At 37.1% G+C, this 72,089-nt stretch overlaps 1 long non-coding RNA gene across 1 annotated transcript; it reads right to left on the bottom strand.

The window, feature by feature from the left end:
• Positions 1 to 38,480: 38,480 nt before the first annotated feature.
• LOC119716341 (uncharacterized) lies at positions 38,481 to 46,654 on the bottom strand. Its single transcript, XR_005264211.2, has 3 exons — positions 46,547 to 46,654; positions 39,304 to 39,521; positions 38,481 to 38,598 (listed from the first exon to the last, which is right to left on the bottom strand). It is a non-coding gene; the product is annotated as an uncharacterized lncRNA (long non-coding RNA).
• Between the last annotated feature and the right edge of the window lie 25,435 nt (positions 46,655 to 72,089).

Raw genomic sequence — 72,089 nt, 5'->3', positions numbered from 1 at the left:
CTTCTTACTTTGTGATACAGAGGAAATATTTTTCATTCTCTCCGAACACGCAGGTTTTCACAGGTTGAATTGACTCATTTCTCCTTTGCTGAATCTGGGGTCTGGTAGCTGGAGACCTGTATAAAAAAGGGTGGGAAGTTACTTCCCTTGGTTATCCTGCACATCTGAAAATGTTTTGATATTCTGGTCCACACATGGTATGAATAGAATTTCTCTTTTATCTCTGTCAAAGAATTTTTAGATTCGAGATATCTGCTTTACAATTCAGGTGGAGCATGAGAGAGAACCTGGGCTGAAGTTAAATCTGTCACATACAGAAGACAGCATGAATAAATTTTCTCTGATTTGCAGTTTGGTGTACCTTGTTATGAAGATGTCAGTAGTTCATCTTTTTCTCCTTTTTAAGTGGTGACAAAATGAATGACCAGAACATGCTCTCTGCATTGATTAGTAATAGAAGCTTTACAATGACTAACCCTAGACAGACATTTAAAAGACGATAGAGAAGATTTTTTTTAAATGGCACAGTGTGAAAATTTCACCATTCTTCTTGTAGGGTCTTTGCAGGAGCGAAGAGCTGGTACAAAGTGGTTATCTATTTAGTTACTAAATGAAACCTGAACTCCAATGAATGCTCAAATTAAAAGCAAAACACATGCAGCTCAATAAATGGGGATGGTTGGAAGGGGGATGGGAGGGAAGTAATAGTGAAAGACAAAAAATAAACATACAAACATATTTTTAGCTTTAGTATTCGTGTTATTTTTTTTTTTTTTTTTTTTTTTTTTTTTTTTGTGACCTGTGTTTTCTGTGCCTTCCTAAATGAACATGACAATGAAAAAGCAGAATTAGTCTTAATGGGAAACTACAGACTTTCTCAGGTGACCTTCCTTGTGAGGTGAAAAAAAAGCAACACAGTTCTCTATTTAGGTATTCTTGGAATCCTCCAAGAATCCAGACTGAGGTGAGGAAGCCTGGACAACTCCTAGTAGAGGACAGTGGCATCAACTGCAAAAAAAAAAAAAAAAAAAAAAAAAATCTTCCTTTGTCCCTTCTGTTTTCCACCTGGCTTTAAACATGCTTTTATCTCCACCACAGCAAGCAGAAATGTAGTCTTAATTTCTAAAACAGAAGTAGGAAAAGAGTGATAATCACTTTACAAAATTTTAATGAGATGAAAAAAAAAGAAAGGCCTTAACCTCACTAGAGAAGATTTACCCATGGGGTTTTTGCTTTAATTATAAAAATAAAAATAAAAATAAAAAAATAAAAATGATCAGAAGGAATGCCAGTTAGAGAAAATAAATTAATGCTTTTACTATAACTGAAAAATATAGATTTAAAAAATTAAAAATTAAAGATTCCATCTCAAAGTAGTAATACTTGTATTGCCAAGGCTAGTGGAAATGCAGAAACAGGAATATGGTTTCTAGCTCAGCTGGAATCAGCTTGCTCATGTCTGTGACATTCAAAGCTATATGAAGTAACTGTTGTTTTGCCTCACTCTTGTACACACATCATGTAACTGAGTTCTGGTGAGGAGGAAGTAGTGCTATTTCTCTTTAGGTTATGTGATTTGGGTGGGAGGGCCGTGTCGTTTCTGTTTTTGTTTTGCTGTTTGTGCCTGTATAATGTATATTACTCATTGATAATTAAGTATGTGCTAGTAGAAATTAAAGAAGCCTGTTCAAGAAGCTGTAGTTGAGTTATTCAAGTAAAAAAAAAACACTTGCAGAAATAATGTGTCCTTCAAGTTAACTGTAATTTTCAAGAAGCTTTCAAAATGTTTGCATGTATGAAGGCTTAGTTGGAAAATTTCTCAGCAGTCATTGCTATTGCAGCAATGTTGTCTGAGCAAAAAGGAAAATGTTTATTGACTGTTTTTCTTTTTCAGGCTCTGTAATCTGCAGTGAAGCATGTACGGAGTTTCTGCCTCTGGTGGTGTAATATTCCCTCTTCCACTATAATATACTCTGCAAAAGAGAGAATGCAAGTGACATGATGAGAACTATTTACTCATAATTTTATTTTTATTTTTTATTCTTTTTTTTTTTTTTTAATGTTATTTCTGTTCAGGATAGAAAAACACAGGCTGCCAGCTAATTTATCCTATTTCTAAGCTGACAATAAGGGTTGGTAAGGAGATGGGGGCAGGAAGGACCATTTGGATAGTTTAAATTGCAGCTTAAAAGGGTAACTCCAAACCAGACTAATTTTATATTCTTTATCCTCATCTCTGTATTACTGAGCCTGCTCCCACAAGGATTTTTGTGCTATTAAGTATTCAGAAAGTTCTTCTGTTTTATCTTTCAGGGACTAAATAACATTCATAACCTCTCCATAAGAAACTGACCTCCACTAGCTTCTGGTTACTCCTCCCCACACAAGAATCTGAGACCAAGAGAAAGAAAGAGCACAGAAAGTGATCCTCCAACTGGTCCAGACTCTGCCAGAAAGCCACAGAAATCCTCTTCACACTGGGTTAGTTAAAATTACACAGACCCCAAGTACTAATGAAAGAACTTTGAAGAAAATCATGTAACCCTGTCCTGGTACAGGGATATAAAGCTTGATCTAAGAGATACCCGTAAGGTCTAAATCACTATATTTTAAATAGTAGCCTTGTATCTACTGTTGTTTCTAGCCCTTCTCCCCCTCATGCCCTCAATGTCTTGGGCAGCTGTGGGTATCCCTGACCCCATATCACTGTTGCTATTGCCCAGTCTTTCAAATAACACAAGAAATCTTGCAACTATCCTTTCATTAAAATGCAGACAAAGCAAAACCAACTAACAAAAAACACTCAAATGCAAAACCAAACCAAAAAGCAACAGAGGTGCAGCCCAGGATCAGGTCTTCATGGCACAGACCCAGTGAGGAGAACACGAGCAAGGCAATGGTGCAGTGGTTTTCTGCTGTAATGGTCTCCTGTTCTGATGCTTGGCTCTCCAGAGGGTGCAGGCTTTGCGCTTGTTTGGGTCCACGCACAGGCAGTGTTTCAGGCTCTTGAAGGTTTTAGAAAATGAATAACCTGTACTGCAGAGCAGGTGTAGTTGGGCCTCAGATAATACCACTGATAGCACAAAGGTTAGTGAGTTATTGAGGTGTCTGCTATGTTACATTCACTTTGCACTCTGCATTCTGATATACATCTAATATAACTTCATGAAAATATGAGAAGTTACTTTGTGCAGTTAATGACTTTGAGGATGCACTGTCCAGGATGCACTCACTTTTTAGACTTTCAAATGAGATATTTAAAATAGGAGCTTAATCCCTCTAGATGCTGTTCCCAAAAGAGATAAATGCTTTTCCCATATCAAGGATCAACTTACTATGGGAAAGGTCATTGAAGTTACACAAATTATGTTTTCTAAGAGTGATGGTTTAGATGACATGAAAACCTTCAGCTTTGCTACAAATTGCCTGTTTTACTGCCTCTGAATATCTCAACTGTGGAATCTCTAAAAAATAAGATAAAATGGAACTCAAAGTTATTTTCCTGTCCTTTTTAAAAGATTGAATGGTAAATGTACAAGAGATGCATTTCTACCTTTTTTTTTTTTTTTCTTTCTGCTGTGAGAACTGGTCTCATCCTCTGGTTAATAATTTACTGGTATCCATAATCAAACAAACATTTGCAAGATATCAAAAAGTATAATGCATTTATTTATTTTTTCTTAAATGCAGAATTAGTTTCATTCACCATGAGCATTTTTCTTATTGCAGCAATTTTTTTATTATTATTTTTATTTTTTTTCTAAAGCCTGGGAAATCATAATAAATATATGTCATAAGAGAAATAAGCCGTACTGTTTTATGACCATACATTGACCTGGATTTTCCCAATAAACTATTGGCAGGTGAGATTCTTTGCTGGATATTGAACCTCTTCTGAAGAAAGGATGGGTTTGATTCGTTCAGATTGAATTTATTCCTAGTGTAACCTCACTGAAGTCAGAAGAATTACATTAGAGGAGCAGTTCTTGCTGCATGAGTTTTATATTGGCTAGGTGTAGCCTCCTTTCCTTCACTTGAGAGACTTTCTGAGATTCATTAACCTTTCAGAGCAAGTTTTATACCAAATGTTCATTCTATCTTAGAAGCTGATTTAATTTAATAACTCTACAGCAAACAAAGCAATAGTTCAATTTGAGTGAAATCTTAGGTCATCCCCCAGTGAATCACTTACAGGTGGTTAATAGAAAGCAGTGTAAGCTAGAAAATACAGCAAAATGAAAATGCCTCTAAATGTTCAAAAGAGGAACCAACTCATAAAGTAAGCTATCATGATAGAGATGAAAATGCAGCAAATTATTCATCTAATTTGTGAGCCAGTTTTATACAAATGTATTGCAAATGCCTGGATAGAGTTGTGTTAATGTAGCTGGTGTCTCGAGCCAGTGATTTCACTGCAATTTAATAATATACGTTAACCTTTACAAACATGTCCAGCACAATTTTTCATGAAGCTTGGTAATAATGTTCAAATAGTGTGTTTATTCCCATAAAATGTGAACCCACAATGTATGAATAAATTTCAGAGTTTTTCAACATAAATCCAGTACAAAATCCCTTTGTGTTTTGGTTTTCCTAGAGAATTATTAATTTAATAGTACTTGGTGTGGGATAATATGCTTGTTCTAAATCCTAAGGAATAAGAAATATTTTTTGTACTACTAAATAGCTAAAAGAGATACTTTATTTTTTGTATATTCTGGTAGCATAAGACCCGTAGTTATTAGATGTTACAAGAATATTAGTTGTCAAAAAAAAAAGTAGTGTCCACTTTTTGTGGGTGTCTCCTAAATCAGTGACCAAACCTTGGAAATTTATAGTTAGGATTAAACTTCAGAGCAAATAAAAAAATCTGCAGTGTGGAAATTTGGATTTGAATCAAATAATATATATATATTCTTTTTTTTTTTTTTTAAAAAAAAAAAGCAAATCCAACTGAAATCTACCTTGAAATCAGACCATAAGTTATACATCCATTTAATAATTCCTGATAGCTTCTGTCATCTTAATTGGAGTAATTGGACTGTCTTTTATCCTGGCTTTGGTAACAAACAAGGTTTATATGATCATACTGTTCTTGTTTGCCTTTAGGGTTATATTCCCAACAAATTCTGAATCACTTGACCAGTTTGAAGCCAATTCGACTGAGGACTGAGCTTTCTGAGTTCCTCAACGTGGATTTACTATATGGGAAATGCTAAGATAAGATTCCCATCATCTGGAACCTTTCTGTGAACTGAAAACAAAGGATTGTTTTGTCTTTGTCTCTGGGAAGGGGAACACCTGGGAAATCCTACCACCAGGCCACCAGCTGAATGCATTTGGTCTGTTTGCTTGGGACACCAGTTCCTGCTTCAGGAGGACAAAAACTTTGCAATTTCCCTGAAGGAAACAAGGTGTCAGTGATCTTGTTTCTGGCCTCCCAAATTCTTCTCTGGTGTCTGTGGAGACATTTTTCTGTCCATCTTACTGTCACGGTCTGGGAAGTATTTTCTGGATGAACTGTCTGCTTTCCCTTTTGTGCAACATCACTCTGCTCTATTCAAAACATTGTAAAAACATTAGACAGATTAGAACATGAATTCTGGACCCAAATTTCTGCCTCACTTACAAATTAGAGCCCACTTCCTGCTTCTATAGCCCTCACAGCCTCACTGGAAAATGCCATTGACACTACCAGGCTTACACACGTGAGTGTGATGGCTGCAGTATCAGAATATGGTTGCACCAACCTTCTTGTTCAGCATGGTGCCAGGTGCCAGTGATTTCATGTTTGCAAACATTTTCTTCAACAATATTAAAACTAATACCAAAAAGTAATAGCAACTCTAATCATCTCTGTAAAATACCACCACTGTTGTTGATCACTGCCAAATTCTCACCAACCCTTCATTTTTCCTTTGTTTTACATTCATTAAAGGACTGCAACTTCTTTCAACACCATCTGCATTTGTTCAGCACTTCATAAGGTTCTGCACCCTTGTAGCTATGTAGAAAAGAAGTGAAGACATAGTTAACTAAATGCTAACTAAGTAAATGCTAGGAATAAAAATCAAGTATTAGTACCTGTCAGAAATAGCTCTGCTCTGTAATCAGTAGGGCACTTTTTGCTGACATGCAATATGAACAAATGCAGTATGAGAGAGTTATTCTGCTTAAGATAGTTATAAAATGAAATGAAATATCTATTTGAAATAAACATCCATTCTCAAAGGTTATTTTAGCTAAATATCAGTTGACAATTTCCAATCTTTTGCTTGTTCATTACTTAAGTAACAGTAAGTAAATCTCATCCTTTCAAGCCTTGTTAAATCCTTCCTTCACAGTGTGTGTTTAAATACAGCTTGGTTTATATTCAGAGGATTTCAGCAAGGGTATTTCAAGGTATATGTTATTTCTCTCCTCTCAGTGATGAGGATTCAAGAGTACAGCCATTGATTTCAGAATGCACCAACTGCTTACAGCCAACACTGAGATGTTAAAATAATAAGGATTTTATTTTCCTCTTCTCTGCTTTGTGGCACAATTTTACTGGGGGTTCACATAAAATGTCATAAGGAATTTTGCTCTTGGGGAAAAAAAAAAACAAAACCACAAAAAAAAAACAGAAATGAAAAACATCCTTGTAATTGACTAACAGCTTTGTGTGCGCATTAGTGTTTGAATGGATTCTGGGGACTGGGACCTGAACTGTTGCTGGATGTTAAATAAGAAATACTTTTTTTTTTTTTTCTCTTGGCTACAGCAACAGAGATGCATAATGCAGTAAGTGCATTCTGTTGTACCATCTATGACCTCAATGGAGTGGGAGAAAATGGGTTTTTGCTGTCAGCCTCTTATCCTGTTACAGATTTGAGTTTTACTCCAACATTACTTCCAGTCTAATTGCATTTGACCCAGCGCTCTTGCTGTGCTAGTGTCAGTCAGCATAACTGCAGGCCTGCATGCAGCTAGTATTTATAGAGTAAGTATAATTGCTTGCTAAGCCCTACAAGCATCAGCTTTATGAACTTCCTCATTTTTGTTAAAATACAGGTTTCTTTCCACTTGCATATGGAAGCAATACAGACAAAGTATTTATGTGCCATCAGTGGAAGCTGCCTGCATTGAAAAATGAGGCTAGGGAATTAAAAAAGCTCATCCCATTTAGTATAACTGTAAATTAAAAATAGCAGCTTGTAGTCAGGTATAAAAACTAGGGCATATGTTTACTAGCGAAATATTGATAAATGCAAATTACTAATGCCTGTACGTTTATATGTTAAAATTGTAGAGCTTTTTATGTTTGAATGTCTTAGAGGATATTCTTTTAATTCTCCACTCCCATCAATGTGCATAAATACAGTGCTCAAAATGTCAGTTGTGTGTTTGTGCCATTACAAAGCAAGATATCTAGATCTGTTTGTTTGGTTTTTTTGTTTGTTTGTTTTTTTTTTTTTTTTTTTTGTGTGTGTTTTTTGTTTGTTTGTTTGTTTGTTGTTTTTTTTTTTTTTTTTTCCTTTTGCGTAAGTTTTGCTTTGGTTGGCATCTCAGAAGCCTGCAAGTCAATCTTCTCTGACATTCTGTCAACACCTAAACCCACATATAAGCTAGATCTGCAATAGTCTGGGGCAGGATTTTATTGCTCCCATATCAGGATATTCAATACACAATAAAGGGAACATATGACTTTCATATCTCTAAAGTGATGCCTGGAGCAAGTTGAAGTATTAGTGATCCCAGACTCAGCGCTGCACAGTTCCGAATACGTTTTTGAGGATGTTCAGCAGCCTGAACTTGTAGCTCATGTACCTATGAGAGATGAAAATGTACAATATTTTGCAGTAGCAAGATTTTTATTATGCATATCAATTACTCTCTCAACTTGAGGAAGAACAACGTATGGGTTACAGCAACAGGCTGCACATATGCTTACCTCAGTACTCTTTCCAGTCATCTTTCTATCAGAAATCAAACCAAGCTATCTTCAATATGCAAACTCTTTCATTGACACAATGCAATCTTTCCCTTTCCACTCAAAATAGCATACCAAAAAGCTCCAAACCAGAAAGACATCCAGAACTATGTATTGATTCACCCATGTATTGACAATCTGAAGGTTCATGTCTCTTTTCAATGAAGATGAAAAGGAAATGATCTGTAGAACTTTATTATTCAGGGTTGTATTTCATTAAATAAAACACTAGCCATCTATGGGGATCCTTTCCTCAAACAGTCCTCTGACTTCTTTATGATACATATTCCCTGGGATTCCCTACTTCCACCTTCACCCCCAAATCCTCACTTTCTGTGTTTTAAGCTTTAGTGTAAGATAGCTCCTAAATGCATCCCTCCCCTCCCTGGATACTCAGATGGAAGTTTTTAATTATTAAAGAACATGAATCTATTATTTCTGGGATTCTGGTAGGCCAAGACTTTCTTTGTCTTTGAGATATTTCTTTCTTTGTCTTTGAGATTTTTGTTTTTGAGCTTTTTGTTTGATTGTTTTTCTTTTGAGATTTATTTATTTTTTTAATTATAATTTTATTATATTCCACCACACACCTGAGATTTCTCCAGTTATATGCCAAAGTGTCTTAGGACTCCTATGCTTTTGTCTCTGAAAAAAATGTTTCTAGACAGAAAATGGTTGTGTGAATTGTAGAGCATGTGTGCTGTAAGCCTGCCTAAATTCTGGATACATCAGACTTTCAGCCCATAAGCCAGTGAGTTTTCCATCTCATATACACTGAATCCAACAAATCCAGCTCTGCAGCGTATGGACAGAAAAATGGGAAGTCCTAGAGGATTCATTTACATGATGGGCTCCCTGAGTATGAGTCCTTTTTACTGTGCTTGCAGACATCAGACAGTCAGGTCAGTTCTTCTGCCAGACTTTCTGAAATCTCTTATAAATGCAGACAGAAAGCTATTAGAGAGTGGCTTTGCCCCGCAGCTGGTACAGTAAATTTGGTCCAGGCTTAGGCATTCTGCTGCATCTACAAACAGCATCCTCAGAGGCAAGTGCATTTCCCTTCCTCATAAGTCTGAACTGTCTCATGGAGGTCACAGGCTTCTGCTCAGCTGAGATGTGGGAGGCATGGAGGAATCTAGTTCCAGCCAGTATCTCCACTGTGGCCTGGTCCCCCTGCTCATCCTGAAGTAGGATATGAAGCAGCAGCCCAACACAGAGCTGTCACTGTTCAGGGGCTTAATAAACTGCACACTTCCAGAGCATGGCAGCATTTGTGTGGGACTCTGCACCTTCCTCAGGTTCCCCAGGACTCCTAGCTGTGGTGTTTAATACAGGACTGATCCTGAGGTTTTGCTCCTGACTTTATGAACATGGTTCTTCTCCCAGTAAAAACAATGCAATGCCAGATGAATGTCAAGGTTTTACTCTTCACCTCTTAAAACATCTATGAATGATGAATGCTACGAAACCTTGTAGAGCTACATTTTTAATGTGCATCACATCTGTACATCTCTAGAATCATCCATCTATATGAACAACAGCTGAAACACCTCATTCTGTATGACTGCCAAAACCCTTTATGTACATCACATTAGTCAACACAGAAGGAATCAGTTATTTTTATAAGGAAAATGCCACCAAATCCTTTTTCAAATATTTAAAATATTTTTTGGCAAATCACATTTTTATAATCCTTCTACAGCTGTTTCATACTGAAACAAAACATAATACTGCATATGATGAATGTCACAGAACCTCTCCCCTATGATTTTATTAGCTCCTTTGCTCAGAGATTTGAGACTTAGCAAAAAGCAAATAGCTGCAATGTAAATCCACATTTCTGTATGCAGCTGGGTTGTTATGCACCAAAGTGTGTGCAACCAGGGTAGGGTAGAACTGTACCTTATAGGTGTAGCATGGAGACACTCAAAAGGTGAGGTGAAAGAAGGGGAAACATGCATGATCTTGAACAGAACTACTGGGAGGCTGTTTTGTCTCCTGTTCCAGCACCCTTCCTCTATATGTTGTACCCTGAAACTTGATTATGAGCAGTGGTTTGGCCAGTCATATATGTATGCGTGTCTTGCCACATGTTTGAATGCACACTTACCTCATCACCTGTCACTTTGTACCCCCCAGCACTAAACTATTGCTTGCCCTGATGTGCAGGGACAAGCCTAGGAAATCCTTGGGGATGCTGAGAAAAAAAAGCTGTCTGTGGAGCAGAGGTAAGGTTTTTCAGGGCAGGCTGTAGGCAGGGGATCCTTTTCCTGAGCATTAACATACAGGGGCAGAGGTGACAAAAGAGAATAAAAAGGTTGTGGCTCGGGCCTTCCCATTATGTGGGTACAGGAATATGTTTGAGCAGCTCTTAACCTGCTCCAAACAATACACTAGCTAGCAGGACCAAGGGAGTGATGTGGCAACCTCGGGGACACTGGGGTACTGGTCAGCCAGTGACAAGGAACTCAGAAGCTGCAGGTATCCAATTGCCCCCGTACTTCTCCTGTAAAAAATGCCTATGAGATGTCATCTGTGAAGTTGGCTTGCCAGAATTTAGAAATGATCAAACATGATTAGATAAATAATTTTATTATATTTTATTTTATGTATTTATTTATTTATTTTCATTTTGCTAAAGGGAAACGTACAGTTAACAAGACAAAAAAGGCTGATAATTCTTTCTTTACTACAAGGCCATACATCAATAGTTACTCCCATATAGGCTACATTTTTCTTTTTTTTTTTCTTTTTTTCTTTTTTCTCATTCTTTTTCTTTGGCTCTTTATTACACAACAGATCAAGTCTTATTGTTTTATAGTGTTTCAGAACATTCACAACAACAGCAAGTAGATTTACTCTAGTAAATTTACACCAGTAGGATTGACAGCAGAATCTGGCATGTTTTCCTTGTGAATGCCCTAAACACTTCCTTTCTCTGCCCTTCCAGCTGGGCAGCTTCAGAGCCTGGTAAATGAGAGACACTATTTTTAATGTCTCATTCAAACAGAAATGTTGTAGAAGTGGCAAATAATAGTTGCTTTCAATGCAGGAAACAACACACAGTGCTACTGTTCCTATTTTATAAGCTACATTTAAAAATCTCTTCATGTTGATTTTATAATTATTTGTGCTACTTCAGTCTATAGAATTTTCATTTAAAAGTTTACTGTTAATCAATGCGGTATTTAGAGCATTTTTTTTATTTTTTTTATTTTTTTTTTTTTTTCTGTATGTGCACGTGTCTGTTAATTTTAATATGTTAAGGAACCTCCTCAGTAGGGTGCAGAAGGTGATTTGTAATATGAGTTTTTAAAGTACTTCAGTAAAATAGCACATATAAATAGTACCCTAAAAACCCCTTGCACTAAAAATACTATTAATAAGTCTGGTAAATCAAGCTCTAGAATGTTAATTCTGCATGGATATCCTTAATACAGAATAATATATATATATATATATATATTTTTTTTTCTCCTGAAGTTAGGCCAAAAAATTGTCAAATCTCCTTTAAAGGGCAAAAGGTGTGCATTAATACTAAGGCTACCATGTCAGTCAAATTCCAGTCCTTACTCTGAGACCGAAGGATACTGCATACACCAAAGGTATCAGAAAATAACTTTTAATATATGAAATGACATACTCTGTTCTCAGGTGTGTTCCAAGAAATGTGATTTGGGATGACTTTAAAAAAATTGCTTAAAAATCAGCCAGAATAAAGCTACCCTGCACAAGAACATGGAAATCTGGCAGGGAAAGAAGCAAATAGAAGCACAATATTGTACAGAAGTGTTGGGCAACATTAATAATTGGACATTTCAAATATTAAATAAAATTAATGATTTAATTATTTAAATGTTTTTCAAATTGAAGAAAAATAAAATTCTCAACCCCCCTCTGAGATAACCTGAGTAAAGAGATATAGTTCTTCACATTCAACATCCAAGCACTAGGATGCTTTTGATGCCCAATCCGCAGGAGGAGAAAGCAAACTCAGAGAGGGATGTGGAACAAGGTTAAAGGGAATGAAAAGTCTTACTGAACAGAAGAGTAATAAATAGCCCTTACTTTCCTGCTTTAGAGGGAAAATGAACACAAATTATTGTTCACTGAAGACTAATAATCATAGCTTGGGATACTCAGCACAGTCATCTTCACAGAATATCTGTATGGAGAAACATTCGTTTTGTACCCCAGAATAAAACTGCTTCTATGAGTCAGATCAGGATTTTTTTGCATTCATCTTTTTTTTTTTTTTTTTTTTTTTAATTCTTCTTTATTTTTTTTTTCAAATTATTAAAGCACTGTGTAGAGCATGTGTTTACATTGCTGGCAACCTTTTCACATGCTGGGCCAAGCACATGGGGTCTGTGAAAGCCTGCTGAGAAAATCCTGAAGAAAGCCTGGTGCCCAAACAATGGGCAGAACTTGTGCCAGGCAGAGTGGCTACAGAAAACAGATGAGGTGCATGCCCTCCTCATACACATGCTTTGCTGATGGTGCTGGAAATGATGAGGTTGGCCCCCTTTTCATATTTGGGGATGTAAGATGAATTAGAGCCAGATCCATGCAAGATCTCAGAAAAAAAAAAAAAAAAATCTATAGGGATCTATTCCTAGAGTTGCTTGATTTCAAAAGCAGTTCCTCAGGAGGAAAAAAAAAAAAAAAGCCAGAGCTCTTAGGCCAGCCTAGGAGAACGTTGCTTATGGTTGCTATAAATACAGTACAACTCTGGCTTAATTAACATTTTTGTGCTTTTTACCCTTATCTCACAGAACAAGAGGCTGCGGAAATGCATCCCCTGTCCCTGACCTGTGCATTCCTGGACATCTGTTTAGAGGAAGAACTTTGACATGGAGCAGAGAAGAGGTCTGTGAGGAGAGGTGGGCAGAGAAGGATTGCAGAGACAAAAATGCACTTTGTCCACATAGAAGGAGAAAGATCAACTACCTATGAAACTGCTCCTTTAGCAAATTGTGCTTACTTTTTCACAAAGGTGGTGTTTTCAGACAGAGATCAGGACACGAGGAATCCCCGCTTCACTGTGTAGTGTTTGGTGCTAAGGATTTAGCCAAGAACTATTATTTTTTGTTATTTATTTTATTTTATTTTATTTTATTTTATTTTATTTTATTTTATTTTATTTTATTTTATTTTATTTTATTTTATTTTATTTTATTTTATTTTATTTTATTTTATTTTATTTTTTTTTTTCCTGACATAGTCCTAAGGAAAAATGTATGAGAGGTATGCATTTTCTTATAAGGGTGCCTGAGCCCATTGACAAAAAGGTAACGCTACCTACCAGAGGCCTCTTCTAGTTGTTTTTTTCTAGGCTGAAATTATTATTCTGTTAAGGAAAGTAAAGGTTTCACCTTCCTTCCCATAAAAATTCCATGCACTTTAAAAAGAAAAGAGAAACATTTATTCTTCATGCTTCTGGTCTCCATCCAGACCTTCACAATCTTGCAATGTGTTTATCCTGGAAAACAGGGAAATGTATGTATTTTCCCTGTATTGCAGATGGAGAATTAAGGCAAAAGAGGATTTGCTAACCTGAGATATGTGTGAACCTGGAACTTCTGCTCTCACCATCATCTGTATCAGTGATACACAAACACACTCAGCTTGAGAATCCCTCACATAGATAAAGAATCCAGGTGAAATATGGCTACAAGATGCTTTTATGGCCACATGTGACATAGTCCTAACTGTCTGCAGGTCAAAGAGGTTGTGGGGCATGCCTGGTCAGCCCTGGGAGATGAAGAATGGAGAGTCATGCAGGGAATGATCCTATCCGCTCTCTGCTTCATGACCAACTGAGGCAAGCAGGGCTGGGCTGTACATGCATAAATTTATCTCCTCTCCATCCTCCCTGTTTACATGTCTCCTCAATCTTCCCAGCAATCAGGCAGAATGGGTAGTAGTGGCTGCAGCAGCTCCTGCTACATTGATGTTTGAGGAGGGCTGCTACATTTATGAAGAGAAGGAGGTGGCTGCCAAGGCAGGGAAGGGGATGTGCAGACAGATGGCTGTGTGCATAGGCACCAGTTGCCTGTGTGGGGAACAGCATGTGGGAGGTTGCACAACTCAGAGCTGCTCCCTCCAGACAGTCCAGGTTGGATTACCCCTGTGGAGCCTTAAGCTATAATCATCATCTCCATCCCTGCAAGATAATGCCAGCATGGGGTGGCCACACAAACACTGACCTCCTGATGTGCTGTATCTTTTCTTTCTACCCTTTGGTTTCGATTTGGGATTTTTTTCTGGATGCAGCGCGCTTTTCTGATTATTCTGGAAGTGCATGGGGGATTTGTAACAGTAATAATGTATGTAGGTTTGGCTGGGAAAATTCAGTTTAACAAAAATTGTTGAGGTTTTGAAACTTATTTTCATTTTGTGTTGGAATAAAATCAAAGTCTTTCAAAAACTGTTTTGGAAACTGAGCAGAGCAATCCATTAGGGACCCAAGGAGAGGCAGGAGGTCCTTGCTCTGAGCTGAGCAGAGCAGGACCTGGGTCTCTCCTCCCCCAAAGTGGGCCCTATCCAGGGAATATTCAGAGGTACAGCTTTTTTGTTCTGGTTCAGACTAGAAATTCCATTCTGGAGCTCATTACTAAAAACCCATATATTTTCATTAGAAAAAAACAAAAAAACAAAACAAAACAAAACAAAACATTGCTATATATTTGTTTTTTCTTTTGAATAACTCCAGGTCAGCCTGAGACGGGGGCCATGCAACAGAAATTAAGTACACAGGTTCTCAGCATTCATTTCATTTTTCTTCTAAGTATGTACTGGGCTACATTGCTTAACTTGGTGTTTGTTTATTTTTATTTATTTATTTATTTTTTAATTTTAAATTGTGTCATTTACAAAATAACAATATAAATCAAAAACACAGTAACTGAACTTCTGTGGGAAATGGCCTGGCTTGCCTCTTAGCCACTGTTTGCCAGCTTCACTTCTGAAAATCATCTGACCCTGGAGCTGCCTTCAGAAATGCACTGAAGGGCTTCCAAGCCATATACAAGATTAGTAAAATTATTTCAGGAGCAACAACAGCACGGCTCTCCACCTCAGAATCCATCTGGGCTGGGGGGATGTGCCAACAGCAATCCTGTGACATTCAACAAGGGCCAACGTGAACTCCTGGAAAAGTGTGGGGACAACCCTGCAAGAATGTGTGCTGGGGGCAGCTGGGCCTGCTCAAGATATGGGCAAATGGGTGCAAGTTCAGCAGGACCCCCTGAACTGGTTGAGGTGGGAGCAGTGGCTGTGCAAGGAGAGGATGAATGACCAAGGTTGTCCCTGCCTAAGGGAATTTTCTGTAGAGCTGGAGCCAGGCTCTACACAGTGCTGAAACAGGAGAGTTTGGGATCAGGCACAAGGAGAAGGCTTTTCCCCATTGGAACAGCTGGGGAGGCTGTGCTGGCTCTGGCCCTGGGGGTTTTCCAGCCCCACTGGGTGTAGCCCTGAGCAGCCAGGCCTGGACTCAGCACTGAGCCTGCAGCAATAGTCCAGGGCCAGGGACCTCTGGGGTCACATCCAACCTGAATTTGTCTCTGATCTTCCAATTTTGCTGTTATGCAGTCCATTCTACAACAATTTTATGCTATTTCAAAAACAAAACCCTGCACACTGGTGGTTCTGTGATTTGTCAGAGCTTCATTTTGACAGTCCTAGAAAGGGCAGGCCACTTTGTGTGGATGGGAGGGCAGGACACTTCCCCTCTGGGGAAGGGGAGAGAACTACTGAGGGAGCAGCAAAAGCCACACAGTGCCTAACCTGGATCCCTGGCTTTCAAAGTTGCTCACCATGGAGAACCTGAATCAGTGTGCTTTTAATATTATTATTATTATTTTTCCCCCACTACATGCACTCCACTGGAGGTCCAGGGGAAATACTTGCAGCCAGCATTTTGTTTAAAATTGCGCTGACATTACACTCCCATACACCACCATACCCCCCACACCAACTGCTGCAGCTTGTCACCTAATGACGTGGTCTAGGAATAGATCCATAAAGTCATCTCATCCATCTCTCCTAATTCAGAATTGTTTCCTCTAATGTGCAATTTCAAATGCTCTGGTCAGCCAAGTCTGAACAGACTCCTGTTTACCAATTTCTTGAAGTACTGATCCCCAATAGATGTCACTCTTTATTAAATGTCACATGTAGAAAACTATTTTAAGAGATATTACTGTTAAGACACTTTTTATATTCCATTATCAGCTATGGAAGTGGTAGGAAGAAGAAAAATGGTATGTGCTCCTTTCAGAGTGAGAAAACATTTTCTTCCATTGGCTTTTTTTTTTTTTTCCTTGCTATATAGAAAAGTTATTTATGACACAATCCTACAATTCATGAAATTAAATCAATTTGGAGTCATTTTTTCAATCTGTGATTTGATCAATCTGTTTGCAAATGAATCTGTCAATCCACAGCATAAGTTTTTCTTCCCATTCAGTGGAAAGTGGTCTTATTTCACTATCAATTATGTATGACAATCTAATACAGGCCTGAGACACACATGCAGGTGGGGGACCAGTTTGCCCATTAGGAGGTATTAATGACATTTATTCCTCATTTCACAGAAGGGCCTTTGTCATAATATCACCTCTAATCCTATTTTCTGCGTCTAACAGGAAATATATTAATACTTGCTTCTTAAAGAAACGTTGCAGCTTCTTGATGTTGCCCCAGGCTTATCTTCAGTCTTGTGAGGCTGAGGCTGAAAACATGCTCAGCATTTGGAAGATGGGAACTGGAGAATGACTGCAAGAAATGTTTCCACTTGAGGGAGAACCAGGCTGAAAAATTCAGCTGCAAATTTCAGGAGTCCATGTTTCAGGGCTTCCTGAATCAGGGCTTTGTTTCAGCCCTGGAAAATGACAGGAATCCTTTGTGCAAATTGGGTCCAGATGTGGGACTGGATATCACAGATCACCCAAATTCTTAGCTGTTTGCACGTCGAATTTCATTTGCAGACCGTGTCCAATTTTCAAATTGCTTCTTATTCATTCAAAGAAGTGGCCAAACCCTGCTTGCTCCCTGGCTGGTGGGAGGGGACCGTGTTTGGGAAGGAAAGACTTTGCTGACCTTGTAGTGTCCCTGCAGTAGGGAAAAGGGCCTGGAGCAGAGCACACCTATCCTTTTGTGCTGGGTGTGCACTCCCTGCACCCCCGGGGCTGCACCACAGTGGATACCCACACGTGCACATGGGGCTGAGCAGAGGTCCATAGGGTGCCATATGCTCTTTGGTGTGCGCTGCCTGGTTGGTTGTGCTGTGAACTTGAAAAGATGAGGCACAACCCTGTTTCCTTAAGACCGGCTGATCTGTAGCTATATTCTGGGTATGTTTTTTTCATACAGAGATTGGGGGAAGGTGCTGGTATCTACCAGCAAAGCATACCACTTATCCCATGGAGGGCTGTGCTATACCAGTATGTCTTATATAGAGTACATTTTTGTTGTCTGCAATGGATAGAGAAGAGCCCTGAGGGAATTAATAAAGCTCATGCTGAGAAGTTTTAACTTAGACATGCATAAGGAATAAATTAATTTTTAATACATTTTTTAAGAAGCACTTTTTTTGGCTCAAAACCATCATGCCTGGTATGTTTATAAAGGCACCCGTAGCATGCTCCAGTTCAGTTCGTCAGTGTTTCCACTGTAAATGCTCTTTTCAGAGGTTTATATTATAATTCCAATATAAAATTCAATCCAGGCAAGAAAAGACTGGCATCAGTATTGGCCTGGGAGTGAATTTTTCTTTAACAATATTTAATATTTAATTTTAATTTTATTTATTTATTTATTTATTGCTTATCAGCATTTGATTCGTGTAAATTAATGACAGCTTTCATCTTTAGTCATTGTTAAACTTAAAATGGTATCCTGACAAGGTACTTGGGATACAAATGATCTTCTGGCTATTTTTCACACTTGCATAGCTTAAAAATATTTCAAAAGCTCTACTTTGAATTTTGTAAGACAAGAGCTCATTTTCTGCAATGCCTTATTGTAATATTTGAGAAAAAGTATTACCATGAGAGGTAATTTTAAAGACCAGATCCCACTGAAGCTCCCTCAAAACCGCTATCTGGCATTTTGCAGTTTGGACCCATGTCCCTGCTCAGCAGCTGTTGCCTTCACACCAGCACAGTGAAAGAAGACAGGGTGAAATTCGACTCACTGTTAGGAAATTTTCTTAATGGGTATCGCTGAGAGGGGAGAGACCATTGCAAATATGAACCCTCCCTTACACATACTTTTCCCTCTCTAAAACATGTGCATTTACAAAACCACCAAAGGAAGTGAGGAGCTCCAAATTACGTTCATGTATTTTTTAAAAAATTAATATTAGTTTTAAATAAAAAGCTTTATAGTTTGAGGTCTACTCATGAAAGCAGAAAAATCTAGTATTAACCTAATGATGCAGTTTCACCCTTATCAGCTTTTTTTTCCTATAGGCTTTATAAAAATTTCTCAGCACCGGGTAACATTATATACCATATGTGCTGCCTGCAGTACCTCGGCATAACAGGGCAGATTAAGGACAGAGTTTCCGCTTACCCTTTGAAGATTTATGTCAGACCTTTCAACCTTCTGTGAAAACAGTTCAGTGATTTAATTCTTTTTATGATACTCAACAACAGCTTTTATACTTCCACAAACACTGTGTAGCTTTCATGCTGTAAACAGTCATAAATTCAGGCAAACTTCTCCATGTTGGAGCAAGGCATGACAGCAATGGGGTTCCATGATTTGTGAACTTTTCCTCCTGCTTATTGGGGTTCAAAACATATGTTGAGTTCATAAACTGTTCCTTTCCCTCTAATCCTTTTTTTTTTTTTTTTTTTTTCCTTCACACAAATTTAAATTAAAAAAAAATGTCTTTGGGCATTGGTCTTTTTTATTATTTTTATTTTTATTTTTATTTTTATTTTTATTTTTATTTTTATTTTTATTTTTATTTTTATTTTTATTTTTATTTTTTTTCTTCCTTAACTAAGCAAAAACTTGTACCATGAATTATGAATGGGAGAGGATGCTTCAGATTCAGTTTGACACATATGAGACACATATGGAGGCCACATACAGTGTAATGTATCCATGGTGCCTTTGCTTCCATCACAGGGCAGTGTACTGTGCCTGCTCAGAGTTCAAGGACAGCCTCCTTAGAGAGGCTGTGATATGAGATTAAGTTCTCCAGCTTTTACTCATCAAAGAAACGAACCTAGCTGTGTTTTGGGCCTCCTATTGTAGCTTCTGCATGCCTTACAAATATGAATGGATGTATTACACACTGCATTACCGAGAAGTACTTTTATGGCTGTGGAGCTGAACTGGAGAGAGATTAAATGACTTGGTGAAGGTCACACAGGAAATTTGTGACAGAGCCAAGAATTTCCTGAAAGCCAACCTACTGTTTTTAATTATTGATTTTTTAGGCCTTCTTCAGTATTTAAAGTTGAGATGGAGCCTGTATTGTGTATTCATCTCTGTATATACGCTCCCTAAGAGAAACTCTGCAGACCTTTCTCTGAAGAGCATCTCCAAGCAGAGAAAGGAGACAAAGGGCAGGAGAAAGGACTCATTAGCTGCACCCCACGCGTGTCTGAAACTAAAACAGAGAGCCAGTAACGCAGTTTGCTCCAGGCCACACAGGAAGTCTGCAGCAGAGACAAGGAATTTAATCTACATCCCCCGAATCCCAGTCCAGCGCTTTCAACATCTTCCCTAACCAGTTCATATTTCATATGATATGCAGTCCATACTGTATAGCTTTGGAATGTTTTATTTTTTTCCCTCTCTCTCTTCCTTTCTGAAATAATATAATCCAGGAACATTTGCAGTGAACTTTTGAACCTTTGATGTTGAAGTAGGTTGGAAATTAAGCAAGCAGTGTTTCCATGTTGTTAATTGGACTCACTCTGCCTGGGATCTTTTAGCAGCCTCCACATGGTTAACTTCAAACTCTTGTGTCAATCCAAAGGGGGTAGGGGGGTGGGGGGTGGGGGAAAATCAACTCCCATTAAATGTGTTAAACACTTTAACTGTACAAAATGTGGACTGAAGTAGATCTTAAAAAAAGTGAATCAGGAGAATGACAGGCGTCTGCCTGTGTACTTCCTTCTGCCAGGGTTGAAGGTCATTATTTTGAACTAATAGCTGACCTCCGTGGCCTCTGGAAGGCCATTATGCTTAATGGCCTGAGCTAATTTGCTGTGCTACAGGGTTGGCTGATCTTTATTTTAATCTCCTGCACCTTCTCCTGTTCTTGTGGGGAAAGCAACTGCTCTGATATAATCCAGTTGGCACCAAATTGCCTAGGGGAGGTAACAGGCGAGCTGCTATGAGACAGGACTGTACAGTAATTTACTGAAGCTTGACTCTCCAGGAGGAAAAAAGGAAAAAAAAAAAAAAGAAAGAAAGGAAAGACATATGCATGTACACACACATATACATATACACATAACACATGTGTACATGTAGAGTAAGAGGGAGGCAGAGCAGGTGAGTGAAGGTGGGTAGAGGGGAAAAAATGTGCAAGAGAGGGAATGTCAAAAATAAAGTAACTTTCAAAAATAAATCTACACTTCAAACCCTGTTTTCCTTCAAGATGCTTGCAAAGTAACACCCAGATGATTTGCTGCCAGGAAATAGAAATAGCTTTGTTAGTGCTCTTCCTCACAAAATTAAGAACCTATTTGAAAGACTCCTTCACCAGCCATGCCCTTGTATCTCCCAGCATTAGTGAAGTGGCTGTCATGAGTGACTGGTTTAAAAATCGGCTCAAATAGAGAGCAAACATACAAAAAGCATCAGCTGTTAGAGACATATTCTCAGAGCTGAGGCAAGGTCTCATGGGGTGCTGCTCTCACAGTCTTTGTCCAGACAGAGGCATTTTTGTCTCCTTGAAACCCTTCTTCATGTCCTCAGCACAGGGACAATGGAAGACAGTCTGACCTGGGGAGGAGCAGCATGGCCCCGGGGGGATGTGAAGCTGCAGAGCAGGAGACAGGCTCTTATCCCTTCCCTACACTCAGCATTCTCGCAGAGCCTTTCCTTTCTGCCTTAGCTTGCATCATTTCGTCTTTGCTCCTTCCTTTGCTGATTCCTGTCTCCTGCACACGTCCCCTGCCCTGAGCAAGGGAGATACACAATGAAAAACTGTCAAGTCAGCAGCAAACCAAAGGTTTTATAGTATGCGAAAGCTGGCAAGCTGAGGAGCAAAGCTGATACACATACATGTGTTTTTGTATCTGCAGTCACACATGCATGAAATACCCTAGAAATGTGCACAGCATAACCAGCTATTGCAAATTACAAGTCCTTGTTCTTGCCTTTTCCCACTAATTTTCCACAGTCTGTTGCTCTTGCTGATATCTTGTCTAAAGTACAGGCTGCCTGTTCATGGAGACTTGGACACTGCTTCATATCTCTGCTATGCAGAAAACTGCAGAAGCAATCAGATCTTGGAGTCGTGTGTCAGTGGTTTTCCTCACCTGAACCCGAGGCAGGGAGCAGTACCTCGCTCCGGGGTTTCAGTCCCTTTTGTGTTGGATCCTTCTGGATGTGGGTGGTGAAAGTCCCAGTCTGCCCCGATCCTGTCACTGAGGCTCAGTCATAAAGACTGCCAGTGAAGTCAATGTTAATGCGTTATTTGTCCCCAGCCCTGACCTTGGGACTGCCCCTGTTAATTGTGTCTGGACCATAGTGGCCAAATTATCAAAATCAGCCTTATCATTGAGGGGTGGAGAGCACTGACATGCTCAGGCCTCCAGATTCTTAAATATATCAGAATTATATTCCTGTAGTTAATTAAAAAAAAAAAAAAAAAAAGAGAGAGGTTATTCCATGAGTTTCTATTACTTTTCTGGCCCCCACTCAACCTCTGAAGCCTTTCAGACTTGCTGTGATGGGTGCCCAAAATCATGGCTGTGCAGGGGAAGGGCTCCTGTCCATGTGTCCAGCAATCCACGTGTGGGCAGGAGTTTCCCCATGGCACTACCTGAGCTGGTGTCCTAGGCTCAGCCATGCAGACCCTGGTCTTCAGGCAGATCCCCTGTGCATGGGAAGCTGTTTGTTGCCATTTTAGGGCAGTTTCGCACTTGCTTTGGACTGTAAGAAGAGCCCAGGCTTCAGGATCTCAATGTTTTGGCAGTGTGTGCACCTCATCTATTAAATGTACCTCTAATCTTTCCATCTATGTCAGCCTGAAAATTCGTGGTATTCTACTCCACATTTTAACCAATGAAATGGAAAACTCATTTTAAAAGCAATTTCTTGCATCAAATCAGTCAAAAGAAAGCAATTAAAAATCAAGAGCTAAAAATTATCTGTCTGGAACATTATACATCTTGCATGGTTTTGCCATGTGTGCAGCAGGGCTAACATGGTTTCCTCTCCATTATTTTATTTTTTTTTTATTATTTTTTAATTCCCTTTATAAGACCTTTAGGTTTCTAATGTGTTGGGTTATAATGTTCTCACACAAACTTGCCCTAGGCACTGTACAGTGTATACCCTAGTAAAATAAAAGGCCTCCTGCAGGTGGTGCTACAATGCTGCAAGTATTTTTAATTAGAATAGGCACCAAAAAATGCCTCCATTATAATTTCCCCTCACATTACAACAACTGTAAACCTCTCTGTGATATTAGCTCATTATAGGCAGCCAAATCCTAACTAGGTTCGCATCTTGGTGACCTGGACTTAATTCAGTCTTTCAATGACACAACTCCACTTTTTTTTTTTTTTTTTTTTTTTTTTTTTTTTTTTTCCTTAAGACAGCTAGAAATTTAGTTATATATTAAGAAAACAATGTATTCTTCCCCTACCAATTCTGAAGAAAATTCTGTCCTTATTCTCCATAGTCCAGTAACATGTGCAGTCAATTATTACAGATGAGAATGAGAATGACAAAAAAGCTCTAAGCAATTTATCTATTTATCAGATAGGTTAGCGGTATCTTAGAGCCCGCAGCAGTACTAATGTTCAAGCAATAAAAAGAGACCAAAAAAAAAAAAAAGTCTGTTAATGAATGAAAAAACCTTGATACTTTAAGAATTTCTGATTTGCCCGTGTCACAGACTGGAGAAAACAACTTGGCTTGACCAAGAGACCAAAGGGCTATGTCTGTGTAAGCACAACTAGGAAACTCTTCTTTGCTTTTAAATGGCCCCCAAAAATGAGGACATTATATAGGAAACAAAGTTAACCTATGAAGCAAAATACTATCATTTAAAAATTTCATCACCAAAATGGTCTTTAAAAGAGACACAGATTGTAATTCTGAAGATTTTCTTGTATTTAAAACTTTTTTTTTTTTTTTTTTGTCATACCTGTTCTTCCATTGATTGATTTGTTTGTTATTGGAGAAGGAATGAAGGAATAAAAGGAAAACACAAAAAATAAATAAATAAGAGCTTTGGAAAAAATGGCAAAGCAATGACCTATTCTGTTTAAGCAAGAAATAATTTGTCTTCAAATATCCTTTACTGCTGCTTCTGCTTTCACTTTTCATTTTTGAAAAAATGTACTCTTAAGACAGTTATTTTTTTATTTTTTTTAAGGGAATATGTTTTTACATGTGTCTGTTTGCTAGTCACAAGCTATTGCAAGTTGCCTTGTAGGTAAAATAACCTGGTGTGGCATCCTGTGATCTTTCCCCACTTAGGGTTGCTCAGGGAAAGAAACAATTAAGTCATCAACACAAATGCATCTAGGGCTGTCAGATCAGAAAATAGATGAAGGTTGAATGATGATGTAGTACCAACACTTCCATAAAAAACAGGTCCAATTAAATTAAAAATGCAATAACAATAATTAAAATGTATGAGATATGGCTCTCAGCTAAACTTGAATCTTATGCTTCCATTTGATTTTTTTTTTCCATTCCTTATATACAGCACCTGAAATATCCCAGGAAATTAACAGGGGGAGACGTAGATTTGGAGATAATAATATCCTTCTCTTCAGTGCAATTTCAAGGAAAATCATTGCAGGTACAATATGCATTTATTTTTCATTTTCTCATTTATCAGAGAAATACAACGTGTCTGGGTTAGCATGGCTATTAGTTGTTCAACAATAATTTTTTTTTTTTTTTTTATAATTAGAGAAGAAGTTGATGTTTGTAAATGGAAAGCCTATTATGACCAACCAGTTGAGCCGATAGGATATTGTGTTATAAGCATTCATTTTCTCACATTGTGTTACTGTGATCAAGACTTTCTGTATTTAATATATAATTACAATTGGAACAACATATTTTTATTTATTTATTTTTTTTTTATTGAGGTGAATTCCTAAGTATGGTTTTAAAACACAGAAAGCAATCTCTATCACAAAACAGATATAGCTTCTTGAAAAATCAAATAGAAAAAGGGATCAGGGAGGCATTTTCTCATGTTTGAAAGGATCTAGACTTCAGCTGAAGTTCATAACAAAAATAAACTAGAATAGAAAGAATCAGTGTCTTCATATGCACACCTTTCCTCCTCTTAGGAAGAAAGCTTTACCTTCATGGGTTAACAGTTAACATTTTTGGAGACACTAAGCTTGAGGACTATATGGATGTTATTTATGGCCTTCTTGAAGCACATCAGAGTGTCCTTGAGGGTACAGAAGTGACAACAGGTCCAGACTTACTACTCAGGGGGTTTCCAGAGATAGCAGCAGATCTCCCTGGAAGATCATTCCCTTATGACCTATATATTTTATGATTACCTTCCTTCCTTAGGATGAGGCCCAGTGCTCTGCATGGGTCAGACCACATAGACAACATTAGAGGACCTTGCAGAACCAAAGGCATTTATTTGATACCTTGTGCTTAGCTGCTCAGTGCTGTAGAGATTGAAGCCATTTATTTGCACAGGCAACAGGGGAGACTCATGGTCGACTGGCCAAGGGAGTATGGATGAAACCAATGTTGAATTCAGACTCCTTGAGTGGCACTGAGGCTGTGGTTAGGTAATTTTTTTTTTTCTTGTAAATTTATTTTCCTGTAGCGCATTAAATTCCTCTGCATGATTAAATTCCTCCTTTTTTTTTTTTTCCATTGCCATGTACATTTTATCACAGAGCTGTTGTGAAGGTCATCCAGATACCATTTGTATCTGGATGATTATTATACTCAGAAGATTATTATTATTATTATCACTGCTTCATAGCAACATAATGTTCTGCTGAAATAAAATCTCTGGTTTTGTATTTCTTAATATACTAGAATTATGGAGTAAACTTTCAGTGACTGGAAAATAAACTGTTGTGTCATTAGATGTAAAGGGAAATGGTCATGCTGTCTCCTTGGTGAACCTAATTTAAGATACTTCTGGAGCTCATCATTTAATGGTTGTGTCCATTTTAAACAGGAAATGTGATACTGATATAACAGATATCTACCTAAAACAATAGAAAAGGAAAGGAAAGGAAAGGAAAGGAAAGGAAAGGAAAGGAAAGGAAAGGAAAGGAAAGGAAAGGAAAGGAAAGGAAAGGAAAGGAAAGGAAAGGAAAGGAAAGGAAAGGAAAGGAAAGGAAAGGAAAGGAAAGGAAAGGAAAGGAAAGGAAAGGAAAGGAAAGGAAAGGAAAGGAAAGGAAAGGAAAGGAAAGGAAAGGAAAGGAAAGGAAAGGAAAGGAAAGAAAAGAAAAGAAAAGAAAAGAAAAGAAAAGAAAAGAAAAGAAAAGAAAAGAAAAGAAAAGAAAAGAAAAGAAAAGAAAAGAAAAGAAAAGAAAAGAAAAGAAAAGAAAAGAAAAGAAAAGAAAGAAAAAAAAAAAAAAACACAACCAAACAGAAAACACTACAGTTAGTGAGTCAGAAAGAACAATTCAGTAATTATAAGAGAGAACCACAGCCTTTTTATATTTATTGAAGAGTTTTCCCTGCCTCTGTAGTCTGTTGACATAAACCTGAAGCAACTAAGAGAGAAAACATTTGTATGTTAGTTCTCTGTTTATCTGCTCATAGAAAGCCTGGTGTAGTTTTGTTTTTATATAAAAAGAAGAAGAACTTTCTTCTTCATTTGAAACCATCATCATCTTTGTATATTTTAACATCATTGCAGAATTAATATAGGCAAAATTTGTACAGAATGAATTGAGAGGCTTTAGGTAATAACCACATTGCTATGTCTATGGATGGAAACAGAGAATGAAAAATCTCACTCATGCTCTTCCTACGTTGTTCTACCAATCCTGGAAAGTTTTTGCATATGTTCCCTGTGAAATGGAAAGACATGATCTGCCACATGGAGCATACTCAGAGGCAGAGCACCCTGGGGGAGCCCTCCTGGATTTCCAAGAAGAGCTGACTGAGAGAACTTTGAGTGTGTCTGTCCATAATTGAAGGGCCCTAAAGTCAGTGCTCAAAACATCCGCTTCAAGTTGAACTGATCACAGACAAATAATAGCTGACTGAACTGGTCTTTAAGCTTATTCAGCTTCATATTTTTTTCAGTTTTTTGGCAAACTTAGTAATATTGAGGACAAAATGAAAACAGAGTAGAAGAAAGTTTCTATTGAATACCAGATGATTTTCCAGATAATAACCTTAACGATGATAACCTTAGCTCCAGGCAATCCTTGCACAGCAGGGAAACCCGCCATCTTCCCTCGTCAAACTCCTGCACATCACCATGGCAGGTACACAGTAGTTGCCAGGTGAACATTGGCAGCTTTTGCTTTCTGAACCACGGGGTTGGTGATTTTGTTGTGGCTGCTAAGAATGCACAAAGACCCATGCATTTTACACATCTGCCACCACAACAAGTGCTTGCTCCTGTGTGCGCTTATTCAGCTTCCAAAAAGCACTTGGGGCTGGGATCTGCTCCTTTGGGTGAGAGTATGGGATAGGCATGTGGTCAGTGATGAAGGAGAAGAGAAGTCATGAAGGATGTTGGGACACAGATCTTGGGGTAAAGGGTCAGGAGGAAGAGAGGGGTAAATCATAAATCTTTATTCTGTTTTACATTAATCTACGAAGACTTGACATTAATTTATGAAGACTATGAAATCATAAGATTTTTTTACCAACTGCAAAACCTAAAAGAAAAAAATAATAAGATAGTTTTAAAATCTGTTGAGCTAAATCTTGTGAAGATATTGAGCTTTAGCCAAACAGCATTTTCTAGAGAGAAATATTTGGCAACGCACGTCCAAATTGAATTGGAAATTGCATTTCCAGCAAGTGTGAGCACACTGGAGACAGAAAGAACCGCACCATTTTGAAGGCTGCTTATTATGAACGTTGGTGTTCACGTTAGGAGCAGTCAGAAGACCAAAACCAAACCTGACAGCATAATGCCAAGGTTTGCCTTAATTATTGACCATCCTTTTTAGATCTCAGTTCTGTTGCAGCAAACGTGCAGGAGTTTGCATTATTTGCATTTTTTTATAGTTTCCCCTCCAAAGCCAGAAAAAGCAGTGCATCATTAGAACACATTTTCTTAAGTGAATAGTCATATTACATCTTATGAAGAGCAGATAAAATTTGCTGTAACTGTCTACTCTACACTTTTAATAATTTTCTGCAGTAGTAGAAAAAAAAATCTATAGTAGATAAAGAAATCAGAGCTGACATTTGAAATCTAGCACATTAAGTTGGCATATTTTCAGGTTTTGTTTTCTATTTCTTTGTGGTAGTATTTAGCTATTACTAATGACTTTGCATCATTCTGTGCTTTGGATGTGCAGAAATGGTTCCAAATTATATGTCTGAGCGTAGAAAAAGCTTTTTAAAGGAAACTTTTTTTTTTTTTTTTTTTTTTTTTTTTTTTTTTTTTTTCCACTGTGAAATTTCATGTAGGAGTGTTTCTTTTTTAAGTTCTCTGCCACCATGTGATGGGAGACTGTTGGAGCAGCAGATATGAACTTCAGTATATTTTGGGAGCTAACAAATATATCTAATTAGATGTATATTTTTTAGTAAATAAATATTGTGCTTATGATTAATGCCTGTTTCATACAAAATATTTTGACCTTTACATTAAAAAAAAAAAAAAAAAAAGCAGGAAACTTGAAAACAGAAAATTTTAATCCAGATATGTAGATTAAATCCAGAAACATAAAAATAGTAATGGTGTTTCCTGCTCCATTTCTCCTTGCAGTCTGGCTGCTAAAGACACCATATCATCTAGTTTATCTTTGTGACTAGTGTCCAGCATTTTTTCAGCAGAAAAGGAGATGACTATACAAGGGTCAGTTTAGGAGATGACTATACAAGGGTCGGTTTTCCTGGGAGGACAAAGTGAGTAAAGGGCACCTATAGTGTGATTGCTGCAAGGCATTTGCTGCCTCCTTCCATCTCTGGATGTGGTAGGAGAGGTTCCTCCTGTCCATGGCTTAGATACACCAGGGAAAAATAATATGCAGAGTAATTGACAAGCAGGCAAATCAGAACAACAAGCTGTAATACAGGCATCTTTTGTCTGCAATGATAAAAGTTGTTCAACATATATCATATTTGCCTACTCTACATATAAGGAAAACTACGCATATGCCTGTAATTATTCTCTGTAAATACTGAGCTCTTAGCAACAAGCACACAATTTCTTCACCAATGGAAAAAGTGAAATAGTGTTTCTGTACATAATGGCACTCATGAAGGAAAGAAACAAAACTAGGGAGCTAAAGAAAGGATAGGAAGATGCATATGCAAATATATTTGTACTTGCACCTGCACAAACCCATACATGTATGCATATCTTAATTTCAAATATAAACTGGGATTAAACTCAATTAACTCCGGACCACAAAAATGTAGACCCTGTTTCAGAGTCATTCTCTGTAGACTGCTTTAATATGTGACAGAGACAAGCAGGGAGCTCCCACAGGATGAGTAGTTTCATCCTAAAACAGAAGTCTAACATAAATCTTATAAATTCTTCCCACCTCTCTGCAGCCCCAGTCATGCTGTAATTTCTTTTTCTCTTCAATGACCTGTAAATGTCTCCTCATCAATCCAATTATCTTAGGAAAAGGAAATCCCAGACCTGTGATATGCCACAGAAATAGCATTCAGAAGAAATAGCCCAGGGACACAGCTCCCTTCCACAACATAGGTTAGGCCAAAACCATATTAAGCCTTGTAGAATATACTTTAATACTTACAGACTTTTTGCATAAGGTTTAATTCTACAATTATTAAAATTCAAACTGAATGGATGGTGTAATAGGAGGAATGAAAAATCTGAATGTACTTTTGATTAAGTATAAATGTTTTGCTATTTTATTTTATTTTATTTATTTTATTTTATTTTATTTTATTTTATTTTATTTTATTTTATTTTATTTTATTTTATTTTATTTTATTTTATTTTATTTTATTTTATTTTATTATTTATTTTATATTTTATTTTATTTTATTATTTTATTTTATTTTATTTTTCTTTGCAACCCATATTGCTCAGCTGGAAGATATTTTCTAACAAGAAAAGTAATTTAGAAAAATCCAGAACATAAGGCTGGATTTTATTTTTTTTTCTTTCATCATTACCTATTTGTCATAAAATATCTTCCAGAATAGAGTCCAGATAATGGAAAAGACTGTGTCTTCATTATATTTGCTGCCATTCCTTAACTCTTGGAATGTGTGTATAGAGGTGACATGACAGCCAGTAGTAATAAACCAGAAGATACATTACCTAAGTTAGTAAGCATTCATGTAATGTAAACACTGACCTGAAACAGCCACAAATTAGTATCAACTCAAGTTAGAATTTTAGCAGAACCCAGTCTATTTAACCAATTTTTTCATAAATGAGCATTTGTCTGCATTTTCATTTCCCAGTCAGGAGCAGAAGTGGAAGTTCAGAAAAGCTATTTGATTTATTTTGGTTATTTTTTGACTTTACTGAGAGAGAAGATCTCAAAAAAGTATATGAGAAAATTGTTTTTCTTAAGAATTCCAACTTGATGAACAGATTCACATAGTTTTCAGGAAGGGCACTTATCCAAATATATCTAGGTAACTAGAGACATATTTTGAGTTGTGAATGATGGGGTTTATGTCTAGAAATCTATACCTGACAAAGAAAAAAATAATAATAAATAAAGGTCAGTATTTTATTCAGCATTTTATTTTATTTATTTATTTTTTATCTGTTAAACCTACAGTTCCTTTAAAAAAAAAATTCTTTTCTAAGTATCACCATACAATCCATTCACACGGTGATTTCTTTTGCACAATATGTAATTTTCAGCATACAATCCTTTGATAAAAACATTTCTTGTGCACAGTATGTTGCAGATGTGTACACATGTGTGTAACTGCTGCTGATGCCAAGTACTGCACAAAGAACATGAAGTGAAGAAGTGATATAAAGAGCTCAGGTCACACGGCTATTGCTACTTTCCGAAAGTGTCTTCAATAACAAAAGTGAGTTTTAATTTCTGGATGGAGTCCCAGTGAATGTCACATGTAACTCAACAATACTGTTATAACCACTGAGCAGAAGTAGTATCTACACAACCAGAGAATGAGGCCCAACATAGTGTCTTTTGACAGGGCAGGTGTTGTTTTACACTTCATACTGTCTTCCACTATACTAAACAGCAAAGAATGATGCTGTAATGAAGTAGAATACTGAACCTAATTTAACATACTTTTGGGTCCATAGGAGTAAATTTTGGTGACAAAAATGTGGATGGAGATTGTTATCTTGAATTCATGCTTTCCATTTCTCTCCTGCTAGAACTAGAAACAGGAGGAAAAAGAAGATTTGCAAGCCACAGTACCTAACTCATGATGAGGTCTCTGTTGGGCTCCAGTTTAACTATACATGAGCCATACATGGCAAGGTTCATTTTGAAACGAATCAGGAAGCCAAACCAAAGCCTTATTGGGGGGTATTTCTGCCCTTGCTATGATGTGGTCTCATCATGTCACTCAGGAATGAGGCACTTGCTGTTACATTAAACACAAAAATAACACAGGAAATTGATTTATGTTGGCACAGTTTTCTGATTTTAAATTATTTACCTGAAATCCAAACCAGAACTGCAGTCAAAGTATAGTTCAGAGCTCAGATTTCTTGGGCTCACATGTTAGAGAACTCAACATTTGTTCCAGATGGTCCATCTGCTTTTGATTACTATTTTCTGGTAAATAAAATGAAGAGGGTACATAGATACACTGCCACGTTGGAAAAAGATGAAATAATGTCAAGAGGTTTATAAAATAAATTAATGAAAGTAGCCAGAGAGTGAGAACAACTATTAGAAGAAAAGTATGTCTGCTTTCAGAACAGTTCTTTAATATCCCTTTTTATCTGGTGATGTTTGTGCTTGTATTTAGAGCCATGAGAAAAACGCAAAAACACACTGCTCATGTTAGTCGGTAAGAAGTGCCACTGCACATCCAGTGCAATTGTTTGCAAATATGGACTGAAGTGAAAATGATTTTCCATTTATTAAGAATGTGCTTTAGCTGAAGAAATAGAAAACTACCCCATAGCAAAGAGACATCTGGAAGTCAGAGGACACCTTACCTGTGAGGGTTTCAAGGTGGGGAACCCATTAGGATAGGATGATGTCACTTCTTACTAAGTGTCTGCCAAATTGTAGTGCAAGTATTAGTGGAAACATTTTTGGTTTAGGAAGGATTTAGTTAATTTTGTGATTATCGTTACATTTTTTTTCTTCATGTTTTTGTTCTTTGGGTCTTAGCCAGAACCTGAAAAGGAAATACCTCTGTACCCTGAGAGAAACTATTTGTGAAGAATTTCTGGCTTGACCTTAAACAGGAATTGTCTGAAATTACAGGAAAGACTTTTTACAAGATTTCCCTTCTAGCTTTGCAAATGCAAGCCATTCAGAGGTTTTGGGTGCTTATCAGCAGCTCTGGGAAGCATTTAAGATTTGTCCAGTTTATAGCTAATAGAAAGAGGTCCTTGCAAACAGCAAAGAAATGTGCCATTTTCTCAAAGTTATTAGTTTCCTGACTGTACTGAGCAGTATAGAGAACAATATAGAGACAGCAGTAAAACCAACACAGAGGAACAATATTTTAATTTTCAACCTTGAGGTAGCATGACCAGTCAGAGCTACTGTAGCTCTTTTTCCCTGGTGTGGAAAAAGACTAAAGAAGATAAATACATGTGTGTTTTATTCTGTTAATATCAGTTCTTTAATTTATAGTCCCAAGTGGACCTCTCCTACGGTGCATGCAGAAGGTATTAGCTTTCCAAAGACTACCAACGTTAAAAACTCAGTGTTACATGAAGGTTTATTTAGCAAAGCTTTCTGAAAAAAGAAGCAGGTAGACATTTCAGTGAAGCACAGGTTTCTAAAGCCGTGGTTGTAACTGTCCTCACACCGAGCAAATAAGAAAAACCGTAAGAGGTTTGTGGAATGATTTTATGATTCTATGAATTGTAAATGTGATTGAAAGAATTACAGTGTAAGTGACAATCCATAAGTGTGGACTGTAGGAGAGCTATGGAATGCTGCAGTCTAGCTCCATGTGTTACTCCATGCCTGCTAGGGAGTTTCTGAAGCACTAGTGTGCCCATATGTCTGGGGCCTCCTGTTCAGTTTGCCCATGGCATTGCTCTTTAGTACTGAACATTTACATTAGATAGTTCTGAGAGGGGCTCTGAACCTGATAAGAAGACAATTACTGGATGAAGACTCTGGTCACTTCATCTGAACACCACAGTGAAGCACCAAGTGAGGTGTACCAGTAAAAATGACTTTCCCTGTTCATTTCTGCAAATGAAGACTTGTACTTGCTTGGAGAAACTTCCAACTACTTTTCTATACACTCCTTCAAGAAGTAGAGAGAACAGTCTCCCTCTTCCAAGTTCAACTTTTTGGGGAATGCTTTTATTTCACTTAATTCCAGGAGACAGAAATGAGTTGTTTGTGATCGGAGCTCTTATTTATTAATATAGATATATTATTAATGTGTATCAGGATGACTATCTCTTTTTGGTATTTTATTTTTGTTACTGAGTGAAGAGAACTTATATGTGTGTTTTTATCACAGAATCACAGAATCTCTAGGTTGGAAGAGACCTCAAGATCATCGAGTCCAACCTCTGACCTAACACTAACAGTCCCCACTAAACCATATCCCTAAGTTCTACATCTAAACGTCTTTTGAAGGCTTCCAGGGATGGTGACTCAACCACCTCCCTGGGCAGCCTGTTCCAATGTCTAACAACCCTTTCAGTAAAGAAATTCTTCCTAACATCTAACCTAAAACTCCCCTGGCGCAACTTTAGCCCATTCCCCCTCGTCCTGTCACCAGGCACATGGGAGAACAGGCCAACCCCCATCTCGCTAGAGCCTCCTTTAATATACTTATACAGAGTGATAAGGTCACCCCTGAGCCTCCTTTTCTCTAGGCTGAACAAGCCCAGCTCCTTCAGCCGCTCCTCATAGGACTTGCTCTCCAGGCCCCTCACCAGCTTCGTCGCCCTTCTCTGGACCCGCTCAAGCACCTCGATGTCCTTCTTGTAGCGAGGGGCCCAGAACTGAACACAGTACTCGAGGTGCGGCCTCACCAGAGCCGAGTACAGGGGGACGATCACCTCCCTAGCCCTGCTGGTCACAGTGTTTCTGATACAAGCCAGGATGCCGTTGGCCTTCTTGGCCACCTGAGCACACTGCTGGCTCATATTCAGCCGACTGTCCACCATCACTCCCAGGTCCTTCTCTGCCTGGCAGCTCTCCAGCCATTCCTCTCCCAGCCTGTAGCTCTTCTTGGGGTTATTGCGCCCCAGGTGCAGGACCCGGCACTTGGCCTTGTTAAACTTCATACAGTTGACCTCAGCCCATCGGTGCAGCCTATCCAGATCCTCCTGCAGAGCCTTCCTACCCTCAAGCAGATCGACACACGCACCTAGCTTGGTGTCATCTGCAAACTTACTGAGGGTGCACTCAATGCCCTCATCCAGATCATTGATGAAGATGTTAAAGAGGACCGGCCCCAGCACCGAGCCCTGGGGGACGCCACTAGTGACTGGCCTCCAACTGGACTTGGCTCCATTTACCACAACTCTCTGGGCCCGGCTATCCAGCCAGTTTCTAACCCAACGAAGCGTGCGCCAGTCCAAGCCAAGAGCAGCCAGTTTCTTGAGGAGAATGCTGTGGGAAACGGTGTCAAAAGCCTTGCTGAAGTCAAGGTAGACCACATCCACAGCCTTTCCCTCGTCCACCCAGCGCGTCACTTTGTCGTAGAAGGAGATCAGGTTCGTCAAGCAGGACCTGCCTTCCATAAACCCATGCTGACTGGGCCTGATCGCCTGCTTGCCCTTCAAGTGCCGCATGATGACTCCCAAGAGGATCTGCTCCATGAGCTTCCCTGGTACTGAGGTCAAACTGACTGGCCTGTAGTTCCCCGGGTCTGCCCTCCGGCCCTTCTTGTAGATGGGCGTCACGTTTGCTAGCCGCCAGTCAGCTGGGACCTCCCCCGATAGCCAGGACTGCTGATAAATGATGGATAGGGGCTTGGCCAGCTCCTCTGCCAGTTCTCTCAGTACCCTTGGGTGGATCCCATCCGGCCCCATCGACTTGTGCACATCCAAGTGCCGTAGCAGGTCACCAACCAGTTCTTCGTGGATGGTGAGGGCCACATCCTGCTCCCCGTCCCCTTCCACCAGTTCTGGGTACTGGGTATCCAGAGAGCAACCGGTTTTACCACTAAAGACTGAGGCAAAAAAGGCATTGAGCACCTCCGCCTTTTCCTCATCTCTTGTAACTAAGTTTCCCCCCGCATCCAGTAAAGGATGGAGATTCTCCTTAGTCCTCCTTTTTGTGTTGATGTATTTATAAAAGCGTTTTTTGTTATCTTTAACGGCAGTAGCCAGCTTGAGCTCCAGATGAGCTTTGGCCTTCCTAATTTTGTCCCTGCACAGCCTCGCTACATCCTTATAGTCCTCCCTAGTGGCCTGCCCACTCTTCCAAAGATTATAAACCCTCTTTTTCCTCCTAAGCTCAAGCCACAATTCTCTGTTGAGCCAGGCTGGTCGTCTTCCCCGCTGGCTCATCTTTGGGCACATGGGGATAGACCGCTCCTGTGCCATTAGGATTTGCCTCTTGAATAGCACCCAGCCTTCCTGAACCCCTCTGCCCTTCAGAACCGCCTCCCATGGGACTCCACCAACCAGTGTCCTGAGCAGCCTAAAGTCAGCCCTCCGAAAGTCCAATACAGTGGTTTTACTGGTTCCCTTCCTGGCCCCGCCAAGAATAGAGAACTCCACCATTTCGTGGTCACTCTGCCCAAGACTGTTCCCGACAATCACATCCTCCACCAGTCCTTCTCTGTTTGTGAAGAGAAGGTCTAGCAGGGCACCACCCCTGGTAGGTTCACTAATCAGCTGCGTCAGGAAGCTATCTTCCACTTTCTCCAGAAACCTCCTAGACTGCTTCCTCTGGGCTGTGTTGTGCTTCCAGGATATGTCTGGGAAGTTGAAGTCCCCCACGAGTACAAGCGCTGACGATTTTGCAACTTCTGTCAGCTGCCTTCTGTCAGCTGCCTGCTTTATGTTACACTGGAGGATTGTTTATTTGAATCTCAATGTTATTGGAAAATTCAGATACAGTTTAAGGTATAAAAGCCAAACTAAATAAATATTAAACTATTTTTCATCAGTTTGCCAACTTTCTGATTGTGACTATCTGAAGTTCCTCTTCAGCTCCATCTGTGGGTCCTTTTCTGTCTTCAGTTTGTTATCATTGCTATGTGACTTTAATAGTCACTATTCTTACCCACTCTGTTAGGTTCAGAGTATGACCATAGGAAAGGCTTTTGCTCTGGAGAGCTTTTAATGCAATTGCCTAACTTTACAAGGAATTTAGTATCATTTAATCACAGACTAAGGTAATGATAAACATGACTTTACTTAATTTAACATGAGAACTAAGTTTTTAATTTTTAATTCGACACAGGAAAGCAATTTATTTTTTTTTTTTTTCCCAGAACGTTAGACCAGCTGAATCTGATACCTTATTTTACCAAGGTGTTATATTTCAAATACAAAACTTGGCCTAAAATGGAGGCAATGTTGACTTTTAAAGAAGGTAGCTGCTGGTCTAAAGGTTTAGACTCTCCACAGACACTTGTGTCAGAACACCAAGGAAGTTATTTTCCATCTTTGTAACCTTGACTAAGCTCTGACAATTTCCCCATTTCTTGAGAGCTCAAACCCTCCTGAAACCGTTCATCTTTCCCTTGTCCCATTGTCCACTTCACATAAGCTTTTGTGGTAGGTGCATCCCAGGATCTAGGCTTAGAGACATTTAGAGTTTTTTTTTTCCTCAAGACCTTTCTTTGTACTGTTCGGATCTGTTCTGTTAGAAAGTAGAAAGTGGTTTAATCCAATACAGATTAGATAGGCAGAATTTCAAATGCAATGTGATCAAAGTGCAATGAATAATAAATGCTAGCCCCCTCCCCCCAAAATATAATAATAATAATAATAATAATAATAATAATAATAATAATAATAATAATAATGTTCTACATAATTTAACTTCTCAAGCAGTAATAAACTAGACCAAATTTTGAGCAGATTTATTTTGAAATAAATAAGATCTCAGCACCCATACCTGAAAACAGAGTATGGGCAAATGCTAATACTCTGTGGCTGTCTCATTGGCAAATTAATATTCCTAACAGTGAAGGAATGTCAGACATAGATTTACCAGAGGACAACAAGGACTTTCCTTTTCACTCATTCCTGTTAGTCATTGTGGTGAGCTGGTGATTGACAGGAGGAGAGAGCTCAGCATCCTCACCGTGTTCAGATGTGCACAGCATTTCAGTCAATCTTAAAGAAACACTCCATATAAAACAACCATTTTATATATATATATATATACATATATATATATATATATACTAACCTTATGTTAATCTTGTAAATATATACATGTATATATGTGTTCCTAAAAGAGGCCAGCTTCAAGACAGTTTCTTTAAATATTGACCTATATCATATTGGGAGAGATTCTTCAGCAAAAGGCAGTTGACAGCTCAACCACTAGCGTGCTTGTCTTAAATTTATTTCTTGCTTCATTAATTAAGCATTCTGTCTCCTACCCAGTGGAGAGATATATTTTTAAACACACATTCAGAGCCAAATGTAGAACTTATATACAATAAGTGATTGAATACGTGTATATTAATTCACTAGTTATTTTATCATATTTTGTATTTTAAAACAAAATCTATGAATAGTGAAAATGAATTCAGACAATTAATATATATATATTTCCATGAAAATATTTAATCTCTTAATTGTTTCAGATGACTTTGAGTCTTCCACTGGTTCTGAATTTTGCTTCAGGAAACTATGTGTTATATAATTCTTACAGTTATGGTACCTTAGTAGAGCCATACTACTATTGTAGTAGAACCATACCACTATTTGTACAAATTTGAATAAATTATGCTCCAGAATTTATTTTGCACCTAGCAACACAACTACATAGGAAATAAATATTTAAATCTATGTAGTTTTAAAATATTTAATATGTTGCGTGGCAGACTGGTCATCTGCAAGTGATGATTTATGCAGCTAATTGAACTGCGTGATCTCTGAATAAAGCCTGAAGAAATGCAACATGTTTTCCAGCCCATAACAAACAATGCATTATATAAATCTCAGTCTTTTGTCATGCAAATATGGAACAAACACCAATGTTCACAACTGCAATACTGAGAATCATTTTGTCCTCTTAATTCTTAAAGGTGTATTTCAGTGTTTATTTTTTACTTTTTTTTTTTTTTTTTTGAATTTATAACCCTTCTTACAGAAGAGATGATAAAATACAGAGAGAGGATAGAGATGAGGATTTATTTTTATTTTTTTTTTCCATGGCGTTTATTAGAAATTTTTCTTTGTGTGTCTGGTTAAAGAACACTTTAGATGAGTAGGACTTTGGGACAGATCTTTCTCATGAAGACCAAAGCCACCTCATACATACCTGTGAGAACAGGGTGTGTGCATTCTTGAACAGAAGTGTTGAGTCTGGTTGAGAAAGAATTGACTAGGCATCCAAATGAACAATTCTCCAAATGGGAATCTGAAGAGTATGAATGTAAGATGAGAGGGCATTCTTCAGTGAGGAGCAGAGCTCTTGGAAAAGGGCAAGAAGGAAAGACAGAAGTGAGGAATGCTGCTGCAGATGGATAAGAATTCACCAGTATGAAAAGAAGAACACAGTGATGTAGATGAGGATCATATAATCCTTTCTATGGATGGCCTGGAATTGGCGTAGGGGATATGAATGATTGAAAAATGACTTTTCCTAAAGTATGCTGCTATAGACAAATGTCACTGACTTGATGACTGAGTGTTAAAGCTCACTGGCAAAGACTCGGGAAGGGAAGGCAAGCTCTCCTCTTGGATCCAGATCCTTCCAGCTCCTTCCATTTCATTCTGGAGTAGAAAATTGCTCCAGGTTGTAATACCACACACTGCTGACTGACAAATAGCTGCTCCAGAGCTGCAAGCCAGGAGCAGGATACATGTAAAGAAGTGGTCATCACTTACTTGGCTTGCAGTCCCTGCAGAGGTTTCCTCTCAAAGTCATTGATGATAGGCTGGCTGGTTGTAAAAATCTAGCAGTACAGTTCTGGCATGCATTCGAGCAGTTTTATGTTCACTATCTCTGTTTTGGAAAGAACATTTGTCAGGCATTCCTCTGTTTCTCCGTTGATTACCAAAGAAATCAATATGTTCAATTATTGCTCTTCCCATCTGGACTTTTCGCTGTCAGGGCACCAGCCTCTATCTGAATATTTCCCACTTATTATAGCTTCTGAATGATATCTGTGAATTAATATCATATTTAAGAATGATATAAATGTTTATATATTGTATATTACCTAACAGCGCTTTTTAACCTCTGTCATTGACAATGGTAGATATTACTGTTGGTGCCAACAGGTGCCAGCCTTCTGGACTTGTGCTGGTAGTGTATGTTCCACTTTGGGGTAGTGTGTGCTCCTCAGATTAAGAACTATTGTTATTATCTTATGCAGTATATCTAGTATTTTATTCTGTCATGCTGTAATTAAAAATACTTCTTCAGTTATATTTGAAAATATAAAAACTGCAGAACCACCCTGGTTTAATTAAATGTTTTAAAGAAAAAAATTATATATTAATTATATATATATTACTATTACCCACATGATCAAACACAGATCCTTGTCCATAAACCCCAAGTAAAAATGGATAATTTTACTTTCCTCTAATTCTCCTTCAAGGATTTCACGGTCTCATCCCACTTGCTGTAAAATTATCCACTATTTCCATTAAAATAATATTTTTTCCCCTATTGGCTGATGTTCTGTTATGAAATTTAACCCACCTGAGTTAGCAGGGAGAACATCTCAGTTTTCCAGACCCAAAGTATGTAGTTTTGTGCCAGAGTCAACAGGAAAAGAAGACTTACAGCATCCAACTGACTTAGTTTCATATTTCCCTGATGCCCAAACAACTGGAAAGCAGCAGGACCAGAACATTTCATAAATTTCTTCCTAGGTGGTACAGACACTAAAACAGGATGTTTGGATCTTTGGCCAGTCCCTGCAGGAATATTACAATACAGGAATACTTTGTGAGCTCTACATGCACATTTGAGGGACATTAAAAAACTTAACTGGACAATGCATTAGCAAGTATACTTTAGGGAACCATCCAGATCTGCCATATAGTTGAACTGCATGAAGTATAAGGCATTTACACTTTCTTATTACATTGCTAGATGTATTGTGTGGTTGAGCAGCCACACAGGCAGTGAATCTGCCCCCTCCACCAGCTTTTACATTCACCTTAGGTTATGAAACAGGTAACCTTAATCTCCTCTGTTCCTCTCAATGTAAGAATAATAATTGTTATAACAATAAATAAAACCAACAAAAATTTCTTAGCAAAACAGGAGACAGTTTAGTAGAGAGAAAAAAACACCAGTGGTTCTAATGTGCAGATGTTACACTGTACATTCATGTCAGTGATTTGAGTTCCATTTCTGGAGGAAGTTAGAAGAAAATTACCTCAGCTTCTTCATCTATGTCATACACATGTGATTAAAAGAATTTTCATTGATATTTCTTTTTGTAATTAGAATCTAAACAATCCTTGGTGGCCTACTTCTGTTTTATACACTAAATAGAACTTTCTTTAGTTATTATTAAACTTTATGCTACTCTAGAGGTCTCTTTCTGACATAATGCAGACACTAGGTAAAAAAACTAGGTAAAAAATCTATGCAGAAACTAGGTAAAATCCTATCCTAAAAACCTTATGGCCCAAACAATCAAGATTGAAAACAGAGGCAGTGACATATCCAAAGTCACGCAACAAGCACTGGATACAAAAAAAAAAAAAAAGAAATTCAGTCCTCTTGACTCTTGCTCTCCCTCTGTTTGCTGATTCACACACTTGGAAGTTCTTTGTGGAATCTGATTTCTTTTTGTATAAAAAGAGATTTGACATCAACATTTCTTTCTACTGTTCATTCAAATGAGTCAAGGTGGTACACTCTTCACTTGGTAAAGCTGTTTATTTTTGAGTACCTTTTCACATTAAAAACAATAATAATAAGAAAAAAATATATAAAAAAAAAGTTAAATTCATCTGGCATCAAAACTGTATTTATTCTATTTATAAATTTGCATGGATTAGAACAAAAAATATGTGTAAGGAAGTCTAAATTCCCACCTTTTGAGACATTATTCTGGCCAGCCCAGCTAGTGTCAGTAGACATGGAATCTGCCTATTATGAATTTTGGGCTCACTGGAAAGGTTGCTCTTAAGATCAGACTGTTTTAAATTTGTGGGGGAGGAAAAAAAAAAAAAAAAAAAAAGAAAGAAAAAGGTTGCCATAAAATCATGAAATTCCCAGCTGATTGAATACAGATTGAATACAAGGGATTTTCTATATATTAACATTCTGAACATTTATGACTGGTAGATCTGACTGCAGACCAAGAACTATCATCACAGAGCATTTCTCTCTTATCTTTTAGAATTGATGTAAAAGGTGGGACTAACAGAAATAGCAGCTTGATGAAGAACAAGATCCTACTTTTTTTTTTTTTAAATGGAAGTAAAAATTTTATTCGAAAAAAATATATTTTTTTAATAAAAAGACAAAATCTTCTATTTTTTGAAAAGAAAAACAACTAAAAATAAAACAAAAAAATCTCACTAAGATTTAGGAATTTATTTATTTATTTTTAAATTAAGTAAATAAATGTCATAACAAAGCATATTAACATTCTCCTTATTTAAGTTTATTTGTGGGGAAATAATATATATCAGATGGCACATTTCTAAGAAAAATACAAAGATTAATATAGTCAGGTACATAAGCCCTTCTTTTATACAGAAATCTTGAACAATTTAAGATTATAAAATATAACCGAGCCTGACTGAATTTAAGAAGAGATTGGACTGTGCACTTAGTCACATGGTCTGAACTTGGGTAGACCTGTGCGGTGTCAAGAGTTGGACTTGATGATCCTTAAGGGTCCCTTCCAACTCAGGATATTCTATGATTCTATGATATTTATTACAGTTCTCATGCATTGTCAATCACATTGTATCTGTGTAGAATTATTAACATATTTTGCATGCAGGCTGCTTCAAAACATCATAGCACATAGTCTAGTTGTGGATTTTACTGCCCAACAGAAGTTTATTATGTAAGAACATTAGAAAATTGCCCATGATTACTTTGATCTCCTAACTTTCACAATCTCCTTTCACCATCTGTTAGTCTGCAGTCAAAGTTAGTCATGTAAACTGTCTTCCCGGTCAAATTTGACTTCTCCAGGGATGTATTGCCTGAGATCTGCACAGGCTACACAGAAGATAAAATCACAACTGTAGTCTATATGGCAACTGGTACCTTAGATGTGATATATTATTCCATGCAATAGGATAATATCTCAGCAACAATTAAAACAAAATAATAATTGCAGTTCATAAGAGCATAATAAATTATGATAATTATTCATAAACTACGTTTAATTCTACCATGACTGCTTTAGTTTTGCTGTGGTGTGTATTCTTCCCTGTGCATTAAAACTTCATAATAACACAGCTTTTACTTTGATCATTTATATATGCTGAAGAATTCATCAAGAACAGTTTAAGCTTCCTTCAAAAGGAAGGAATCCTGCTGAATCGGGATGCTTATTCATATTTGCAAAAGAAAATGGTATGTTCATAATAGTTTACTCCTCCTGCTTTTCCTCAGTCTCTGCTTAATGTCTGAATATTCTAGTGAATGAATTTATTGGTTATAGTTTTTGCAGGAACGTTGAGTATCAGGAGATATTAATGGAAAACTAATTTTGTTTTTATTAAAGCTCCTCTGTAGAGGGAAATCATGGTTCTAAAAGCTGTGGTCAAAAGATGAGGAGCCAAAATAATGCTGTATGAGCATTATTCTGTCTCTGGTCAGAAATATCTAGGGTAGCTTAAATTTCGTATATTTGGAAAGATCTGCTGGAGTACAATTGACAAACCACAGGGTATTTGCACAAAATAGGCAGCAATTTTGAATGACTAATGTGTATGAGAAAATTGCAAACTGCTTATAAAAAATTCTTAGACAGGAATAAGCAGAACATTTGTTGAATGACTTATTCATTCATGTAGTTTATTCATCCCCACTATTTCATATTTGAAGGGCAAGTGAGGACTTAAAATATTCCTTCTGAATTAAATACCACCCATATTTTGCAGGACCACAATAAATTTGAAAGCCTTCAGTGGCTTCAACCAAAGCTAAATGACAATCTCCTGTTTATATGAGAAAAAAACAGGTGAAACCTTGGTTCCAAGAGCATGTGGAATAAAGTAAATTATATATAAGTGAGTGATGCTTGAATGCTAGGGTTTCAGTTTACAATAGTGTACTGAAGATTTATGAAGAGCTTTGCAAGATGGGAAGTGACTGTGTTGTTCTGATGTTGAGAACAAACTAATAAGTTAATACTGCATTCCACAGGTGCTCAAAAATCATGAGCTTAATCCCCAGGAATCTTTTGATTGCTTTAAATGTCACGTAATATTTCAGACTGATAACAAGTTTCACTGTATTTGTAATAAAATCTCAGAAGCTGGCAATACCAAGTGTAAATTGTTCCTGGGTTTTCTCTCCGTACAAAACAAACAAACAAACAAACAAAAACAAAAACAAAACAAACAAACAAACAAAAAAACATAAAACAACAACAAAACCCCTTTTGCTCTCTTTTATATTTTTTTAACTGGAAATTGCTCCATATGGACAAGTCATTTTGCAGTGGTTATTACAGTCTAGTAACATTAACAGTTTTGCAGTGAATTACCACTGTTAATTTTTGAGAAATGTCTCTAATCATTATTTTTCCCTTTTGTATAATGGTAATGACTGTCTCTGTAAGCATTTTGATGCCAAGATTTATTTCATTTCAGATCAGTTCAAACACCTGAAAGTTTTTGGTTTGTCTTGATTACTTTCCTGAACTCAAAGTTGTTTTGGAAACAATTCTGGGCCATGTTTTATATGGATCCTTCTTTGTTTCTCCTCCATGATTTCCTAGACAAAATGCTACTGATGGCAACAATGGGAAAACTCTAATACTGACACTCTCGGACAGTCAGCCATAGGGACTATTAGGAGACAATGCGATCAGGAATGAACACATATTGATCAGTAATGCTGTTCCTTCATCAGCAGTTACAACCATTTGAAGCTACTATAACAGACCAGCTTCAAGCAGTGTGGTGGCTCTCAAATCATGACAATACTATTGTGATCACACTAAAGAGCTTCTCATATATGATTTTCCTTTTAAACCTGGAAAGTTAGCTCCCACTCCCACTAGAACATGCCAGCTCCAGAAGTAGACAGTAAAAATGAGTTAGTTCAAGACCACCATAAATTTATTTCACACAATACAATGCAAAACACAGGGTAAATTTTCTTATTTTCTTAAAAGTGAAAGTTCTTACCCAGAAAATATAATCTTTGTTCATGTGTTGCAGAGATAAATAGATTTTTTTGATAAGTACAAATGAAAAAAAAGAAAAAAAAAAGAAAAAAAGAAAGCTGATTGCTGTCAGAGTTGTGCAAGGCAACATTTTGATTCACTGACCAAAATGATTTCAAGAAATAAATACTTTTGGGGTAAGTCTGAACTGAAAACATTTTCAGTATCATTGATGAGATGCAAAATTCAGAAAAACTCACTTCAAACATTTCAAAATGAGAAATGCTGTTTCATATTATTTTTAATGGATTTATAATAAAACCTAATTAAATGTTGAAAGAAAAAAAAAAGTAAGGAATTGTTTTACCTTATAAAATGCATTAAGAATTGATGGTCAAATATTTTGGATATAATTTTAACAGCAAGAAATTTCTGTCATAAAATTTGTTGGTAAAATATGAAGGCTTTTAGTCTTTTACTGTGATTAGTGATTAATTTTCTGTGAAGTCCTCTGTAGACAAATGAGGCAATTCGTACTTCAGTGTACTGACATGTACTGAATTGGCGTACTGGAATCCACGCCATGCTACATCTATCCCTGGTCTGGGATGAGACCTTGTCTCTCTTAAAGTCACTGAAAATATCAGCATTGTCTTCAGTAATGATATATTATTTTATTTTAGTCTAGGATGTGTCTAAATGCATTGATCTTGATGTCCTATTCTGGGTCACTTAAATTGGTGAATGGCTAGAAATTAAAAGAACAATACTTTGTAAATATTCCACATTTTAAGAATCAGAACTCCTAAAAAATTGAAAATACAAAGCATCCTTACACTTTTATCATATTTATTGCTATGCTATGTCTCACCTTTTTAATTCTCAGTGGAATCAGTATGACAGAAGTTCAGTCAATGACAAAAAATATTGTTAAATACAATAAAAATACATTGTCATTATAAAGCTTGTGTCTTGAAAAAGGAATACCGTTTTCAGTACTACAGCAGTTCTTTGGAAGATCACTGAATATGATCAAATGTTGTCTGTGATAAGCAACTTACTGTTTCAAGCAGATATGACAATTGTTCTAAGGCAATACATTACCATGATTAAGTATTCAAGAGTACTTTAGTGAATACTGAGGACAAAATGCATTTAACAACAACAAAAACAACAAATCATCCAAAGATTTGTGGCAGAACTGTGCTATTAATTTTTCTACTGTTACATTTTTGGAGGTAAGGATTCTAGACTTAATATACTATTACTTTAATTGACTATAGCAGTTTCTATGTCTCTTGCAATTGCCAAGCTTCAAATTTTGTTATACTGTATGTGCTGAGGAATTATGACTGATAAAACAAGAGAATAGATCCTTTAGCCATATTTAGTGATGAATTAGACCTAAGATGGATGAAATTGAAGTTTCACTACAATTCTGTTACAGCAACTGTCACAGTTTCTTGCTGGGGTTCTGGTATTAGTCTACTGGGTGCTCAAAAAGCATAGATGTTTTTGATTTATGACCAAAAAAAAAAAATAGCTATAATATCATCTGAAAGCCTGTAGTCAGAAACAATAAGGAAAGTGAGAGAAGATGATTATTGGAAAGGCTACATATAAGTTGCAGCTTTCCCACATGCCTATCAGTATATGAAACGAAGTTTGGATCAGGATTTTGCAGTTTGACAAAAAAGAAAGAGACATACTAGTTTTGTCATCAAAGTCTGGTCTTTCACAGAAGTCGGGAGAAAATATTACTATTTTTTCATATAGAAAAGAGAATTTTAGACTGTCTAAAAGGTTTTGTTTAGAAGACAGAAAATAAGAAAAGATTTTTCTCATGAAAAATCGTTTACTCATTGAATTATACTGTGTTCGCAGAGTAATTGAATCACCATATCACATAAAAGTAAAGGGTATCAGCTTTGTTAAAAGCTTATGCTTCTTGGTTTATTAGCAAATTCAGAACAAAAGGACATGATTAAGTATCCAGGCTAAGGCTTTCTATTTACTAATTTTACAGTATTTATTCTTTACAATCATGAACCAAACTTTTCATCTCCCTGAAGCTTGGTTTAACTAAATTATTGAATAATTATGGTTCAGACACACAGTCTGCAAAGAGAAATTGCTTTAGACCAACTCTTGAGCTTTCATTAGGCCTAATACATATTAATACATCCCTCTAACAAACTCAAACTCTTCCATTCCAGAACTGTCAATCACTTTGATTTTCTGCAAGAGATTCTGCACCAGATTTTATGCTGGTTTGATTAATGATGAACAGTACATTGGTCTGGAAGTTGGCTTGTGCCTATGTAATGTTTGTTTGTTTGGTTGGTTGGTTGTTTTCTTCTCATTTTACTTTTCAGGTGTGTTAGCTATTTAAATTATAAATGTATGTATTTCTGTGTAATGTTATTCTCAACAGACCTTGACAAGAAACTTTAACACTGTCATAGAAAGTGTTAATAGCAATCTGTGACCCATATGTTCTGAAATGAAAGGATAATTTAAAGACAATCTGGAAATGAAGCCAAAATCATATATATTAGGTGAAACTTTTTAATGCTTGTAAGACAGATGATTTTCAGGTATTCTGGGGGGAGGGTTTAAACATACCTCATCAGTGTTTCCAAGCCTTAGAATCATAGAATCACTAAAGCTGGAAAAGTCCTCCAAGATCATGTGATCCAAAGAGCCCTCTACCCCCAACATGACCCACTAAACCATGCCCCTAAGTACCACATATGTTTCATTAAACACCTGTGGTGCTTTTAATCAGGTGGGCAGCCAAGCTCCACCTCAGCCACTCTCTCACTCCCCCTCCTCAAAGGGGAATGGGGAGAAAATACAATGCAAATGGCTCAAGGGTTGAGACAAGGACGGGGGATTGCTCAACAATTATCGTGGCAGGCAAAACAGACTCTTTCAAGGTAATTGCAAGATCTGTTAAACTGCTTTGTGGAATTTTTTCTCACTGACCAAAGAGTGCTTTCCCTGAAAAACTGTGTAGGATTCACATGTATATGTGATGTCTAGCATCTGAATGCACACTTGGGGAACCAAGTGCCAGAGGACAGATGTATTTATGTGAGAAAGTAATAAAATCACTAAAGAACTATCCAAAAAAACACCAGAAACACATTAAGGAGTATATATATGCATTTAAATGAAAATTAATGATAGCACTTTGGTTTAGTATATTTACTGTTAAAAGTACATAAGCGGCTAAATGCATAGTACTACAGACAAATAAAACACTACTGGTGTTAGTGCTCTATAAACTTTAGGAATTTTATATATGTTGTTTATATCCAGGATGTAATGGAAGAATACACCAGAAATATCAATCTCAATCCTCAGTTTCTTCCCTAATGGAAAAGAAAAACATCAAAAACATGAGCACTAACTACCTCTATATGCTGTAACCTGTATTTACTTTCATGCTGTCTCCAGAAATAATTGAGAAAAAATCTGAAGATTCTTCCTTAAGAGATAGGAAGGCAGGTGCTTTCTATTCCCAGCATAAAAAGAAAATTGCACCTATTTGTACTTCTTTAACAATCATTAGCAGACACTAGACAGAATGGAAGCATCAGGTAGGTTAAAACTGCTCCCAACCCAAATACCAATTTCACATTTGGTTCTAAAGGAAAACAGTATTGCATTGCCTCTTTGACTGTGGACTCAGCCATATGGGAAAAACCATCATTATTTCATCTGAAACCAGAGTTTTGCTCCAAAAGCTCAGTGAAAGGAATGTTTTATCCTTTTTTCTGAAGGAATAATGAAGCTTCTGCAGCTGTGCTGTTTGGGCTCAAAGGAAAACCCAGGGGCTGGAATCAGACTCAGATCAGCTGTTTATGCACTTTTAATACTCAAAACTTGAAAAACTGAACAAAAGGATGTATGCATTGGCCTACAGAGTACAACAAATACCTTAGATTTTGGTAGGTTAAAGATCGGTATACTTTGGCAGAATATTGAAAGAAGTCTGAAAGAGCCCTATTTCTCTTGTAGACCTATTTAATCTAAATTGCTTTTATAGGGTGAGGTCAATTACTCTGATATATTTGTGTCTTTTCCAGCATCAGTGCTGGTGTTTGTCAATCCAAGATCCCAGGTGAATGAATAAGACAGAAATGAATCTATGTAAAATTTATTTTCTGCTAAAACAGCTGAGTTAATCAGTGATGGTTTACAGATTTCAAAAGTTGCACAAAGAGTTTTACAACCTGACCTAACGATAGCCTTTGTCCCGGCCTTGATAATGTTTTTCATGAAAAGGATCAGAGAAAGATTATGTCACAGGAATCCTGCTTTCACAGATGTGAGCTATCTAGAAGGGTAGTACAAATGCTCTTTACACTATGAATTTTTGGGGGGAATTAGTCTGTGCATGTCTAAACCCCTTACTATCCGGCTCACATTTCTCCTGCTTACTCCTTGGACAGCTCTGGTGAAGAAAGATGACAAAAGATAGCCCTATCCATTCCTTACATATGTACATTTTTACATAGATTCATAGATTTATAAAGTGCATTAGTGTCAGAGCTATAGATTTTTTTCCAAGTAATACACAAAAGATAATTAAATATAATGGTTGAAATCCCATGAATATTTTGAAAGGCATATTACTTTTATAGTAAAAAATATCTTTAAATTTTTATTTACATCTTTACTAAACATCTAAATATGAAATACGATAATGGTGATAACTATGATGATGGTTAATCCTTACTGAAGGACTGACCTTTGCAACCTAAAGGTTGTCTTTAGGGATCTGTATTTAAACTGACCTAGCTCCCCAGGTGGCCAGGTCAGATTTGCATCTGGACAGGATAACCAAATTATAGCAACCTTCTGAATCAATAGTCCACTTTGAAATTGTTGCACTGTGTGGTAGCTAAAGAGACAGCATTACAACTTAAGAAATACCAGTGGACTCTTCTTTTGGTCAAAGGGCCAAGTAAAACACTAAAATTGAATATCATTTACAAGGAACACATGACTCGTTCCAGATGTTTAAACTCTGGGAGAATCAGTTAAATTGAATTGTCACAGTAAAAGACTAAAGAAAGATAAACTTCAAGGTAGATTGAATCTAAATCATTATTAAGACTTTATAAATCAGGTCAGAACCTTTCATGGACCTCAGATCTTTATAAGAAATCAGCAGAGTTCTTGGCAAATATATTTGCTTTATCTAACACTGCCAAACAAGCTGGTGCTCATTAACTACCCGCACTGGTTAAATAAATATATATATAGAAGGACAAAAAAATACTATAAAAATTATATTAAAAAAAAAAGAGAGAGAGTAAATATATATATATATATTGTCTATACCTATTTGTTTTTTGAATATATTATTTTTAAATATTTATTTATTTATTTTTCCCAAACAGATTCCTGGACATGTAATATTGTTTTTCTTCTGAATTTTTACTGCTTTTTCAGGATTTCAAAAATATTTGATAATTTATTTCAGTTATCTTTAAGGTTTTTTAATCTTTTAAGTATGAAACAAAAAAAGGAGTGGAAGTCTGTTTTCTGCCATTGCAGGTGACAATTATAGTTTAATGCTTAAACAGGGGAGGAAAATCTTGTATAACTAGCAAATGCCTGGCAAGTTAGAGAAGGTAGTGTAAGAAAGGTGTCAGAGGATCTGGGCAAATTTTTAGCCAGATATAATGGAATACAAAGAACTGTACTAACCTTCATACACTGTGCAGCATCAGGATCATGAATGAAAGCATGTGGGTGCTTCACCAGAGTGGATTCTTGAGAAAGGATCAGGACTCTGAGGTCTTGTGCAGACATCAAATTGCTCCAAAGGAGCAGAGATTTCCCCATAGCAGTGAAACCTCATTCTCACACTATTTTAAGTACCCTAAAACCAGTGAATAAATATTAAATTAAAAGAACCATCTGCTTTATTTTTGCACAAGATATATTCCTTTAAAATTTTGTCAGGCAAAGTAGACAAAAAAAAAAAAATGTAAGGGGAATCCCTGAAACCCTGTTTTGGTGACAGAGAGGCTGTGGGAGGAATTTAGGAAAAAAAGTCCAGTTGGTGGTCCATGAAGTTTACATTTGAGGTTACATTTCTTTTGTTGATATCATTCCCTGGCATCATTTTAGAGTCCCTACAGTTCAGCACCCTGTTTACACCCTTGTTCCAATGTGATCCAGGGGCAACCTGGACCATATACCACAAATGTTTCTAAAATCTTTGAAGAGCTTTGAATTATTTTTCACGTATATATTGGATATATTTGCCATAGATTGTATGTAACCCAATGAAACAGAAATCAACAACAATTGAAAAATGCGTGTGCAATGAAAATTTGCCTCTGGAAAAACAGTCCTATAGGAAACAGTGAAGTAACTTGAAACAATGCACACACATAGACACACACACAAATGTACTGCCAGGCTTTGAGGGCTCTACTCTTACTGGTACAAAATACCTCTTTCTGGGTTGCTGATTTTGGCTGACTGAGAAACTGGCAAATAATTAAAGATGTCTACCAATGAAAAGCATTTCTCTGTTTCATCTGCATTTAAGATCCAATAAACTCATACCAATAAACTGAACCTAGATTCAAGCAGAATTAATAATGTCATTTTAGTTTGCTTCTTTCTATAACACTTAAGTACTTGTGTAGACATTAACTTACATTGGTATAGCTTGGTCCATTTGGATACTTTTTGTTTTATTTTAGGTTCTAGCATGTGTTTTTATAGTTTCTCTTTCAAGATAAGACTACTATATTTCAATTTTACTTGAATATGGAACTATGAAGTAAGATTTTTTTTGCTGATCTTTTTCCCCAGTCTTTTGAAAAAAGTCATCATCCCCCTTCTTCCCTCTGCTATTATCACTTACCATATAATTAATTGAGGAAAAAAAAAAAAAAACAGTAAAAAAAGAAGAGGGTGCTTAAATCTGACAGTGGAAAATGATAAAGGGTGAGACACAATACGTGAACTCTTAGAATAGTCTTCTATTGCTTCATTCTCTGACTGTAGCACCAGGTGAAGCAGGGCAGCTGCAAGAGAGATCACTCTCAATCTTTGTGCTTCTTCTTAACTCAGAACTCAAACCATGCCCCTAGTAGATTAAACTAAATAGAAATGTATAAAGAAATCCTGCCATATGAACTGTAAACATGAAAAAAAATAACTTTGCATTCATCTCTGGAAAGGGGTTAAACTGAGTTTGGAGACATGGTGCTAAAACTCCATCAGAAAAAGTGAACATATCTGCAAAACTGATTAAATGAGAAATAATAATGTATTCAGCTTAGATGTTCTTATTAGGCTTTGAAATTAGCATATCCCTAAAACACAGCAGCTCTCACCACTTGTTATTTTTCTTTCCCTTTAACAGACTCAGTAGGACAGCTGAGAATCATTTCTCACTGGGAAGACTTTTCTTTGCAAATAAAATGTTAGAAAGAGATTACACAAAGCATTAGCATTCAGCAAGCTTTGCAACTGTTTTTAGGTGGAAAAGAAATCTCACGGTCCCAAGATGTGATTATTATTATTTTATTATATATATTTTTTTAAGCTTTAAAATATTACCTTTTAGATATGAAAAAGAAAAGTTTAATTGGAGGAAAATTAAAATGCAAAAAGGCAAAGACTGATAAATATTGTTCTGCTACAGAAAGAGGTTCCGTTCAGATTTACCCCAGCAGTTCTACTTACAAAGAAAATCACTCCTAAAGGAGTTGCTTTGCTGGGAACTTAATTCTATTAACAAATTAGTGAACAATGATTCTGACTGAAGACATTTGGCTTTTAATTAGCTAGTCTCCCTACACAGTGATACCTTTATTTTTATGTTGTTTTCCTTCCTATTGCTGCACCTTAACTAGGAATGAGAAGGAGGTTCAGTGTATGCAGGTTAAGTACAAAGATTCTTGAATAGATCTCTTCATTGCTGTATCAGTAGGCTTTATGATATCTTATTTGTGATTAATTATGATAAATCTATGATGAAAATAAACAAATATATGTACTCTCTATAAATATATCCTGCACCCTTCATTAATATATTGAGATGCAGGTATGAGTCCTCAGTATGATTTTTTTTTGCTTGCAGGACAAGTTATATTAATTAGCTTGTTTAAACACTTTTCACAGAATCATAGAATCACAGAATGGTTTGGATTGGAAGGGATCACCCCCCTGCCAAGGGCTGGGACACCTCGCAATAGACCAGGTTGCTCAAAGGCCCATCCAGCTTGGCCTTGAACACTTCCAGGGATGGGACATCTTCTTCATATGAAAACCTTGCTGCACAGGACTTTTGGAATGCATATTCCGAGTCTAGAATTCTCTGTGTCATTCAATTGTTCTATTGACCTTGTACTAATATATATATTTATGTTTAAAAAAAATTTTTAAAGAAAATTTCCTTGTATTCCATATTACACCATTACGCTCAAATATGTCACAGAAATAACACGAATTTGTGATCAGTAATAGCAATATTATATTAAACGCTTTAGAAAACTGAGAGTACTTTGAAGGTAGGGATAACTTCTTATTTCCCCATTATCATGAAATGAAAATAGCAAATGGTAAAATAATTCAGGTCTGTGTCTCAGTCTTCCCATTTTTATTTATTATTATTTTTTAATTTTAAATATCAGTCCAGGTGTCTTTTGAAAAATTTGAGTTATGGACACTGGCTTTTATGGGCACGTATACGTATGTACAGATATGACTGAGAACCTTTATCAGGCTTTCTGTGGGATTGTATGGGATTAAAAACCAGAAACATAAGTATTAATAGGAGAGAATATTAATTTTAAATAACCAATAGCTGTAGGATGAGGCACATATCTGGAATATAAGAGTCTCTGTAACTATATATATGGAAACTGGGAAAACTCTTTCCCATCCAACTGTATTTCTCACATCAAGTCCTGTGCATGGTTAGTCCAGCAATATAATCTGAAGTCATGAGAATAGTATTTCATAGCTACAAAGAATGATGTGAGATGTAATTGTGGGAAGAAACAACACGTTTTCTTGGACCAAGTAGAAGAGTTGGGAAAAATGCACACATTTTTGTGGAACGAGCTCTTCCCAGTTTAATATATCATACATATGAGTATAATTGTATCTGAACCCAGATAGCTTAATTTCCAAACTAAAATGCTACACATATGTCCAGCTTTTATTTATTTATTTATTTTCATTGCTTTGCTCATGTATCTGTATTGTTTGGTTTTCTGGTTAAATCATGGGTTTTGGACTGATAAACGAGGTTTTGAATCTTACTGGCATTTCATCATACTTCTCATTAGAAGACAAGAGAACTATGTACAAGTTACTTCTTTTCCTATTAACGTTACTTTGCAAATTAAATTCAGAAGGCAATTTTCTCCCCGTATTAGAACTGCCTTGGCTCCAAGGTTAAAATTCCTGGCTGTTTTGAATTTGGAAGGCTTCCCATGATAATCACATTCTGTATCAGAGTGTGGTCTGTATGCTCAAAGTTGCCTTATTTAGATCTGTCAGGCAGCACTGACTAGCTGAAACCAGTTTAACTTTCAGCAGAAGGGTAACGGGAGCACAGCGCTAGTCTTGAATAAACCAGCAGGATCTCAGTGAGAAGCTCTTCCCAGATAAGCAAAAGCACTGTCCTATGGAGAGCTTGTCTCCCCTGAATGACTGGAGATACATTGTTTTAATGAACTCGCCTCAAGCTGTTGAAATCATTTGAGGGAGCAGCTTTGGGGTTTATGATCCTCCTAAATCTCTTTGATTTCAAAAATATGGAAAATTTGATTTGTATCAAGATTATTTCTATTCAGCCCTTATCCCTACCACATGCATGCTCTCTGCAGGATGGCTTTGTGTGTGCCCATGGGTATTTTCATATGAAGACAAGACGCTTTCAGATTAGGATTTTTTTTATATTTTTTTTCTATTACTGCATTGCTGTAGGTATAGAACTAGCTTTGACAGAGCATCTTTCATAGCTTATAATTTAAAAAGAGAGAAAAAAAATTGCTTAATTTGCCTGGCGACAGAAGCACTGAAGTCTGGGCTCTTTGGCTTCAGATTTTTCTTCTCCAAATAAAATGTCTCTCTCTTCCCACAGACCAAGATCATTATGATTTGTTTCTTGCTTTTTATCTAGCCTGTCTTTCCACTGTCTGCTTACTCTGCAAGACCTCAAATCTATATAACTGTCCCCTTTCCCTCAGTGGAATGGGAAGTTCAAGACTGAGGACAGCAGCATGTGTGAGAGGCTTCTGTTACCTCCTGGCACACAGCTGGATGGGAAAGATAGCTGTGTGCATGTACAGCCAGCCATTCTCTACTTTGGATAACAGGTTTTCATCTGAAATTACTGGTACAAAGCTACTGCTTAGATGTTAATTCTTCCTGAGCGTGCTCCTTGTGCAGTAAAATCTACTTTCTTTATTTGTGTAATCAACATCCTAACTTAAGAAGGATCAATGTTTCTTTTACAACTGCTGATGAAAAACATGTAACTTTTGAGATGTGGGCTTAAAAGAGGAAGACTTTTAATCAGCCTTCTGCAACACTTAAGATAGAAATATTTTAGCTAGCCCTCTCATGGTTCTTTGTCAGGCCACTGCTGTCTTTACTGCACTACATAGATACTTGGTAGGAAAGAAAATTATTTACTTTTTGTTGTTTGATATTTATTCTTTAAAAAATGACCTATTCTGAAATTGCTTGGTATGAGTGACCCAGCTGAAGAGGTTCAAATTTAGTATCAAGAAGCTATGGATTTTAGAGGTCGTGGCAGTCTGATGGATTACTTTACTAGCTCAGCCACTGCATGGCCTATTATCCTATTTCTTCAGAGAAAGCATATATATGCAATAATATTAAAAAGGATACCGCGGTATTGGTTCTTAGGAACCTTCCTGGACAATTTAAGCCAAATTAGAAAGAACAGAAGATCTTTCAAAGACAATTTCCATCAAATTATGTAAAAAGAAGTAGTTGAGCAGAAAACAGGGACTGAAATCAGTGTCTGACTGAAGGAAAAGGCAAGAACTCAGATTGTTTGAGTGTGGCTAGCTGGCTCACCACCTGTTATATATATAGCACATGTGATACATAGTTTTATCTGAAAGGGGCAAGAAACTTTGCAGACTTGGGTGGGAGAGAAACCAGCTTTTAGTTCCATTACTCAGAATATATATATGTATATATTAATTATTTACAACAAAATAATAGTTCTCTAAAATATTACCTAATTTATTTCTAAATTATACCAGCCTTCTTTCTCATAATTGTTATATATAAAGAATGAGAAAAGCTGCCGTGTTCTCATTGCCCAAAGCTTTGAAACAGCAATGAGGTGAGGTGTGCCAAGACTGACCATATTTTATACGGCAAATGGAAACAAAAAGTTATGGAAAAAAATAGGGTCATAATGATCTAGGGGAAAAAGTGGCAATTCGTTTTACACACTAGCCAGGTGAGAATTTACACGGAATTTACCTCTGAACTCATTATTTCATCTACAGGTTGTGGCCAGTTGCTCAGGCTGTAGATCTTCAAGTGCTTCATGACCTTCTCCAAAGTCTCTCTCTTTCTTTTGACTATATGTGGAACATTGGCTCCTAAGCACAGATGACCGCGGTCTCAATTTTAAACTTGAGATAAAATAGTGTGAATAGTGCCCTTGACCTAAGGTGAAATTGCAAATGTTATGAAAATTCCCTGGGCAATATAGATTTCTAAGAAAAAAAGTGAAGGAAAGCATTTAGCAGTAGAGATCATGGAACCACGGATGTAAATTTCATGACCAGATGTTACCATGAGTATCACAGAATCACAGAATCACAGAATTTCTAGGTTGGAAGAGACCTCAAGATCGAGTCCAACCTCTGACCTAACGCTAACAATCCCCACTAAACCATATCCCTAAGCTCTACATCTAAACGTCTTTTAAAGACTTCCAGGGATGGTGACTCCACCACCTCCCTGGGCAGCCTGTTCCAGTGTCTAACAACCCTTTCAGTAAAGAAGTTCTTCCTAACATCTAACCTAAAACTCCCCTGGTGCAACTTAAGCCCATTCCCCCTCGTCCTGTCACCAGGCACGTGGGAGAAAGACCAACCCCCACCTCACTACAGCCTCCTTTAAGGTATCTGTAGAGAGCAATAAGGTCGCCCCTGAGCCTCCTATTCTCCAGGCTGAACAAGCCCAGCTCCTTCAGCCGCTCCTCATAGGACTTGTTCTCCAGGCCCCTCACCAGCTTCGTCGCCCTTCTCTGGACCCGCTTAAGCACCTCGATGTCCTTCTTGTAGAGAGGGGCCCAAAACTGAACACAGTACTCGAGGTGCGGCCTCACCAGAGCCGAGTACAGGGGGACGATCACCTCCCTAGCCCTGCTGGTCACACTGTTTCTGATACAAGCCAGGATGCCGTTGGCCTTCTTGGCCACCTGAGCACACTGCTGGCTCATATTCAGCCGACTGTCCACCATAATTCCAAGGTCCTTCTCTGCCAGGCAGCTTTCCAATCATTCATCTCCCAGCCTGTAGCTCTGCTTGGGGTTGTTGTGCCCCAGGTGCAGGACCCGGCACTTGGCCTTGTTGAACTTCATGCAGTTGACCTCAGCCCATTGGTGCAGCCTATCCAGATCCTCCTGCAGAGCCTTCCTACCCTCGAGCAGATCGACACATGCACCTAACTTAGTGTCATCTGCAAACTTACTGAGGGTGCACTCAATGCCCTCGTCCAGATCATTGATGAAGATATTAAAGAGGACCGGCCCCAGCACCAAGCCCTGGGGGACGCCACTAGTGACTGGCCTCCAACTGGACTTGACTCCATTCACCACAACTCTTTGGGCCCGGCTATCCAGCCAGTTTCTAACTTAATGAAGCGTGCGCCAGTCCAAGTCAAGAGCAGCCAGTTTCTTGAGGAGAATGCTGTGGGAGACGGTGTCAAATGCCTTGCTGAAGTCAAGGTAGACCACATCCACAGCCTTTCCCTCGTCCACCCAGTGCGTCACTTTGTCATAGAAGGAGATCAGGTTCGTCAAGCAGGATCTGCCTTCCATAAACCCATGCTGACTGGGCTTGATCGCCTGCTTGCCCTTCAAGTGCCACAAGATGACTCTCAAGAGGATCTGCTCCATGAGCTTCCCTGGTACTGAGGTCAAACTGACAGGCCTGTAGTTTCCCGGGTCTGCCCTCCGGCCCTTCTTGTAGATGGGCGTCACATTTGCTAGCCGCCAGTCAACTGGGACCTCCACCGATAGCCAGGACTGCTGATAAATGATGGATAGGGGCTTGGCCAGCTCCTCTGCCAGTTCTCTCAGTACCCTTGGGTGGATCCCATCCGGCCCCATCGATTTGTGCCCATCCAAGTGCCGTAGCAGGTATCTGACAGTGTTCTTTGTCTGTGAAAATTATTGAATAAATGGTTATCAGTAAGGTCTTTTTAGATATAGCCATCACTGGTATAACACATTTACACTAACTGAACTGTTATGGGGACATTTGCCTTCAGTTCTAAAGAATTTCTTTACTGTTCAAGGACATGATACTGGGAACATTAAAGGTATATTACTTTGCTGTATCTGCTTTTTCTTTTGTACAGACAAGTCAGGTTTCATCTGCTAGAGTTAGCAGTCCACTATTTTTTACAAGAGTTACACTCAGCATTAACATGAAAATAAAATAAAAAATATAAAAAGTAATATATATGTATATATAAAATTGTTACCAAACACAGTACGGACAGGAAAACTTAGACATCTATTATAATGTATTGTAGGGTGAAAATGAACTTTAAAAAGCAATAAAGATAGATAGATATTAACTGACACAATGGGAAAAAAAAAAAAAAAGTAGCTGATCATGTCCTAAGCAAGAGATATGAAAACAGGTGGATCATAAACCTGAATGGAGATCCACAGCATGTATAGTAAGGTAGTTAGCAAACTATGGAAAGAAAAGTCATTGCAAAGCTTAATTAGCTTTGTTATATTTAATCCAGGATAAAGCATCCTGGTGATCCTGACTCTGTCTCTTAAAGTAGAGTCACACCTTGCCATTGTTGCAAAGGTCTCCTTCAGGTCTAAAAACACTGGAAAAAGAGATGTGAACTCAGCCAAATAGCTGCACTGAACATGGCAAAATGGTAAAAATCCTTCAAAAATGAAAAACGCTTTAGTCCAGTTACAGACAACACATTTTGCAAACAATTAGAAATTAAATTCATGTATAACAACACAAACTGTTCCAACGGGACAATGAAAATTTATCAACCTAACCATCCACTCATGTTCCTGAACAGGTAAGCAGTGACCTGAAAACCCTGACTGGGTGGAAAATAATGTCAAGTACATAAGTGTAACCAGTAACACTGGCTCGGAGTTTCTGCAATACAGCTGAGATTATGCATTATCCAATACAGATTTGCACTTAATGGCCATTTTTCTCTGATATCAGTTTATTCAGATGAGATTTTAGCACCCAGATATAGAAGTAACTGCAGATGTTTCAAAATCAGACAACCCAGGTTAAGAAAAATCATAACAAATGTTGCCTCTGCAACCTTGAAGAGCCTCTTTTGTGTGCCTGCACACTTTTTTATTTTATTTTATTTTATTTTATTTTATTTTTTTTGTATTATCTTTTCCATAGGACCCTGACCTCAGCTGCTGCCCAGTGTGGCTGAGTCCCCCTTAATGAGCAGCCACACAGCTCTCTCTGTCCTCCCTGTCAGATGTCAAATCAAATGACTGACTTTCTGAGTCCTTTTGAAATTCTGCTCTGGATACAGAACTGATAATTTCTTCTGATTTTTTTTTTTTTTTTATGGTACTTACCATTGAATATATGAGTGCTTAGTGAACACCCATTAATTTATTTTCACAAAAATACTATTCTACTTTGTTTTCTTTTATTTGTTTTTCTGTTTTAGAAAAAAAGTCAGAGGAGAATTAATATCAAAGCTCCTGACTAGATTATTCATGTCCAGCCTGAGACTGAGAAGACCTTCATTTTTTCTTTGCATTATTAGCTCTGTGTAACACTTTGCAAGTTAAAATCCCATTCCTCTCAGCTCCCACTACTGCTGTGATTTCTTAAAATATCTACAAATCAGAATCAAGCTCTCAGCTGGGATAACCAGAAAATGAACTCTCAAAAATACTATTTAATGAAACCTTTTAAAGTCTGGAGTGAGTGACTCAGGCTGGTACTGCATGGGGATTCCTGGCACTTCCTAATCATGATGTCTACCTGCAAGAGGGCCGATGTAGGCAGAGCATAGAGCAATAGAGCTGCTGTGTCATAAGGGCTCCGACTCAATTCACCAAGCAGACAGCTACAGTGAATTTAAAACAATACCATTCACTACTCTTGGTTATTGCCCTCCTGATGGATGGTATCACTGGAACTGGTAAATGAGCTTTGTAGTAATGCTTCAGCTTCCTTTCTCCTTCCTCAGTTTACCAGGCTGACATGATAACACAAATATATCTTATTCAGAGCAGTCAATCTGAGTCAACATTCTGGAAATGTGTTGAAAGACTTACAAGTTTGAATTATAAGTTTAATTATGAAGAAAATATTCTGAACCACAGAGTAAAACAAAAATACACATACACACACAACCTAATCAGTACCTTATGATTGCATTCCACTTTTGATAGTTGGTTTCCAAGAGGTTTCCAAGAATATTTAACATAAATGTTAAATTTCAAAAGGTTATATATAGAATTCAGTGTTATAATAACAGAAGAAGTATTGTCAGTCAGTATAGAATTTAAATGATACATTCAAATTATTTAAGTTCTGGCATTGTTCTTTTAGTTATGTGTTTTGCTGTAATATTCTTAACAATGATTCCAGCTATACAGCCTTTGGTTTACTTCAAGTTTGACTGCCAAAAAAGTTGGGATGGCTGTATCTACCCTGTAATTTGCTAGCATAGAGCTAGGTTTGGCTTCCTATCTTGTGTCTTTTTTTATTCCACCATGATGGGCCTCCTTAAATGTGAACCAGCTCATCACAGTATCACAGAATCACAGAATTTCTAGGTTGGAAGAGACCTCAAGATCATCAAGTCCAACCTCTGACCTAACGCTAACAGTCCCCACTAAACCATATCCCTAAGCTACCATAGTGACCTGTGGCCTGATGCTGGATTAGATGTTCATCACTTTGTAGGCATCCATAAAATCACCTGAGAATAAGGCCACTGGACCAGAGGTTTGTTACTGCATATATTAAGTAGGTTCTGGGTTCATTAGCTTGTAGATCCTTCTGCCCAACCCACCAAAAAAAAATTGATTTGTTTACTGAAGCTCTGTTCCTGAGCTGGGAGAATAACATTTGGGATTTTTTTTTCTCCCCCCTGCTCAGGACCAACAGAGACACCCACTGTAGGAATCAGACTCTTAACCTGTGTGTCTAAGATGACACACCACACTCACCTACACAGAAGAGACACTAAGCCTAGCAAATCATGGAGATTTGCTCAGAGTCTCCAGGCTCTTGAAGTTCATACTGAGCTCACCAGTGAATGTGAGCTTTCTGTCTAGCTGTTAAGAGTCTCACACATTTCTGGTTTGAAGCATCTGAGGTCACTGATGTCTGGGGCACTCCTGGCACTCAGTATTTTCCCTGACTGGTGGGAGCTAGAGTAGCAGTAGAGAGAGTCTTGGGTCCTGATATACCTCATTTTGAGTTTTTAAAATTTACTTTTCAAATTCAGACATACTCATTTGGTCCGTGACTGATGAGACAGCTGATGAGACTGATGAGACTGGTGCAAGGCAATTGTTTTGGTAGAGTGCACACCAGACTGTCCTTTCCAATAGGAACACATTTGTGTTTATTTGCCCAAGGTCACAACAAGACCCTGCCCAGGTTGCAGATGTGGGTCCTGGAGACAGACAATTCCTAGTAAAAGAAAGCTTTATGCTTGTGTTGATAGTGAAAAAACAATTAGGATGAGGACATTCAGGGCTGTGGTGTCAGGAGCTGGATGGTTTGGAAGGGCAGATGTATGCAGGATGCAGTGCTCTGCAGCAGTATGCTCCTCTTGTGATCTGAGCGGAGGGTGAACAGGACATACCAGTGATACAAGTGCTTGAACAGTACTGGTATGCATGTGTTTGCCTCCCTCTCCAGCTGTAGCGGTGGTGCTTCAGTCACTTTCAATAAAAAGCCACTAAAATTACACATCCAGCAAGCTCTGTTCCTGGCTATTGCTGTCCCTGTCATTACAAATGCATTATATTTGATGCATCTGCAGGTTAAAAATAAAAATAAAAAAAATCTCCTGAGACTAGTGTCTATTGCCAGTGGGTGGGAGTCTCCCATCCTTGGTCTTTGACTCAGCTGTTCTGCTGCTGACTTCTGCATTATCAAATCCCTGTGGCAGTGTACCTCTGGGTTGATGCTCCAAAACCTTTTGAACATAATGGCAGAGCCTATTAATCACAAATTCACAAGGTGTGGGGAAGGTAATTTCCCCTTCCATCCCCTGCTTATTTTTTTCCTCTTGCCCTCTCCCTCGCCCCCCATTTTTTTTTTTCTTCTTCAATGATAGAAACATGAACATTAAATAGAGAAAATAGTAGAACATGTTATCCAGCACAGCTATAAAAAGGTGCTTTGTCAGCTGTAAATATTTTTGGGTTGCTTCAAAATCAAAAAATCACTATTCATGGACTGCAACAGCTTAAAGGGTATTATGGTCTACAAAAAGACCTGTAGCCTGCTAATATTACCTTACAACTGTTATTTGTCCAGTATATCACTGCTGAACTGTGAGGAAATCATTACATAGATCATAATCTAGTTTTGTCTATGAAATGAAATGAAATGTAACTCTACCCTTCCCCAATTGTGATAGCATTACCATCTATGCCAAGTGACAGTTCCAGTCAGTGCACCTAATACGAGCCCACACACTTATTTAAAGCTTACTGTTGTGTGTATAACATTTGATATGAGAAGACTTTTTCAGGGTAAAAGAACGAGTATGCAATAGTTGTACTGATATACCATGATAGAAATCACTATGAAGATTACATTTAGTTTTTCACTGCAATCCCCTCTTTAGAAATACTTGTAACAGTCTGAAAGTAGAGCCTAAAACATCAATAAATTTCCATGGTTATTGATACCACAGACAACACTAACTCCATCCGCTCAGCTTTAAGATAAAGAATACAGAAAAAGACAAATAGGGAGGATAATTCTACACAGCTCTGGGCCAAGGTTTTCCATTAAAGGACATTTACTGGGTAGTGTTCCCTGGAGCAGGTGACAAAATATTGCATGGACACAGTTTAGAATTTCAAGAAAACTATTCAAGAAGCAGTTCAAGAAGATTATTTCTGATGAGAACTAATGAGTTAATGATTATAACTAATGTATGATTATATAATAATATGATTAAAATTATAGTATTAAATTATAACAATTAAAATTAAATACTATAATAATATGATTAAAATATGATAATAATATGATAAAATATCATAATAATGTTAATAGAATAACAATGAGGTGATAAATATTATAATAATATTAATAATATAATTATATAATACTATGATTAAAACTAATGAGTTAATGATTATACCTTGTAAAATAAAATCAGTTAATTAGTAATTAATGCCATGTTTGCAAATTGTTTTAGAAATATAACATCACTTGTTTTAAATGTTACCTTCATTTATAACAATATATCAAAGGTAAGACACTCATTTATTCTCACTGAATCAAGAGAATGCACATACCAAGAGTTTGCTAGGCATTTGTGCATATCAAAAAAATCACCTAATTTGAGCTGTTGTTTTTCTCTGTATATTATGAGCAGAATTACCCCTCCACACAAAGACATTTCAACCCTTTAAAGAGACAAAAGAGAAATAAAAGACAGTTAATTTTCAAAACTCTCCTAGAACAAAAAAAAAAAAAAAAAGGAAAACAAAACAAAACAAAAACACAACAGAGTTTAACTAAGATGAAAGTCTTGAGTACATATAAGGTCCACATTCCTTATGTATCCTATAAAAACACATATAGAAATAATGGAAGGAGGTTTCTAAAAGTTTGGCATAAATCTGTGTCTTGGCAACTGCATTTTGTCTGATCTTATGTGCTAGTGTTAAACACAAGGCTGCTGAAATAATTATTCCTGAAATTAAGTTGTATGCACAGCTAGCAAAACCTTAAATTATATCTAGAAAAGCCTATTTTAGAATTAATAAATGCATTAATATATGATTAATAATTAATGCAATAAAAATGAATAGAGATAATTAATGCATGAACAAGGAAAAAGAAAAAGAAACATGGTAACAGCTATGTTATGTCATAAGTTGGTTGTTTTTTATTAGTGCTGAGTAATAAAAAAATATTTTCATTTTATGGAAATCTGTAGGGAAAAAAAAATGACTTCAGATATATTTCTCTGTTTCCCTGTCAATAATACAAAATTCATTTTGAGGGATAATGCAACAAATCCACATTTTTTTCAACATTTAACAATAAGACATTTCCCATGCTAGAGAGAAGCACATTCTTAATGTTCTGGCACAGCACAACACCTGTTTTTAAACAGACTTAAAAACATTGATGGTACAGAACTACCTTATTCAGAACTGTAGAAAAGACATAGTATTTAGGATAAGCCTACCTGGTGAGATTGGCAGTGATATAAGTTGTCCTTTGTGCAAGGGTTGTTGGTACAACTGTGGCTGGCACCTGGCTGCCCTGATGGCAAACCTGGAAGAGTCACCCAATGCCAATATGACAACCTCCACCGAGGCAGGACAGGAGTAACCTTCATGTCAGGTAACAACACAAGCACCTGCAACATGCCTGAGTAATGCAGGATGTATTCGTGCTCAAAATAAATTGAATTTGTAAAACACAGTATGCATTAGACTGTGCCACCTTGAAAAGAAAAATAAATTACTATGGCTTTTTCTCCAGCTGTGCTTGACAGCCTTCAGCATTTTGCCTTCGTTGTGTGAGACAGTTTTAAGTTAGGTAGCAATAATACAAAAGCACAGAGAATAGTCATGTATTTTCCTCAGTGCATATTCTAGTTGATGAAAAGTTTGTAAAAAGGCATGTGGAGCTCTGTACAGTAGTGCTAATTCATATCATCCTGGCTCTAGCTGACTTCCTCCCCCAGATAAGGGAGGCTGCATGTAGCCTGACCCCTTGCTCTCCAACACAGACCTAGACTGTGCCTTTCTGTCCTGCTTGTCAAGTTCAGCCAATGTTGCAGTGATGTTGAGATGTGTAGATTGAGATACAGAGTCCATCTTCCTTTTCTGAAGCAGGAGGCAGCTCGGTGCTGGAAGCAAAAACCTCAAACCTCAGACTGCTGGAGGAAAGGGAATTGTCCCACCTGGTATTGCTAAGTGCAAGACAAAGCAGAAAGAAGCGTCATTTGGAGTTCTTTTATAAATGAGGTGGGTCTGAATATTTTTTCAAAGTATTTTTCACAGAATCACAGAATCACAGAATTTCTAGGTTGGAAGAGACCTCAAGATCATTGAGTCCAAGTTTTCTAAAATACCCAAGTCTCTAGTGTTTTTTCTATTCATCACCCTTGCCAGTTTTCAGCTTTGAGCTCTTTGCTGAGTGTCTGAGAGTGAAGTCAAATGGGAGTCTCCTTTGGGGAGATGCAGACCTAGTTTTTCTGACTGGCTTTGAAAGCAGTTCCTGTTATCTCAAATCCAGCAGTAGTAAAGAGCTTGACAAAACCTAGCCTTGCATGGAAAGAATATGGTCTTACAAACAAAAACTGGAGGAAAAGCCATGCTCAAGCCATGCTCAGGAGAAACAGAATTATGTTACTTCGAGGTTATTTATATTAATATTAAAAGTCAAGTGCCAGGAAGGAGATAAGTTTACTTAGTACAGAATATATGCACATTCTGACTACACAAAACACACCTGCTGGAATCTTTAATACTTGCATGTATTTTCCATGCAAAACCACACACAACTCCTTCATCTCAACTTTTGTATACATCACTTGCTCTTCCTTGTATACTGTAGATGAGGATTAAATGTGCATGTTGTGAATAGAAAATACAGTCCCCACGTGTCTCCTAGGTAAACATGAACTTTTAACATCTATTCTGAGTAGTCTTCTTAAATAAATACCATCTGAGGGCAAATTTTGCTGAGGCTTGTGTAAAGCCGGAGTTTTTCTGTTTTATACCCCATCATTATGAACAAGCAATTAGTTCTGAGAGACTGTATTTGCTGATTACAAAGTCTTAAGTGAGCAAACATCTGCCCTTTCTTTCTAGATTTCGTCATGAAGCATGTGAAGCTTTCTTGTCTCTGAGTATGTTCTGATGCCAGTACTGACACCTCACCTACTGAGAGTTATCCCCTCATTCAACAAGCAGAAGGGAAAATAAAGAGGAAATGTGTATTAAAACCCAAGAGCACATGAGCTGGAATTGCCTGGACTAATGGAGAGCAGTTCAAATAAAGGCTCCCTTGTGCTAGATGTTGCACACCCCTTTTCATCGTATGGGCTTCCTAAACTATGCACCAGAGTTGGGATTGGCTGCCCCTTTATTTCTAGCAGAAAGATGAGAATTGGGCAATGGGTTGACAGCAGACCTGATACACTGCTAGCAATAACTTGCACTAGCAATGATTATTTCTTTCTGGGAATAAGTGACTAGTCTTGGTACAGAAATGTGTGTGTATCTTTCCATATCTTCAACCATCAGTTAATTTTTCATAGAAATATTATATAGAAATACATAGAAATTCATGGCTTCTCGTCAATAGCCTCTTCTTATACTTTATCCTTACTGAAACTGGAGCTGAATAGTCTTAAAGCTGGACTTTAAGTTGACCTTCTTGAAAGCTGTAACATTCTGTAAATATCAGGAAAGGATAAATATGGAGCAGCGGACAGACATAGAGTAGTTGCAGATCTCAACTCAGGAAAGAAGGTCAGTCTATAAAATTATCTTCAGTTCAGCTTGTCCCGTTCACTTAGATTCAACCTTGCTCCCTTTTGAGTTGCAGTTCACAAACTATAATTAAAGGGTGTGGGGAAAAGCAACTCTGCAGTCTACAACAATATTCAAATTGTATAACAATTTATACACATTAGTAATCACATCAAGCTTTAAAGATATTTCATAGTGGAGAATCTTTTCAAATATGTTATTGTGGGCAGTTTTTTCCATCTCTGCAAATGTGCTATGAACCCATAAACCCAAATGTAATGTACACTTGTGGTTTTCTTGCAGTTCCATTAGTAAATAGGTTTCATGTATATATAACCAAGAGGCGGATTTGACCTAACCTGTTGTTTTTCATATCTCAGAAAAGACTTGCTTCTCATGTTTGTACAGAAAGATTACCTATTAATTTTGTGATATAAAGACTGCATGTGGGAAAAAAATAGAATTGTGTTTCAACTCAGACCCATAGGAATTGTGTCCAAACTTACATTTAATTTGCATTCAGATGTAACTGCCATTGTTGGGCCTGTTGAACAATAAAATGGATCAGGAATTTATTATCATTTCATTGAAGGTTACTGGGAGGACAAAAAAGAAGATACCACAATTTAAAACTACAAATAAAGGAATAGATAGAGATAATATACAGTGTTATAACAAGTATGATAAACAACTAATACTCTGTAATTTAAATATTTTTGAAGGATTGTTGACCCTTCATTCCTGAAAGAAGAAATAGAGTGATTGTATAAATTCAGACCGGTTACGCATCTGATCAAGGATATTGAAAACAGAGCCTGACTATTTGGTCTGTTTAGTTTTCTCTTACACTCAGGACTGTTCTGCAGATGGGGTAGCTGGGCTATCAGCATTTTGTTATAAACAGCAGCATGTCTGCCAGACTCTAGAAATACACTCAAATGCTAGCTGTTAAAACCAGGTTATATTCAATTGTGTGTTCATGCCTAAGACTTAGGCCAATAAAAATAAATTACTGGTTTGGCTAAAATTCACAGGGTGATAAGAGGTTTAGTTATTTCAAGGGTTTCACACAGGATTTCCATGATGTGAGGGCAACTTATTCCTACTGCTTTTTTTAAAAGGGATGAAGTTTATTCTGAACATGGTGTGTATAGAAAGTAACCAGTCTGCATGTAACAAAAACACAGGGATCTGTGACACATTTTGACAGGAGAAAATGGTTTTATCATTGATGTTACCTAAAAAAACTGTATCTGTGGGCATTATATATACATATAAAGATATATATTATATATAGATAGATACATACGTACATATGAACACATGTGACTGTCACTCTTTGGCTACAGACCATCTGATAAAGTATTTCTAATCCCTTGTCTTTCCCCTTCCTCTCTTTCCCCTTCCTCTTGTCTTGTTTTACAGACCTCTTCCTCATCAGAACCAACAGTCAGTCCTGATGTAGCACACTGTTTCCCTTGTTTTTCTAATCCTTTGTGGAGATTTAGAGGCTCAGGGTCAAATGGCCCATCCTCTGACATCTCCTGGTTGGGTTAGCTGTTTCAGTCCTATCTAGTTTCAGAGAGTAGGTGTTTCTAGGAGCATCTGGATTTTGTCTCAAAACAGACTGGTAAAAACAGTTCCAGCATAGAGTTTCATAACTATCACCCACAACTTTTCACTCTTACAGCATAAAATCTTATATAAGTTTTTGTTTGTTTGTTTGTTTGTTTGTTTGTTTTTTCCCTCCAGTCCCAACATGTCAGGACACTTTTCTGAGGAGCTGGGAGTGTGCAGGTGCTGAACATCTGTGATAGGTAGCAGCTATTTCTCATAGGTAGCAGCTATTTAATTTCCCATAAATACAAACACAGTTTTGAAAAGTCAAGAGTAGAAATCAAACCACTTCCAGACTTGTTTGTTACTGTGACTGAGGTCAGATCTATATTGCTACAACACAGCAGTTGAGATTCTGGTCTGGACATCAATAGTGTGGCAACGGGCAATAGAAAAGCATGGAAATCTTGGTCATCAATAGCTTGCTGTTTCTATTTGTTTACTTGCTTTTGTAAATTTTTCTCTTGAAAATTTGTTCAAAACTATTAACAACAATGAGACTAAGTGGCTTTCACTGAGGGTGTAATTTAAATATCATAGGTTTATTCAGATGTAGCTGTGGCCTAATTTGTTTTGAGACCCTTTATTGTTAGTGATGCAAGAAAAGAAAAGAGCTTAGAGCACATACTGAGCCTATTGGTGGTAGTTAAGAAAAGCAAATTTTATTGCTTACAAAAAGAACATACATGTACATGCCATGGAATCACAAAGAGAAAGTAAACACTGAATCCTATGTGTTTTGTTTTTTTTTTTTTTTTTTAATAAAGAGTTTAATTTCAAAGATGAATTATGCCTTAAACTTTTTTTTCTTTCTCTTAGAAGATAGAGACATCTTAAATACATGTTGACAGAACTGCACACAAATATCCAATTGCATTTGAACCAAGCCCACAAAGATTCATAAAGTTTTAACCAATCCTAATATCTTTGATTTAATACTGTAAGGGTATGAGAATTACTGAAAACAGTAGTTGTAATAGCCATTCTGTAATATCAATAAATGTGAAAAAGAGGCCAGCTCTTTTATAAAAGTTAAAAAAAGAGTTAAGCTCTTTTATAAAACCAGACAGCAGAAATAGTAACAGCCTCTGCAATAAGAATGGGCACACATCTTCATCCAGAACAAAATGTATGCAAATCCCATGCAGATGTAAGACTTCAGCTGAGTTGTAGCTAAATATATATAACAGAGGTCAGCAACTTGTTTGAAGACAGGGTTGTTTAAGATGTTATCATATATAATATATTTATTATTTATTTTTTCAAGCAAAAACTATCTCTCTGTTCAGCATGAAACTTCTGTTGATCCTGCAGAAAAACAATGTTTTGGTACTCACAAATAAAGTGTCAGATCATTCACCTGGGTTGTACGAGAACTGGGCTTTAGTTCATGCAGATCGCAGAAAAGCCAACCCTATCTTCTTCAAGGTAATATCTGGACAACTAAATGAGAATATCACTCTCACCCTTTTGCTGAGTTTCAGCTTCCCTTCATTGAAAAAAGCTATGAGAAATGATTATAAAAAATATCTTGAAATACTGAGCATCTCATGCTGAACCATCTCATACAGCTGAGTGCCTTGCTTTTTTTTAATTATTATTATTATTTTTTTTCTCTCAGAAATGTGAAATTTAAGTTCAGATTTGCTTTCTTTCTGATTCAAAATGGAAATCTGTTTTAGGCTTTCTAACTGTTTATTGAAAAGTGAAACTTTCTCCAGAATTCTGGGTGCTCTAATTCCTTCCTGCTGAAACTATTCCACCTTCTTGGTGTGTATCCTCACGTTTATTGAAGCAAACACTTAAAATAACTTTCTGACTTGGAGACTGGATCTTCCTGGAGCATGATGTATAGATGTGGTTTTTGGTGCTACTGAACGTAGTTTGGAGGCACAGTGCAACAACATCACAGGGTGATGAATTCTGCCTTGTCCATCGACCTGGTATTTGAGTATTCTCCTCCAGGGTGGGATGGATTTGACTCCAGGAGCCTTCGGGTGCTCATCTGTAGTGAGCGCTCAAAGCATTGGCACACTGTGTAATAGGAGAGACACTTTCTTTTGTCCTAGACCTTCTCCAGCTGAAAACTATTCATTCAGGTTGATCTGAAGTCAGGATTTTTATATTATTATTATTTTTTTTTTTTCTCCAAAATCACACTTCTCAAAGAGTTTCTTATTTTTTCTGTGTTTACTCATTTTTATTTTTTTTTTTTCAGTGTGTTTACAGAAATATCCCTCAGAATAGAGATAGACTGACCTTTCAGCCTCCCATCTTCCAAAGAGCATCTGAAGAAGACCAGACAGGGATCTATGCTCCAGGAAAATGAACTATAGTTACCATATTGTGTCTTGCAAAAAGAAAGATCATTTAGGTCACAGGAGCTTTCATGCTTTTAGGGATCAAACAACAGTTCAGTAGCCAGAGAGCACAGAGGCTACACTAAGCCATGTTACACACTTGTGGAGCAGCTGAGCTGCTGGTTTACAGATGAAAACCTGCTGTGTTGGTCTTATGGGCTGGGTGATGCAAAGCATTCTATTTCAAGCTAAGTAAAAGGAGAAGAGTGACACTATACATGATTGAACATTCATAGCATAGCATCAATATACAAAAATAAAACATAGTTTCTTAATCAGCAGATTTAAATGAGATGCAATGAAGGCTGATATGGTTTTCACCTAAAGAAGCATGAGAGCAAAGCCTCAGTAAGCTGGAACTGATTCTTATTTAGCACAGCTGTTTAAACACCTACATTTGTTGAATGTGGTACTAACAAAGTTTTCATATTTTGACATGGAAAAACTGCCCTAAACTAGCTTATTTTACATGAGAAATATTTTTGCTCAGGTAGATATGTTTCATTTCTTGCTTTGGTGTACAAATGTAACAAAACTTTGACCAAAACAATGTACAGTTGCAAATAATGACATTATTATTTCAATTTGATGACTTAAATTGCAAACACGTAATAATGGCCATAGCTCACAGGGCCATAAAAAATCAATTTGAAACAGTCCTGTTAGCAAGTAGGGCGTCCAGTTGGAAATGTTTACAAAATTAGACTTCAAAATAGAAACTCTAATCAGCAGGTTATGTATTCTTGGCTGAACATCTGTAAATATTCATTAATGACATTAAAAAATAATAAAAATAAAAATGACTAATGTGAGAGCTATTCAGTTTAAATCAAGTGCATTGTTCGTTTTATTCAAGGACCAGTTTCTTTACTAATGCAAAACTTCATGCAGGCATAAGGTACTGAGGTTGGATTTCTTTTCCCATTAAATTATAAAGAAGCACTGCATCAAAGAAAGAATTTTCTTACTTTTAACAGTGTTGAATCTGTAAATGATGCTGAAACAAGTAGGACTTAGAGTACTTAGAGTACTGTATTATACAATGATAAACTGTTTGACCAGGAATGTGTTGACTTAAGGAGCAAGAGACTTAAAAATCATCACTAAGAGCTGACCTCCTTTTGTTTTGTTTCTTTCTGTTTTAACCATCTAGAAATATTGACCAAGAACACATTGCAGATCTAGGGTTTGTCTTGTACTCTTGTTTCTTTCTCTCTTGGATAACACAAACCTGGACACCAAGTCTTACAGGTCAATGCTAAATGTGCAAGAAATTGTGAAGGACCATGAATATCTCTGAATCTATCTTTTCTTGTGCTCAGATTTGTACCCAAATGACAGTGATGGGGATTGCTAACACAAATCAGATCTTTGTATTTGTTTTAAATTCTAAATTCCTGAAGTCATATCACATGTAATTATTTTGCAGCAATATTGTTATGCCTCAGGAAGTCCAGGCGACAGCAACTTGTTTGAGGTCACTCTGAATTGGTGCCTTGTCTGCTGTTAATGGGCATCCATATAACAAATCTTTGGTCTTTGGTCTGAATAATTATCAAAAGATCATTTCATGATTTCTAGTTTTGTGCTGATTATGTAACTGAACCTTATATATAATTGAAATCTTCTAGTCTTTCTATAATTAAAGCATAAAATGTGGTGTTTTTATTTTCCCTGTGCTTTTCAAATATCATGTGAATTTGAAACCATTACATTAAGGAGCATCTTCTACATCTCAAATGGAGTGAAACTCAGGCTGTGTTAATAGCAAAGCAACATTATCACCCCCTTTATTTTATTTTATTTTATTTTGCAAATGGGCTATTTTTTCCTTCTGTTACTTATAATTGCTTCTAATACTTATTATAGAAAAATCCAATAAAGGAGAATCTCTTTGTAATTACTCAAACAGCAGACTAATTTTCTAATTAAAAACAAAAAGTCATGATATCATAATTGCTCCATTTCCATAGCACATAAGTTACACACAAAAAGAAATCCTGATGATATAATTGCTTCACATATATTTTATAGCACCATGAATGAATTTCTCTTCCATTCTCAATTAAAAAAAAAAAAGTTTTTCTATATAATTAGAAGTTATTTCCTTCTTCCCTTTTCATATTCATGTAATTAGAAAACAGAAAAGGATATATTTTTGAAAGCAGAATATAATAAATATAATAAATATATTCTC

The sequence above is a fragment of the Anas platyrhynchos genome, chromosome 3 (genome assembly GCF_047663525.1).
Source record: "Anas platyrhynchos isolate ZD024472 breed Pekin duck chromosome 3, IASCAAS_PekinDuck_T2T, whole genome shotgun sequence".
Classification (NCBI taxonomy): domain Eukaryota; kingdom Metazoa; phylum Chordata; class Aves; order Anseriformes; family Anatidae; genus Anas; species Anas platyrhynchos.
This window is presented reverse-complemented; position numbering and strand designations above follow the sequence as displayed.